General features: G+C 43.4%; 1 long non-coding RNA gene across 2 annotated transcripts; it reads left to right on the plus strand.

The window, feature by feature from the left end:
- Positions 1-1201: 1201 nt before the first annotated feature.
- On the plus strand, positions 1202-35033 carry LOC142053442 (uncharacterized). 2 transcript variants are annotated; one of them, XR_012659224.1, is made up of 5 exons: positions 1202-1443; positions 2708-2852; positions 25417-25553; positions 27567-27691; positions 28424-35033. It is a non-coding gene; the product is annotated as an uncharacterized LOC142053442 (long non-coding RNA). The 2 variants fall into 2 exon arrangements; XR_012659223.1 differs by lacking the exon at positions 2708-2852 and having other exon boundaries at positions 1208-1443.
- The last annotated feature ends 37056 nt before the right edge of the window (positions 35034-72089 follow it).

The following is a 72089-nucleotide window of genomic DNA, read 5'->3' on the forward strand; positions in this document are numbered from 1 at the left end:
AAACCAGGCGGTCAGTCAGCAGCTGGGGGCTGCAGGCAGAAGCTGGATGCAGCAGGTCTGATCCTCTAAGGAGAATGCTGCTGCTTGTGCTGCCCGTCGTGACCAGCTCTGTCAGGAGAGCCGTTGTGCCCCTCTGACGTTACGTGGCTGTTGACTTTATAAACCACCCACTCTGGCAGCATAAATTTTCCATGCTCAGTCCCTGCGCAGCACCTTCTGCGTTTCTGATTTTGGCAGGGGGTCGGGTAGGAGAGACTGCTGTAGGGAGAATAAACTGGCAAACAAAGTAAAAGAGACACCTTTGGTTAGCAGCTAATCGAAGAAAATCGACTCTTTTGGACCATCATTGTCCTTGCCACATTGGATCAGAATGATGCTCTGTCAGTGCCCTGGTTTTGACCCTGCCTGACACCAGTTTCTTCACAGTAAGATATAGGGCAGTGGGATAATCAGCATCTCCCCCAAGAGCATCCTTCTCACCCTTAGGATCCCCACTTTGCCATGTCCCTGAAGCATGACCTCCCTATGCCTGTCCCAAACTTATATTTCAAGGCATGTGACTCATTTGTGCTTAAATTTAACATGTTTAAAGAAGAGCAGGTGATGTTTGAAACTTGTCCTGATATGGTGCCCGTGATGATAAATGTTTTGCTTGGTTGAATATGAAGCAGCTGAAAAAAAGACTGTGGCTGGCTGATGTGGTCTGCTAAGATTTTCAGCCTTATAGGGCAGGTCTGTCCCCTCTGTGACATTATGGAGCATGCAACCCTCCTTCAGGCCTGAGAGCTACACTGGCTGCTCTCAGAAAAGCTTACCAAAGGAGGATCTCATCCTGCTGTTGAAACCCATATGAATTGCAGAAAAAGTGCAAGATAATAAAAAATTAATAAAGCAAACAAAAAAAAACCCCTATCCTATTTTAACAGTAGGGACAAGGGAGAATATCGGGTGCTGAAAATGGCATATCCCCAAGAAACAAACACCATCTTTTCAAAGGTGCAGTTCTCCCAGAAGCAATAGGAGCAGCATCTGTGCCTATAGCTTTTAAGTTTGTAATTTGTCTGTAATGTCTCTGCAACTACCAGTATTCTGTGGGGATTCTAGGGTGCTTTTTTTGTGTGTGTTTTCTTTTCCATTGCAAAGGCCCGACTCTCTCTCAAAGCCCATATGCTCCTGTCCTGTTTGACTTTAGCATGCAGGAAATGGCCTCTGTCCAATTAGCAGCATGGGAATTAGCACTGCTCGAAATTCGCTACTCCCCACCGTATTCCCCTCTGAGAGTGCTGAACTTCAGTGCTCAATTTTCTCTCTTTCTCTCTCTCTTTTTTAAACAGCACCACGAAGATTGAGTGCATAGGAAGATATTAGAAAAGCACAATTAATACTGAAGTCAGGAGATGCAGCTGTTAAATTCCTAGCGATATTAATGCAGAGGTATTTCAGGTGAGTTGCGTTTTCAAGTTGCATTTTTTTCCTGGCTTAGTATGTGTCATTTATCTTGTAAGATGTTCATAGTGTTGGCAGTTCTTACAGTTCATTGTGAACTCATAACATTTGATATTCTACTTAAGCCCAAGCCTCTTTAGTCCTGTGAATAACAGAAAAAGCTCAGTTTTAGCAGCCTGACTTTTGTGAAGAGCATGTTGAGCACCATCAAAGTGCAAATGGAAAACATAAAATAAACAATCACAATTCCATACATACACCTATATACATAAATATGTATATTTATATCTAAATCATTATTTTTTAAACCAACTGTATGATGTTTTACTGGGGCGGGGAGAAAGCAACACATGCTTTTTGTGTGCTTGTGATTGACATTTCTCCGTGAACAACATAAGTCATATAAAGGAGGAATTCATCGGCGATAACATAATTCCAATGCCTCATTTTTAACGTCCTGTACTCAAGCTTTTACCAGTGTGACTTTAATGTGCTATGTTTCTGTGACGGTGCATATTTACTATATAAAAGAGATAGCTAGCGTTCTTTTGTGATGAACGCAAAGCATGCAAAGGAAACTTTTTATTTAGGCTGCTGGACACAGACCAAAGCTGTGGTTTTTCCTAGCTGTCTAGCTCCCAGACTGACTCTCACAGTGGGTGCCTAGTGTCACTGTAATGGGTTTCTCGAAGTCCTGGCCTGGACTAGACAGTTACAGATCAGAGTGAAATGCCGACTATATTACACATAGCTTAACTTTTTTCACAGCAATTTTGAAAAAAAGTCTCTTTAAAGCACGCTTTAAAAAAGCTGCAGTGGAAAATGTCTCGTGTGCAAGGCAGTAAGTACCTGCTATGTCTTTTGCTATTTGCCCACAGTCACAGACAAAATTAAACATTGTTATTGTTATTATTTAATTACCTTGTGCCAAGCAACATCTGCTAAGCCCAGGGTCCAGTTGCACTGACTATTCTACACAGCTATTTTCAGGTGTAGGGCCTAATATGTAAGCTATGAACCACAGTAACTGGGAGAAACTGATGGAAAGGCAGAAAAGCATTTGTTTAGCCTGAGAACAAGTTGGGTAGGAGGATTGAGCCTCCCTCCCCTCCTCTGCTGGGAAGTCATTGAAGGTGTCTGGTATATCAGAAGCCATTTTAAGGAGCCAAATTTCTTTTCCATATTCACTGGGACAGAAATAAGTGATGTCCCACGCATTTGTGTTACTAAACGCTGAGAACAGGCTCTCTCTTATCTCTAGATGCAAAGCTGGGCTGGGCCTACACAGACACAAAACAAGGGAGGCGCACCTGGACACTGCAAGAGAAGTCAGATTTCCAAATGTCTTTTCATTCTGAGCTAGAACGAAGTGGAAGCGTTTTGTCAAAACAGAGGAAAGCGCATTGGTGAGTGAGCTGAACCACCTTGCAGGAGGCTCACATCGCACTCTTGAGATTAGCACACCCCTGCATAAGGTGCAAATGATGTTGAACTGGGAAGAGTTTGGCTGCATGAGAACCCAAGGTAGTGTGACTGGGACATGGTAGCTGGATGGCAAAAGTCAACGATGACACTTGTGATGGTCTGGAATCAGCCCAGAGGCCCATTTTCCATGATGAGGAACTCATGTGCTGTCATCCAGTGGTGGGAAATTAGAAAAGAGAGCCCTAGGAAAGGATCTGGACAGCAGTGCTGTAACACAGGACTGAGAAACACGAGTAGCCTTTAGAATAACACAGTTTTCCTTGATTTTCAGTAAAGATTTATTTCTGGTTTTAATTGAGGAAGAAACTGACTTTTATCCATACTTAGCCAAACCAAGACCATGGGCAGGTATTATCCAAAATGTGTAAATTAGGAGACACTAATATTTATAGGGACCTCTGGCAGTGTATGGCTTCACCTCAGTGTTTGACACCAAAAAATTATTCGGTCAGTGTAATTGCATCACACCCGTGTCAGGGTTTGAGCTGCTTATTTATATAAGTAGTGTGGACTCATTCCCATGGTGTCCTTTCCTAAGAGGACCTCGGAATGTTTGCCAAATCCTGCACAGTGCAAACCTCATACTGTCCCAGGAATTAGTTATTATAACTTGGTGGTTGTATTTAGACATTTTTGTAAAAGGATTTTCTTCAAATCTAAAGCCCACTTATGGGTCATTGTTCCTCAAATGTGCACCTGACTGTGTTGTAAGGAGCCTGTTGTCATCTGTCCTTCCCCTTTCCAGGGCCCATGACCTAGCTGGGCACAAGCGCCCAGGTGCCTGGGATGCTATTGTGCCTCTCATGAGCTGTGTGAGAGGAGGTGACGCTGTTGCTCTGGAGTGATAGCAGCAAGAGTGGTGCGTGGCCTGGCATACCAGGAGCATGTATGTCCTCCCTGTGCGTGAGGGTGCTGGGGGCAGGACTACTTCACCAGCTCCCTTTGGGGTAGGTGGCTTGGCATCAGCCCTGATACTCACCTGCGTGGGGGTGTTGGGTCCTCCTTTAATTAGTCGTGGCCTGTGGTCATTGACAGGCACTTGGCTACTAAAGAAGATGAAAAGACTTAAAAAAAAAGAAAAGCTGTGTTCTAACATTGACCTTGATCTAACCGGGAGGTGCCAATCACAGCGAGAATGACTGTCATAATAATCATCGCCCGCACATCGGGGACCTCAGGACCTCAGGAAAGGCAGGCAGCACAACTCACAGCCTCTGCAGCTTCATCCCGCAGTAGGTTAGAGGAAGCCCCCGAGCCTGGAGCAAGGGAATTTAGGTTTTCCTTCCCTCCATTTGCTTGCGTTCTGGTCTGAGGAATTACCTCTTCCATGGGGCCTTACTGAGCTTCACCGCTCAGTAACTGCACAAATATCTTCTCTGTCCCTCCTCTGCTTGCACTGACCCTGTCCTCCAGCACCCTCGGCCGGCTGTGCCCAAGCTCCCCTGCAGCCTTGCACCCGGGGCACCACGCTGAGATACCCTGGCTCTGGGGGTCCCTTGTGGGGGCTCCCGCTCCCTCTCCCCAAAACCCCTTCTTTGTTCTGTGCCTTCATTCCCTATTCAAGTGATCACCTCGGTGTGATGCTGTCTCTCTCCTTCCCTGACTCTGCAGGAATCAGCGGTAGCTTCCCTCTCCATCTGCCACTGCAGAAGGCTCCTGGGCTGCGCTCTGCCCTTCCCCCAGTATTTGTAGGTCTCTCCCTCCCTCGTCACCCTCTCTCCCCCCTCCACCCCCTGCAAAAGTCCTCAAGAGTCAGCTGTCACTTGTTTTTTTTTTCTCCTGGCTCCTGTAGCATGGTCACATCTGACTTGCCTGCGCTATTCCTCTGTGGCTGGGAGAAAACTGGCCAACTTTCGCCTGGTGTCAGTTTAGCAGCCTGGGCCTCCTCCTCCTCCTCCTCCTCCCTCGGGGTTGTGGAAGCCATTGCCACACTGTCTCCCCTCCCTTCTCATCATGGCTGGGCTGCAGCTGGCGTGACTGGTTTGAGCAAATCTGGGGCCCCCCGTGAGGCTGCTCAAATGAGTTTGCCTCCCCCTCCCCTCCCCCTGTCCCTGCATGGCTCAAGAGGGTCTGTGTGACTTTTCCCCCTTTCCCCCTCCCCTCAGCAGGGAGGAAGGACAGTCCGAGCCAGAGATGGAGAGGGGAACACTGATGGTGGTGGATGGGGAGCTCACAGCTATTGTGGGGGGCAGGCAGCACCTCCCGAGATAAAGCAAGGGTTTTCCGAGGCCCCCTCACTGCAGCTGGGAAGGTGCCTGCTGCCTTTTGGGACTTGGCCAGAACAAAGCACTGGTGGCTCCACCAGCACACCAAGGACGAGCAGATATCTCTGCCACTGGGGTCCAGCCCACCCTGGCCGTCCCACAGCCCCAGCCCTGTACTGCCCAGCCGGGACCGACGGGGTCCCCCAGTCCTTAATGAATTGACCCTTTCCTGCTTTCCTGCTTATCCTTTTACGATTGCCCTGGGGCATGGTTCATTTTACTCCCTCCTTTAATGAGTCAAAGGGGTCCAGTTGGAGGCTTTCCAAGACTAAGCTTCCTGCGTTTCTTTACCCTTTCCACAAGCTTAATGAATATGCCACCAGAAAGCTCATTAGATGTAATGTCAGTTCTATTTCTGGTGCTCCCTCTTGGAGAAGCTGTCCTGCACTGGCAGGGAGATGAACCCAATGAGAGTCACAAACAAATACCAAACCCCTCCTGTCACTTCTTTTCTGTCCTTCCCTTTTTCATGCTTAAACAGGACAGAGGGAAGATTCACAAGCCTTCTTAACTTCTCCTCTCACTGTTCATTTACTTGAGACTCTCTTCCCTCTCGGCCCCTTGGACTAAAACCAGTAGCCTGGGCTTTTTGCTCCTGTTGCTGCCCTGGCTGCTGCTGTGGCAGGGGGGCAGTGGCAGTGGTGTGTGGCAGAGAGGTGAGAAGTGCAGGGCTGTGAGGTGGAAGTGGAGCCTCTAAAGACCGTTGCAAACCACGGTGCTTCTGGGAAGCAATCAACCCTGTTTACTGCAGGTGAATCAGAGCTCCATGACTGGTGAGTCACTGGAGTATTTGACATGTCAGAGCGGTGGAAAATGATTCACTGAAGGTTTGATCTCTGGAGAGTAGGGTTTTTCCCCTACCAAGGAAATCTGGGATTGTTGCAGGGTTTGTTTGGGTCCTCCCCTCCCTTCCGGGGAAACAGGCATTCAGAGAGGCAGACAGGCAGAGTAGAGGGGGTTAAAAAGGAAATTCAAAGATGCAATTAGTCGGTTGGGAACAGTTCCCTCCCACTGCCCGTCCTTGGCTATTGCTTCTCACATATATGTGAGTTGTAACTAGTCGCCAGGAAGGGAGAAGCAGATGAAGGGAGAGGATGTGGTTACTCTGCGATATACTGTATCTCTGCTAGCAAGTTGCAAAATGCATCCTATTTACCTTCTGAGCCCCTTGAACCCTACCGAAAGGTGTAGGAGAAAAGTTCTTCTTCTGCCTTTGTATTTCACTTTCTACAGATGTATTTTTCAATGTAACATTATTTTGTCATCTGCATTACGATCATCCGGTGAAGAGGCCTTCTATTTTGGGAATGAGTATTCTCAGCTCTAGGAATCGTAAAATGTAATATGGCTTTTGATGCAGCAGGAGCACTAACGCCCTCATAAAAAATCCTATTTATGTTTGAATTTGAACAAGGTATTACAATGATTTAAAGGGTACAAGTCAGAAGTATGCTAAGATTAGTGGCCTCCTATTGGTCTTAATCTTGTTCCCTTACCATTTTCAAAGATATATTAATAGCTTCAATTTTTAATTTGAATTTTCCTTCCCTGTAAGGTATCATTAAGTTGAAAGGTGCAAATGAATGGCACTGGTAATTTGGTCTGCTTGAATGTCTGTGCCTAGTATGGAGGGTCAGATGTTTCCAAGTTGCTTCCCCATGTGGATATCAGTTATAGAGCAGACTGTGTCCTGTACCTCCAGGAGAAGGCGACAGTGGCCATAAGTCGCCTTTAACTTTCTAGGCTTGCTCTTTCTAGGCTGTTTCAGTGCTGGAACAGTCCCCTGTTACTTTTGTCTACTTTCTTTAGTGTATGTCTCAGGAGACAGCAACACACTTGCTGAGTACAGCCCCTTGGTGTGAGTGCAGGTCACAGGACGGGTCCCCGGTTTGCAGAACGAGGCCGCCCATCATGAGTGTATGCAGGCAGAAGTGTTGGCTAATACTCTTTTGCAAAGTACCTGCTCTAAAAATGATGCTACCTAGATACTAATAATGGTTTCTTCTTATATTTTGCATTATTATTATTTCATTCTAATTAATACTGTGATGCATAAAAGCTCCTTGCACAATTAAAGTGATGAAGTAATAATATAGAAAATGGGAATCTCTAGAGCTAAGGGACAAAGGGAAGTAGCAATTAGTGGAGCTATCTTTAGCTCTTTGGCCCTTTGCAAGGACAACAGAGAGCTATTTAATATGGGGGTTGGGAAAGTGCTCTTTAAAAAAATCTACTAGAATACTCGTGCACTAAGTTGCTTAGTTCTCCCTAGCATCTATTCGCTTCTAAAATAGCCCTGCATATCTTAGATTTTAAGATGAAACTGTGTTATATCCCTCAACCTTGCCTCCTCTGAGGGAGATAGAAATTCTGCTAGGGAGCTCTGCAAGAGATTAACACTACTGATATACTCACCACCATAGCTACCACCTCCTTATTTGTCTAGGAGCATGCTGTGTCTGGCAGCTGGTAAGAAAATAAATAAATAAACCCCAGGAATCAAATTCCTGAGGAATCTGGTCATTTCAAGGTTCCTCTATACATTCACAGGTTTTAAAGGCCAGAAGGGACAATTATATTCTGACCTCTGGTGCAACATAATCCATTGAATTTCTCCTAGTGTTGCCAGCACTCAGCCATATGAAATGAGTTTGTGCTCTTTAAAATCCTCTCCTCAGCTCTAGTCTCTTCTCTTAGACAATCCCCTCTTACCCCTCATGCTCTCCTGTTCAGTACTGCCTGTGTGGGTGAGGGTGTTTTCAGGTCTTCTAACAGCAGCTGCCCTGGTGCAGGATGTATTTTACGTTAAAGAGGTGCAGTGTGATCCCTTTAACCTGTGCTTGTTGCTTCACCTCTGAGCCTTTACATGGCATTTCATCCTGGCTCCCAGAGGTGGGGATAGCCTCCACAGACATATCACAGATATATCCTGTCTGGGTCCCCTCCACAGATTGGTTTTAGGGCAATGTTTTTTCCCCAGCAGGGAGGAGGGGTTGTACCTCTGCCAAATGGCCAGAGAGCAGTAGCACCACAGCTGGAGGCTGTCTGAGCTGCAGCCATCGTGGCGTGTCTCAATACAGCCTTGGAGGGGGAGAGTTTGTGTCTTTTCCCTTTATTTATTCCTGTGATGACTGCGATCTGGGGCTGGCCGGCCTGCCACAGGGAAAGCGGCAGCCGGTGGCCAGCCTGGCTCATGGATCTGCTCCATGTGGGGCTGGGAGCACATTGGTGTTGGGGGAGCAGGAAACCTCCTCTGGGCCTGGAGCGGGCACAGCTGAAACCCTGCAACAAGCAGAGAACAGTTTCTCGGTGGCTGAAAAGGCTGGGAAGGAGACCTGGGTCGAAATCACTGGAGTGGGTAGAGCAGGGGCAGCCCGCCCTTGGCCCTGAGTCAGAGCAGCCCTCCCGCACACCTGGGCGGAAGAGATGACTGATTCCTGTACAGGGGCCGAGTAACTTGTTTGTTTAGTCAGAGGATCATTACTTCCCTGGGAGGGTGGTCAAAGCCTGGCAGCTGCCTGTAGCCTGGCAGAAGGCTGTTAGCGAAAGGACGGCTGACGTCCCAACATGTCTCGGAGGTGGGCAACCGGCAGCAGCTGCTCTTTGCTCGCACCCCTGTGCTTGCCACAGCAGTGGTGTTGCATTTACCTCGGTGCAGATGAGGGCTGGGTCTAGCTCCATGTCTGCAAATGTTAAACCAATTCTCGCTTTCAGTTCCTTTGCGATGAATCCCACTTCCACATGGGCTTCATAGATTTAGCAGGAAAGTCTGAACTGAGATTCTCTTTGTATCCTCAACACTACAGGGGTGAAACATGTAATCTGCACACTGAACGAGCGAGTCACTTCTTGGCCATGCTTTACAACTGCCCTAAACTGTGTGGTTTTTTGGAAAGCGACATGGTTAGGCATACATTAAGTGAAGATCTGCCCCTCTACCATTCTGAGTGTGCCAGAGCTCTTGCTCCTGCAACTTTACCTGACATCTTTGAATCCACGTTGCCACAGAGTTAAAGCCTCACCTCTTAGAGCCGAGTGATTACAAGGGGCTGCTCTTCCTTTTTTTGGTCTGTTTATTTACCCGCCTATTCGTTCAGGGCAGATGTCTAGCTATTCTAGCTGGGCAGCAAAGCTTGAAGGCTCAGGCCAGGGAGCAAATAAAAAGAACCCCAACTGTATTATTTCAAAAAAACCTCATGATCTGTTAAGCATGTCTCCCTGTCTGCAGAGGACCCGGCTGGTGCTTTTGGACTGATTGGTTGGCAGGACTGCCATTTCCAACAGTTTTCCAGCCTTCCCACAGGAGCAGTGATGTGGTTTATATATTTCAGTCTGTGCTTCAGCCGGCTGCTGTCTTTAAAATGGCTGAAAGACCCTAGCGTAGGGAGTAGGTGTGCCTAACAATCCCTTCGTGTGGTGCCCTCTTTTCCACAGCTGTGATTCACTTACCATTATAAACAATGCGATAACTTAATTCTGATGGGTTGTTTTAACGTGCTATAAAATATAAATTTAGGCAGCACGTAAAATAAGCTTTTCCTGCCATATGACAGAAACCACAACTGTCTGGCATGGACACATAAGCCAGAACCTGAAAGGAAGCAAAGCACAAAGCCAGACATGATCTTTGATCATATGTTGTTTAAAATTAACAGCACAGATCATAACCACACTTAAATAACACATCTGTCTGGGGGTTAGATAGTAACACACAATATGCTTTTTTAATTCATTATGCATTTGAATCCTTCCCAAGTAACAGGTGGTTTTCTGACAACTCAGCCTGCCAAAAAAGCGCTTGAGAAAGGGCTGGCTGATGGTTATCCTGGGAGGTGAGGTAGCCTGGGTTCCTGGATAGCAACAAGCCCTGGCTCTCTTAACTCTTTTCCTGCTGGTTCTCCATCGTCTCCTGCTGTAATTAATGCCCTGCCTGTGTTATGGCACCTGTATTAAAGATGTTGGAGGGGAAGCTGCATCTTGAGGTGGGGCAGCAGAGATGTGGGGTCTGCGCCCCGGGACCGATGACACGCACCACCCAGGTGGTGCTGTGGGTGCCAACCCGGCTGCTGGCTGGGTTCAAAGGGTGGGACTGGCCTGACTGAACACATGCTTCTTTAGGGGAGGTGTCTGAGCTAACGACCTCAGAGACACTTTATGGCCACCGGAAAGGAAATGGCACCTTTGGAGAGCGATTTGTCCTGGGCTGCAACTGTCTCAAACAGAGGTGGCTGTGCCCACAGGAGGCCTGCTTGTCCCCCCAAACCATGAAGGGGCTGTGATGAGCTTGGATGGCAACGTTTACACTGCAGGCAAGGGTTGGAGGGGTGAATCCCAGCTATGCTGCTCATGCACTGCTCTGGAAAGGCTCAGGCCACCCAACTACATTGACATGGCCATGTTGCCCTTTACCCAGAATATGTCTGAACAAGTTGGGGTCTGCCATGGCAGGCATGCCCCAGGTCTCTGCCAGCTGTTTGCAGACCCCTTCAAGGTGGAGGGAACTTGTTGCTCTGCCAGGCTTGGTGTTCCACCAAACAGTGACCAGCACCCGATCTGGGATAGGAAGTATAAAACCTTCTGCACTTTGGTTTTCCCTTCAAGAGAGGCTGCATAGATGATCCAGCTACAGCATGAGGCAGTGATATGATTAACTGTACCTCATTACACATGACAGCAACCACTAGAGCTTATAAAATTAACCACATCTTTTAAAAAATCTAGCTGCAATGTCTGGAGTCCAACACACGTCCTGCTGCATGACTCCCTGGGGCCCTGCCATGGAGTTTCTGGTGTGGAGCTTCTTGGCTCTCCAAGCTGGTAGGGAGGGAGGGGAATGTGATGTGGCCCCACTTCTCCCCTTGCTTCTTTGAATCCCCTCTGGGCAGACTTTAGGGGATCTGCCTGGCCCTCTGGCAGTCTTGCAAGCTCACGGGAGGGGGAAGAGTCCTGGCCTCAGTCCTTGCATAGTGACGCGAGCTCAACTCCAGCAGTAGTGGAGATTTGTGTCCCTTCATATACTCCAATTATAACAGTCATTTGTTTTGACCTGTTCCTTCTATAAGCAGCTGCTCTGGGAGGCAGGGGAAGGAGAGACATGTCTTCCTCCAGGGCTTGCTCATAGTAGCTCCTATTTTTGGCCAAATAAACTCACCAGAGGGTGAGGGAAAGCCTTTTCCTGTTGCTCGGAGCTCTTTCATCCTCCTACCCCCAGGGCTCAGGGGAAGGTCTTCCTTCGGGTACTTGACACTTACCTTACCACTGCTGCTTACCACTACCTCCAGACTGGCCAGGCCCGAGGAGCTGAGCTTTGTAAACTGGGAATGGAGCAGAAGACGTTCAGTGTAGCTCCTTTCCTGCATCTAATGACATGTTAGCCGTCAGGGTCCTCCTGGGTCACTTGTCACATGCAGTTCAGCTTGAGGTCTGCCCAGAACAGATTTCCAGATCAGTGGCTGCCGCTGCTGAGATGAAGTTTGTTAAAACAAACTTCTCAAACACGCTTTGTGAGGCTAAGTAGAGTCCGTGGATGCACAGGTAGTTAGTTACTGGGAGTTGTGGTATGATTGGATCCTGGCCACCCTGTTAGTCACAAGGAGACTTTGAGAAATCCTGGCACTGAGCAGACAAGCCCTGGGCTCCAGGAGTTGACAAGCCTGTGTCCCGCTTTCTTTTTGCTCTGAATTCCTCCTCCTTCTCACACATTCATCGTACTGCTCTGCTTTGCCCAGTGCCTGGTTAGGGATCAGCACCGGGATTACTTACCACAGCAGAGCTACTAGGGCTCCTAGACTGTGTAAATGACAATGATATGAGATTCTGAAGACAAAGTGTTTGGGTTTTGGGGCTTTGGTCTGAGCTTTTTGCCTGCTGGGCGAGCAGAGGCTTGCAGATCCTCTGATGTGTATAGTTATAGACAGGAGAGGGGCGCAGTCATCAGCACTACCTAACCACAAAAGTCACTTTTCTCACTGCTTGCAAATTAGGGGACTTTCTAGGAACAGCACCTGTGCAAAATGCACACACACAAAACGTCACCACTCGCAAACAGAACTGGTGGGGATTGCCCGGGCAGCTCCCTGCACTGCTGCCCCGCGGCACCCACACCGGGGGGGTCCACAAGGAGGGATTTCCCCCAGGTCTAATGCCTGCAACCGCAGGAGGAAGTTGTTCCCCAGCGCTTGTGGAAGAGATGAACCACCTCACCCAAGCGTGAGAAGGCACACGCCTTTAGAAACCTCTGTGCGGGGAGAGACAGAGCTGTCCGAGCAGTGAACCTGGCTGCAGGGGTGCTGGAAAAACAGGGTCCCCCATCAGACAGGTCAAAAGCTGCGTGGTGCCTGGCACGTTTGTGCATGGTGTGTGGTACATGCATGGTGGGTGCCTGCCTGCTTTTGGAGAGGTGCAAAGCGTCTGCAGGCCAGGGGCTCCCCAGGGCTGCTGCCGCCCACCAGCCCCGGTGTCGCTGCGCGTCAGCAGAGCGCAGCTGTCAGCCGCCGTCCGGGGGGACCAGGCTGTGTGTTTACATGAGCGATCATATGGTAACCTCTTCCAGCTCGTGGGCAACTCACAGGGTTACCTCATCTGCAGTCAAATTACCTCATCGATGTGAAATGCAGTGAGTGCAAAGCAGGAGCGGGGCAGGCTGCTCTCCGGGGCACGGCTCAGGAAATAAACTTGAAATCTGTTAGTTTTGCAATTATCTCAATTCAAGAGGTCCGTCGTAAATTGGCCAGGTTTGGTTCACAGTATGAGAGGGCCGCGTGGGTGTGTTTGTGTGTGCACCAGTCAGATCCCTGTGCAAGAAGTCAGCTGTGCTGACCCGCAGTCCTGCTCTTTGCAATGCCCGGCTGCCACGCAAAATCCCTGCAGCAGCGCTGGGAGCAGCGGCCAGGATGTTATCCTCCACCACAGGCTGAGACTAAGAGAGTGGAGCACTCTGCATTCTCAGGTTTAAGCATATTTCTTGACCCAGATTGCCCTGTTTCCCCTCTTTAAAAACAAACCAACAAACAATACATGTATAAAGAAAAGATTGCACGTGATGCCTGGGAACATATAATAAATTATCGGTTCCATAGGCAGGGGAGTTTATTAGCCCCTGTCAAGCTATTCACAATGTAAAGGACATACTGACCTAGAATGATCTCTTCCTTCCAATCAGCATTTAAACTGTAACAGGAGGAGAGCCAGTATTTGTGCATTGGTAAGGTTAACCCTTTGGGCTACCCTTGCAGATATTTACCCTAGGATTTTATGAACAATCCCAACCCTGGCAGGCCGTATTTATTTCTAATCAACCCTTTTATTAATCAAGGAAGCTGTGAACTGGAGGCCACCCCTTCTGAAAACAAACATGTTTTAAATTCTTTAGAGCATGTCTGTATGTATGTGTTTGTGTGTGTGTATGTTTGTATTTTTCTTTTCTCCCAGGCTATTTATCATGTCCAGTTGGACACATTGTGTGAGCACAGCTGCTCTTATCTGGCATGCGGTAGCATATTAAAGGGAAGATTAAGATTACCATTTTGCTTTATTTTGTTTCTCAAAGCTTGATATGCATAGCCAGAACCTCTGTGTGTGTGTGAATGCAGAATAACAGTTGTAACTGGCGTTCGTACACGGTGTCTCCAGGCACTAGGTAAGGCACATCTGGAGTTTGCAGCATCCTGGAGATAGTTGTTTGAATCCCAGGAGCACAGGTCGGGCTGGGAATGGGGGGCTGGTATCCATGGTGAGGCTCCCTATCTCACAGTGCCAGGTGTGTGCGTGTGCGTTACTTCTTGGAAAGGCAATCCTCAGGGGGGAAAGAGAGAAACCAGGAGAGAGGTAATTAGGAGCTACCTTGCACAACTGAGCCAGCTCATCAGGGATAGGTATGGGAAGGACAACGCTGGGAGCAGGTGACGTGTGCAGAGGGTTCATGCAGCCTGCCAGCGGCCATGCTGGCTCTCATCTTTTTCTTTCTTCTTTTTCTTTCTTCTTTTTCTTCTTCTTCTTTTCCTTTTCCTTTTTTTTTCCACTTTCTTTTCATTTATTTTCTTTTTTTTTCTCCTTTCTCCCTCTCTTTCTGTGTAGTAGCAGGAAGGGCAAGAGGCATAAGGGTGGAAAATGGAGCTTCTGAAATAATTCCAGAAGGCTCTGTTTGACAGCATCAGTGCTAGTTGTTCTCTATCTTGAAACAAGATCCATATTCGGATCAATAGAGATTTGTGTGGGGGGAAGCGTTCCCTTTTATTTCTTTGTCAACTCAATGTGGCAGAGCTGCTGAAAAACACATGCTTTGAAAGCTACTAGCATGAGACTAGTTATTAAAACAAACCTTTTCTGCCTGTGCTTTGTACACTCCAGCTATTTCCATACACAGACCTAGAGCATGGCTGAACACAGACCTACGCTGCTCCAGCCCTACATATTGAAGAACGCGTCTCTTTCACTTGTGGAAGTTCGGAGCCTCTCAAAACCTGCCTCAGCTTCCCAGCATCCCACAGCCCAACAGCAACTTGGTGCTACCTTAAGCTCCCAGCAAAAATTGGGTGAATATGGCTCATAATCCAAGCTTAAGTGGATTTATGGGGTGAAGAGACAATCCTCCTTCTGTTCTGTGTTTCACAGTGCTGCTTGAAAAGAAAATTGATGCATGATTTTATTAAACCTTCCCTCTGCTCCAAGCCCTACATCATACCAGAAAACAATATGTCCTTGTGGGATGCTGAGCACTGGTCCTTGTGAAGCACTAGTCACCATATAAGATCAAAATCTGATACAGGATCAGACTGGGAAAGGCTTCTCTTAACTAAACTTACTATTTAAGTACTGTTTACTGGTGGCTTTGTCTTACGTTTTGTCGCTGTCTTCCAGACAAGCAGGATTACGGCTCTGTGTGCTGGGGTGGGCATAAGCCTTCTTTTTGCAGGAACGATTCTGAACTCGAAGAATTATGAGAGGAACCTGCAATTCTCTCATGCAGGTGAAATTAGAGAGAGAAAGATATGACTCATTGGTGGGGTAAATTGAGCCTGCCAGCTGGGCTTCATTCAGCTGAAAAATATGCCCCCATGGCTGCAGAGAAGCCAACCAGAACTAACCAGAGGGGTGCAAATCTTCCAGTCAAACTGCAAATTGGGAACAACAAAACAAATCATTCAGGTAGAAGGCATGCAAAATGCAATTGGTTCTCTTGCGTTTTACCTTGAATGGATTAAATCTGGCACTCAATGCGCAAACCCACAAGTGCTTGAACGGTAGTAAGCTGGCATAAGGCTGGCTATAATTAGAAGTGATATCTGCTCAGAATTAAAGTGCCAAATGTGCCTTCAGGTGTATTCATTCTCCATCTTGCTTTTTAGTCCAGGCCTGACACATTTGGGATTCTTGCCACAGGAACTGTACCAAATGACTCACTCACAGTGGTAGCCGTGTGCTGAAGACTGCATCCTACAGAATTAGTGGGCCTGGAGTTCAACATGATAGGCAAAACCTCAGGAGACTGACATATGGTCACTTGGCTTGAAAAAGCTCCTTCGAACTTGAAAATTTGTCTACATTTTTTGTCTTCTTTGTTTCAACCATTTCTACAGTTGATCTTGACTGGTTCCTACCTTATTTCATTCTCCTCTGTCCTCTCATTCTTCCTTCTCTTTAGTCTTGGTGTGCTTGAACAGTCACCATTCTCAAATTCTTCTTATTAACAGCAGGCACTACAAGCTCTCTGTTTTCTCCTGACACCCCAACAGCGTCTGAGGTTTTATAGCCCCTTTGGAGGCTCAGCTGTAAAGACTGGAATGCTTCTATGCTAATTTCCCTCTAGTTGCTCTCTTGGTTGCTGGTGTAATAAGGGACAGATCTGTAAAACCACTTAGAGGCTGGAGAGTTGAGCACTGCAGAGCCTGGCTGCTAGGTCTTCTGGTGGAGTGGGCAGCCATCAATAGGAGGAGGGCAGGTGTTCAGCCTCACCTGCTGGAGCAAGTAACGGAAGGAAGCGCAACACCTCCTGTCTCACGGAGAGGTTTATTTTTCTTTTCCAGAAAAACCTAAGGGTGTTGGGCTGGTATTAGTTTGTTGTACCCCAATATGCTAGGAGGTGGTTGGTGCTGTGTGCAGCCAGACTGAGGATTTCAAAAATGTTCCCATACTATCAACAAAATCTGTCCGAGCAGACATTTGCTCTGTCTGCACTCCAAGTTGGCCAACCTGATTTTAATGTGTTAGACAAAATAAAATGGCAGTTTTCTGCATTTTATAAGTCCAGTCATCTTTTAACACCTGTTGGTCTTTTAGAAATCATTCTATGGGTTTTGTAGTGTCTTGTGCTGTTGTGCTTGGCGTGTCGGGAGCAGAAAGGAAGACCTACTCTTCACACAATTCCCCTCAGATCAGATTGATAATATGTATTGAATGATGTTGCTTAAATCAATGCAAATTGATTGAGGGCCTCAGAGCATCTGGAAGATAACAGGAGAAGAGAGACCAATTTCCTGAAGGAATATTCATGGCCATTTTTACAGTGCTGCACAAATTCTGCCCAAGAGGAAAAACTTGCAGGTCATTTGAGAGGATGACATGTTTTAGATTGAAATTGAGAGCCTGTATAAGATAAGTAACAATGCTCTGAGTACTGTTATCCCTCTTATTTCTTTTAACTCCCGTAACTGCTAAGAAATTATGTTGACCATCAGGTTATGGTCAGCAGAAAGTCTTAAAGAAAAAAGTCTGCTTGTCTTAATGAGGAAGTGGGGAGGGGAGAAAAGAAGGGAGGGATTTTAATGGAGAAAACAAACATCACCAAAACATGGGGCCATTTATTTTTCAGCTGGATTGTATGCAAAGACAGGGAACCTGGAGGGCCAAGCTGCCCCCGCTGAATTTCTGTCCATCTCCTCCATGCTGCTCATAGTCAGAGGCAGCTCACATAGCTGTCTCTGTGATAAAGCTTACAAGCAAATTGAACAGGGTGTCAGGCTGGCTATGAAATATGACAAATTAACAGCCGAGGCTGCTACTGTCCTGGTTACAGACACTTCATTTAGACGTTATCATGTTACTGGATGCTTTCTGTAATTTGTGATGATACTGATTGTGATAAATTGCAAGATTCAGGTAAAAATTTCAGCCCATTCCTGAAGCTGAATATTAAGGGAGGAAACGGTTGTCAATACTGCGCCACTTAACTTCAGGCCCCAAATGAGAAAAGATCTCACAATAACAATAAAATTCTCAGTCACTGAGCAATGTAATTAAATTAAGCTAATTACATTACAATTAGCAAATCTTTAAATTATTTTTAATGCACTGATTAAACATTATGTGGTAACCATAAAGCTTTTTGAATGGTAATCCTGTTGGGCAAGCATTGACACCAACATGGGGTCATTGCTTGACACTAGAGTATTTCCTGAAGTAATAAAAAATTGCTTTTAACATATAGCTTGAAAAGGTTTCCATGCAAATATTTCTGGCACATAATTTTTTCACTTCCTTCCCTTTACCTTGATGGTTGATAATGGAAAAATAAATGCTCCACATTCCAGTCCACTCCATTTGTGGCAGGGATTATTTGCATCTTCGTTAGATTGTTTGTTTTTTAAAGCTGGCAGTTATCTTGAAGGACACAAAGAAGTCAATATTGGGGGATTCACTAGGGGTTTATGCAACATTCCTCCTCACTTCTATAGGACTCCCTGTGAGAAAATGTTGGGGAACTTGGCTCCTTGCAAGTTCTGTATCTCAAATGTAGCTGCATCTCACATCAGATGAAAGACAGAAATTAGGCATGTTAAACGTAACCGAAAGGAAATTAGGAAGCTGAGTGTAAAGCTCCCTGAAACCCATCTTCAGCTCCTGTCAGGCACTTAGATTGTGCAGGTCCTTCAGTCTTTGCTATTAAAATTCCCGAGGTATCTAATGCCTTTTCAGAGCATGCCTAACCTGTGCTTCTGCCTTGACCAGGCTGTGCAGTGGGGTACTCACATTTAAATCAGATTAGAAACCATGGTTATCCACTTATCTTGTTGCAGTACTCAGCCTCACAAGGACAATTTGAATCCACCTGCTGCGCTCTGCCAGATCTGGTCCTTCTTTGACCATTAGGCCAAATCTTTCTTCTTTCTTATCATGTATCATCTTTCTTATTCAACATATATATATATATATTTCCTACAAAGCATGACTGCTTTGTAAAGAGAAGGGAAGGGTGGTCTTTCCACCTCAAATGCCTTATCAACAGTGTGAGTGAGAGCTTTCTGCACAGAGAAGTAAATCTCTTCTGGCAGAAAAGGGGACAGGGCGCTTTGGGTGGGACTATTCAGCCGTTACAAAAGATGGAGGATTTCAGTGACATGGGTTCTTTTTCTGACCACCCTGTGTGACCCTGCTCAGTTCTGCAGGAAAGAGGCAACTTTTGGAAAGAGGCATGCAAAGTGGGAAAATGCACAATGTAAAATAACTACGGTTTAGAGAGAAGAGGGATTTTACTTGCACCCCTATCACCCATCCTCAGAGTTTTCCTAGAGATAGGCTGCGATGGCTCCTTGCTCAGTCTGCTGCTTTTAAAGCGCAGGTTCAGAGCTATTGCAGATCAGGGCCAAATGCTGCGATCTTAAAAAGCCTGTGCCCCAGCTGTGCAATGCCCCTGTCTGCTGGATGAGGCGAGGGTGAAGGGGAGGAATCAGTGCATCCCCAAACTCTGCCTGTCCTGCACAGCAGCACTTGCTCAGCTGATCCCTGCCGAACCAGAGCTGGGCTGCCCCCAGCACTGTGCCCAGACCGTACTAGCTCAGCCCTAGGGAGAGAACTGGGCTTTTTGCTCTATGCCAGCTTTACTGATGTAAAGCACCTACCCAGCTCCTGGGACATGAGATATTATCTCTGCAGGGCTCTCTGCTTCTTGTAGTAGATGTATCTGCTCCCCTGCTGTTAGCTCCAGGCTCTCTCGTATGGCAAGCGCCAAGGCACATACATAGACACGTGTCGTAGCTCGTTTTGTTGGATCTGGTCCTTGCTGCTTAGGGACCACATGTAATTTGTTCATGCACCTTGAGCTCTGCAGGTGACTCAGGAGTGTGGGACTGGCCTCTACCTGCATTTGGCATCAGAGAAAGGCAGCCATTCCCTGCAGACAAATTGATGTGCTGCCGCCACGCTAAATAAACCAAAAGGAAATGGCTGAGATGGAGGAGCTGAAAACAGAGCGTACTTAAAACTGCGAACATTTGGGGCTTTTTTCTTCTTTAAAATTTTGAAAAATTGCTCTGTCAGCACTGAATAATTATTTAAAAAAAAAAGAATTGAAAAATGTGTTATTTTACAGCTTTCAAGTAAACAGGGCAGTGGCTCAGCACTGTGTGTGGAGTGGCCTGCAGTCCTTGTTTTGTTTGTGTGGGACCTCGAACAACTGCTGTGTTTATTTTTTCCTGATAATCTCTCTAATAGCATGGAAAAAGAAGGCACAGACTGTGCTTTTTTTTTTTTTTAGAATTGAAATAATTTGTGTTTCTTTTCTGCGGAATGATTTTCCCAACCGTAATACCGCACGTTGAGTGTATCTGGAAAGGATGCCGCGTTGTTCGATGAACTGAATTGTGCACACAGTTGGAGACTCTGACAGTGCCAGCATCAGTGAATGCAAGTTGCATAAAAAAGAGGCAGCATCATTCATGACACTAATGAACAGTCCTTCCTCGTCTATCAAAGAAATCTTTCCCAGGGATAACGATTCTCCCAGCATTTTCTTAGCCATAAAAGAAGAGATTGTGTTGGGTCTTTGGTTCTGTATGAAACTATCAGGAGGATTCTTAGGCTGGGAACAGAAATCAATGTTTCTGTGATACTGTATTGGCTAAATACTTAGACCAGAGAAAAAAGATTTTGTTCTGACTGCACAGTGAACTGCTTGTTTTGCTTTGCTGCTACAAGATTGTGAAAATAGTGTGAAATTTAAGGGGACATATTTGATTCTGAGCAAGTCTGCCAGCAAGTTCTAGTCATTTATTGCAACGCGATGTACCTGGTTCAGTCGTATAATCCTACAGCTTTAAGTAACTGTAACTTCATTGATTTCACTGGAATCTCAAGAGTAAAAGGGGAAAATTGGTGTGACACAGCAGTGATTCAGTTTTAATGTATTTCCTCATTCTTCTCAAGGTATTTATTATCCTTTAAGAGACATTCACTTTAAATCTTTCTTATTGCTTGAAAAAAGTCTCCTAAGATATGAACAAAATCAGTACACATAGCAGAAGGGTCTCTGGGGATCTAGTCTACAAAATGATGATTAGACAAGATGTAAACTTGGGCCTTGATCATAACAGCGATTAAGGGTATGATTCCTTCTTTAAAATATTGAAATAAAAGCTGAAGTATACCTGCAGTTTACTCAGAAAAGTATGATTTGCCTTGCATAGCTTTATTAGAATTGCTGAATAAATATGGCCTGTACCTACATATTTATTGGCACCTATCAGTACCTGCTATAGACTAGACCTCAACCCACAATTCCAGCTATTTTATTTCCTTTACTGTGCCCCTTAAATATTTTGAACCTTGCTCCCTGCCCTCTTCATGTATTTCTGTGCAAATCCAAATAATACTTAATAGGCTTCTCCTTCATTCACTCTGTAATGCTCTAATTTTCCAGTACTGAGTGGCTCCAGTGCTGTGAAGTTAGATCCCAATCACGTTCATTTGTGGGTGATTACACCAGTGTTAATGGCCTATGTGTTTGTTCTAAGTTTTAAATGCGGGTGCAATGCCTTTCAGGGAAGAAAACTCATACAGATAGATTTGGAGACTGTGTCCGTGCTTGTGAAAGTGACGGTAATGCTTGGGATTATAGCAGGAAAAGAGAGTTTGAAGCTTTGCTTTTAGTTAGAGAGGGAAAATCAGACCTTTTACCATTGATAGCATGTAGTTACCCACCATCTACCTTTCTCCGCTTCCTCAAGACATGCTAGCATCTTTGACAGAGATGGATTTAATAATAAAAAAACCAGAGATCTACGTCATGACTGAACGGTTTGATATGAGTCATTTAAAGAAGTATATTTTAGGACTGAGTATGATTAGGTTATAGGCTACTTTTCTTTAAAGTAAATTTGTTACATACTGTTCATTAGTATCAGGCACGGGGCTTTTGTCATTGGAGGAAATCTCTTTAAAGGACCAGAGCAAATCCCTCACATTGGTGAAGTATCTGTAATTCCTGATCTCCTACGCATGACTGATTTCTACAGGAGTGAAGCTTTTGTGATCCACGCATTAGCAATAACCAGCTACAGCTACAGTAATTAAACACTTTAAATCTACCACCCTATATAAATCCACTTTGATTGCTTTCTTTCTAACTGTTCTTGTTAGTGGGCTCCAGAAATTAACACTTTGGTAGAAACTGGAAAAGACAGGTTGTGCTTTCCCTGATTTCTTCTGTATAATGGACCCGGTTAGAAAACAAGCCATTTATTGGCACTGAGTTTGCATTAATACAGTAATGATATTTATCCTTTCAATCACTGCAAATTGCAAAGTGTGATGCCAATTCAAGCAGAGATACTATTTGGTGCTATTTTGCCGGCAAGTTTCTATTAGTTCACTGGGTTTAACAGAATTAGAGGACTGCTTTGAGAAAAAAGTATGAAGCATCACCCTGTGGGTAACTCACATTGGTAGACTAGCAGTTTGTTTCAAGTTGTGCCTTCATTCACTGACCAGTAAAGGCAATTGTTACAACTGGAAGGCTATTGACTCATGACATAGGACATTTTTGTTGAAGCCGATTCTCAAGATTTTGTCTGTCTGATCTGTTGCATCATAAGCCTAACTAAAAATTATTGTTACCCTTCTACAGGTCTGGTAGTTTTGCAGATCAGCTTCTTGTCTAGAGGAGAAATCAAGCGTTCAGTCTCTAATATGTTTGTTTACAAAAGACACATAAGTCTTATCTTTCTCAGTCTCTCACAGGAATGTGAAAGCTTAAAAAGCACTTTTTTTCTTTGTTCCCAAACCCTGAGCTTTTCACCTGGGAAACCCTTCTAGGTCAAAGCTCCTCCTCTGAGACCATATGACCTTTAAAGGTGGGCTTGAACCTTTTTTTATGCAGCTGCTCTGCAATACAAATGAACCTCAAAGCTTTAGCAGCTAGACAAAGAAGAGGTCTTTAACCCACACAGTTTCTGTAAGGGAGGTCATTTATGCTTAAATGACCCCTAATGGGCAAGTGATGAGTACTGTTCAGCACAACAATATTAATGGGCAGGCAGGAGCACAGAGCAAGGGGTAGGGTGGATGTTTGCACGTTTCCATACCTTACAAAGCAAAAAGGGGTGGGCAAACTTACCTACTTCTTTCCCAAAAAACGGCCAATAGCATCTGAGTCCTTCAAAAGCAATGTTGCTTTTGTCAGTTTATTTCAATGAAATGAAAAGGTTTCTAAATTCACATTTAATTAGATAAGTTTAGATTTATTTGGATTGTATAGCCCGGGTGATATGAAGGTGGGGAGAAGTAGAAAATCTACTTTATTTCCAATGATCTGATGTCCATTTCCATGGAAACAGAAATGGAAGCAGGAACCAAACATAAGCAGTCACAGCCCTGGTTAATTGCCCATGGCTGCTTTCTGTTTCCACTTCTATAGTGCTGAACTCTATGTTTTCTACTGACCCCATTACTATAAAACAGTGTGTGTGATAGGGGACTGGTGAGGGGAGACTGGGCACCGGAATGCGGAGAAGGGAAAGATCCGAGAGGCAGTGTGCAAGCTCTCCAGGCTGACCAGTGAAGAAATCTCCTTGAAGATTTGTTTTACTTAACTGGAAAAAAAAGAGGAGCAACATCAGCAAAACTAATTTTAATTAAGTTATTGCTATGAGCCTTGTGATAAGACAACTCTTAATGATGATCAGTGGAAATCTGGAATTGTTCCATGGAAGTCAATGGCAATCTAACAGGTATTAAGAACAGACTCAGACTCTGGCATTTAATGAAAAACAACAAAAAAATATTAACAGAAAGTGTGTTTCTGTGGTCACTGGGGCAGTGACAAAAGTAGTATAAGGAGTCAGATTTTCTTGATTTGGCAAGCTCTGATAGGTCTACCATGCCACAGAAATCTAAAGGTAGGCCACTGTATTCAATGATAAAATAAAAATAGAGTATGGGAAACAAACCACAAGCAAATATGTTTCCAGGCTGTGAAACTCTTGTATTTGTTCATTAAAGTAATTGCGCACTTCTGCACTCTCAAATTTGGCCTAAAACCAGGAGCAGAAAATAACATTAAAAACAATACTCCCTGTTCTTGTTGTTTCCAAAACCAGACCCCCCAACAGGAAGCAATGCTCCCCAGAGGTTCAGCTTCATGGAAACCAAACCAGATCTTAGGCCTTTTGAGGTTTACCCATCTCTTGTAATCATGCTGGCGTCTGTCCTGTAACAGATTTCTTGCTGATATAGAACAGCTCGTTCTAACCTAACTAAGTTATAAATTAACAAAGACTGCTGTTTGGAAGAGTTTGAAAAGGCTTGTATGAAAAAGGAGGTTTGTGGGGTTTTTGTCTCAAATGTTTTGTGGACAAAAACCTGAAAATAATCCATCATTGCCCTTCAATATGGAAAATAAAGAAGGAGAAAACTGGAGTGAAGAAAAAAGGTCTGTGTTATAAAGAAGATGCCCTTAAGCTTTGGGACCAGGTAGGCTCAAAGCATAGCGCCTTCTTCCTCCTGGTCCCACGTCCCACCGCTATTTAGTGACAGTCTTCAAACACTCAGTGCCAGCCATGTGTCTCCCTTTCTGCAATGCCCTTCCGGGTAGATGCTACTTTCTTTTGCGTGTTAAACTTTGATCCACTAACTAGAGGGAGGTGACGATGGAGTTGTCCATCAGAATATCCCAACAGCAAGCATCAAAAGAACAATGGCCAAAGAAGTACAAACCTTTACAAACACCATTTCATCAGGATATACTGTAGTATTGAAACACACTTGCATTTTCTTCCTCAAATAAATCCTTCCCTCCATTTTAATAGTGCCTGGGATATCACGGAAAGCAAGTGTGGATTTTAAGCTGGGCAATTTCTTCATAGCTTTTGTAAAAGCTTTCCTGATTGTCTAATTTTATATTGCTTGCTAGATAGAGCAAGAATTGTTTCAGGTGTGCAGAGTCAAAAGATCAGGTGTAAGTGGTGAGGGGCGTCTGACTGCAGCTGGAGTGTGGACTGGCCAGATGGCTGTCGTGGAAGGAGGTGGAAACCCAGGGAATTCTAATGATGAGAAGCTCTGAAGGAGTCCTGGGACACAGAAGAGCTAAGGTTTCTGAGAGATTTAGCTATCAGCCTCCATGCAGCTAGTGCAGGACATTCTCACACATACAATTGCATATTATGGCATGGCATAGCCTTACAATCTGTGGCACATGCACGAAATTAAAGTTGGAGCAAAATTGTCAGCTCAAAAACAGTGCCCATATTTTGAAATCACACTTAGTAAAGTCTGACTGAGGAAGAGTAAAGAGCAGTGGTTTTACTGATTTCCAGAATTTCTAAAACGTCCAGCTTAAATCCTACGTTAGCTTTTACTGAAAGTTTATACTTATAGAAAATAAGACCATAGAGAAAAGTGTAGTGTGCCAGAAACTTCATTCTCCATTTGCTCACACCTTGTGTTACCATACTGACTTGGTGGTGGTTTCTCATCCTTTTTCACAAATGTAAAGACTGTTCACGGCATAAGATAAAGGAAAGTCAGGCTCAGTGTGTAAATAACGTAATTCTGTGCTATACTTTGCAGCAGAGAAATATCAGTTGCATACGGCTTTCTGTAGATTTTGATGATCCTAGGTAAAGTGCAGCTCTAACAAGTTATGACCGTCACATTCCCATCTAGGCTAACTGAGGTGGCGGTAGGGGTTGTGCTCTGTGCAGCACATGCCTCCTGCACCTGACACTTCATCAGATACATCCAACCCTTTTTTGCCTATGGCTTTGCTCAACAGACACATTCGCAGGTCACCAGTCCAAAGTAAAGGCACATGATACGTTCACTGTGGTCAGATATCTGTTGCACTTCAAATGTCAAACACTATGGTTGTAGCTTTGGGGTTGATTATGCCTAGAACAGATTGGGATTCACTGACAATGCATGGTCCTTCCTCACATGCTCAATGGCCATTTTGTATGATTGCTGCAGGTAACAGTTGATAAATATACAAATTCCTTATTTTTTCCTACTTCAGTTGAAATCCTGGAAGAAAGAAAAAAAAAAAAAACCAAACAAAAACCACCACACCATAATGGAGGGCTACCAAATATTGGACTTTTCCATGGGAAACTGTATGTAGCATCTGGCACCTAATCTGGAAAGCCCATCAAGGTATGCAATCTGTCTGAGTTTGTGGGAAGAATGGCACAAAAAAAAAAAAAAAAGTGCTGAGGTTGTAAAGACTAAACCCTGGAATTCCTGTGAGTGGGAAGGTACGACCTAGAGAGTTACTTGACTTCATACATACTCAACAAATATTAGAGTCCTAAAATACCTTGTCTCTTAGTGGCCAAGCACTTAAGATGTTATTGAACTTTAGACTGTAATACTCACACATATAATAAGAGGCCATATTGAATGAGTCTATTTTTTCATTTTTTCACAGTAGCTGCTTCTGCTTTGTTCTGTATTATTAAAGGACAGGAAGACTTTCAGAGCAGTAGAGCTCCCAAAACAGGAGAGTGACTTGATTTCAAAGTGAAGAGCAGGTAACTGCCAGTACAGGAGCCTGCAGGTTAATTGGGTATCCTGACCCAGACAAAACTCAGAAGAGAGAGCAGTTCAGTTCTTTCATTTTGTACATGAAAAATTGCTGTTTGTGTTACATGGAGTTCAGTTTAATCAGCCCTGTGAGCTACTGTTGTATCATGAAGTGGTCACCACTTCCCAGGAAGGAGGAGGAGTACTATGAAGGAGACCCATGAGAATTAAAAGATGGTAACTTCAAAAAAAGAGTTAAGTTTATGATTTCCAAAGGCACCAGATTAGCAGCACAGGAAATGGCCTCCTTTATTTAATCATACCTAAGTGCTTTGAGATTCTTATTCCTTTTATCTTGATGACTAGCACATCTCCACAATGGGCATAGCATCTGCTGGGGCATCTATGTAGGAGAGAGAGGGGTCAAGCCTTAGGTAAACCCAGCCAGGCCTGTCAGCAGCAGGAAGAAGATAAGTGCAGTGCTGCTCCTCCACCACTGTTTCCCCTATCTACACATCTTGAGGTCAGCCTAGGAGAAAAAAATGCAAAGGAAGGTGCTTTAAGTGGTGTGCTGTAGCAGATTTGCAGGTGAAGAGCTAACATAAAATGAGACGTAGTGCTACCTAAACACTTTGAGATGAATGTTGATGGTCTTCCTTTGGACTAGGCAGTTTCAGAGGACTGTGAAAAAATAGATACATGGGATGCCATAAGTATGGCCCATGCTGTACTATCCACCCGCTATCTCCATAGCCATCTGTGGACAGTCTGCTAAGACCAAGTACCTACCTGACATCTGAATCTCAGAATCTTTTGGAGGGGACACTCCAGCCATGCCAAGAGATGTGCCTACAGACTTGTAGTCTAAAGATATAGTGGGGATTCAAGCTGGCACTCAAAATCACTTGATAGGATCGCCAAGATCTGTGGTCAGAGCCCTTAGCTTCTGGCATACTTCTGGTAGAGTTAGATGGTGCTGGCACACTCCAAGCAAGGTTGTTAGTGTTTGATCCTGTATCAGATACCACTGTTAATTCATAGAGAACAGCTCAAAAGTGGTGCCAGACTGATGGTCAGAGTGGTGTCACCACAGTGACACCTAGATTAACAGAAGCTTAGATGGGTGTAAGAGAGCTATGAATTACCTGCACTCCAGTCCTTTGGAGCTGAGTTCAGGGACAGTGCATATTTCTTGGTTCCACTGGTGTGAAGATGTTTTCCATTAATGCAGTGGGGTTTTTTTTTGTCTGTTTTTTTTTCCCACAACTGGGTGAGCATAAGGAAGGAGGGAATAATCTTGGGGGGATAAAAGAGAGCTGGAGTCGATATAGGAATACATTTTTAGGTAAGGTAAAAATGTGGTGTCAACTCTTTATCTTCCAGGAGTGGTTAATGGGTCTCACCTACACATTTTCTTCAAAAGATCTTGCTGACAGATTTACTTCTGGCAGAAGCTGCTCTGCATTTGGAAATGCACCTATTTGTTCCTTTCTCCCTTTCCACCTTGCCTTGTCAGTCTCCTTGTGAACTGCCTCCAGCCCCTGTTCCTGGAGCAGGTCAGAACTTGTTGCTCTCACCTCTCCTCTCACCTCTTCTGCCCCTGGAAGCTTGAGGAGCAGTTGTAAGCATGCTCTTGCTTTTCAGGTCTGTATGAGAGTGGATCTCACTCAAGGTGCCTATACCCAAGTGTGGATTTTTCAAAAAAGCAGCAGCTTTGGGCTGTCTGCTTCGCTGTGTAGCTGGTCAAGGACAAAAAAAAAAAGGTAGGTGTGTTTGTGGCTCTTGCTTAATTTCCTCACCCTCAATGGCTATTAATGGCATGAAACAAAAAACTAGATACTCTCTGATCTGCTCTTTGTACAGAGCTTCAGATTTCTCAATTCTTGAACAAGAGGCAAGAAAAAACCAGAAGAGCAGAGTAGACTGGAGGCAGTCCATTGGATAAAACAGGATCAAACAATTGTATGCACAAGATCCTGCCAATTGGCCCCCTCATAAACAAGAATGTCTTTATAAAATGCTCAGCAGTGGCAGTTACTCATGTAAGAATGCATGGCATTTGGATCATATAGATATGCACATCTCTATGCATCCCATTAGTTGTTGCTAATTCTTTCTCAGCCTATGGGGCTAATGACTAACTCCAGATCAGTAAAATCTTAGTTCCCTGTTGGCAGATTTCCTTTATTACAAGTGCTTCTATTCCTGTGGGTGATCAAAATGATTCCAACACCCCATAATTAGATCTCATGTCAGCCTAATATATGTGAATTTGCCCTATCGATTTAGTCTGCAACGTCATTAGCTCTGAGTCAAGTCAGTCTGTTCTCAGATAACACATTGGATAGACAGGAAACACTTAGGGCCAAATCTTGTTGCAGAACTGGCTTGGTGGCTTGAAAATAAAAACACATGGGAAAGCTCCTCCTTGATAAGGACCTTAATCACAGCTGCATCACTAACATTTTACCACTAATTTTTTCTACCACCTTTGTAGGCAGAGAACTTTGTCCCAGGAACTATGTCATGAAATTACATACAAATTTCTTGGAGATGGGAGACACAGAAGTGGCCTGAACAGCATTCTGATCTCAAGCCTCAGCAAGATGACTCTTCACAGAGTCATGACAGACATGTTAAGAAAGACCATCTCCATGAAGGCTTCACACTCAGACCTGGATGACATCCACCTAGGGAATCCAAATGGTCGTTCATTTCCAGGATCCTGAAAAAAAAAAAAAGCAGCATCTTCCTGAGGAGGCAGTCCATAAGTAGTAAATATAGACTTTGTATATGGAGGCAACAGTGGGAAGACTCCAGAATAGGTTTGCTTGCCTCCAAGAATAGGAGCTTCTTCAAGGAGGCTCAGGTCCAGCATTGTTATTGGATTATTTTTCTCCTGCTGAGCCTTGTATTGTGCCTTTCCAGTAGCTCCCCTGATTTCTAGGGTAATCTGAAAGATCAAAAAGAGACAAAGACAAGATCATTCTCCAGCTCTGTACTGGCCAAGACAGTTTTGGCTGACAGATTTAGTACAGATGGTCATCAGCCTCTGATCCAGCTCCTGGACTGCCTGGACCTGATCTCACAGCCCTGCAGCCAGATACTCTGTCCAGACCCAGAGTCACTGCACCTGACGACACTGCTGTTGCTTGGCTGAGTAGCACTGAGAGACACAGATCCCTACATCTGTAGGGATCCTGACACAGTGTAGAAAAACACAGGAGGAAATATATTTGTCCAAGTGGAGAAAGTTTTCTTTACAGACAGTCCAAAATTGACTGATTTGACCTTGCTACCAAAGACATTCCTCTGTATTTAAAACAAGCTGCCTTTGTTCGTCTTGGTTTGAACAGATTTGCATATGCCACCTGCTTATTTAATTATTCTTGTTTTTTTCTGAGAGCTCTTGCCCAGCAGCCAGAGACAAAACTTTGGCTTTGTATCTGGAATTAATGTTCCCAAGACTCCTAAAATATCTCTTGGAGTACTTCTTATATCATTTGTATATTACCTCATTTTGAAGTCCATGTTTCTAGCAGCTATCATCTAAACCATAAGGCTGATCTCAACTCTCCCTTCTAAACTTTTTCTCTAAACTCTATCATGTAAACTATTCCTAAAGCCAGGTTTGACACCAGAAGAAAAGACCTCTGTAAAAAAATGACAGCATCACACTGGTGTCAGCTGCCTGGTGACATTTGTTCTTCGAAGACTAACTCAACTTCCTTTGTCTACCTTAGATATGAACCTAAATCTGAGGTTTGGCCAGAAAACTACTGATTACATAACTTTTCATTACTTCAGTCCATGTTCTTTGACTGAAGCTGAAGCAGAATCTAGTTCTTTTGGTGTTCTGTCCAACATTTTTATGACTCCTCTGTCATTCTGATATTTTGGTAAAGGTGGTGCACCTTTAGGAGGTTCCCCAGAGTGTGTCTGATTTCTACAGTTTGTTTGCTAGGAACACTCTGACAAATCTGGAGTTTTCAGCTTAGCCATCAACTAGAATGACTGCCTTTTCCTAGGACTTAAAGAAGACCTGCAACACCTTCTGAGAATGTTATTTCTTTATTTTTACTCAGCTATATTTAAAGAGATCTAGGCCTTATGCTGGAATAGAAACTACACTAAGTTGTAAAACGCTTAGGGACTGTGAATCAGCTCAGCCTCTGCTTGCACTTTTGCTGTTTTCATTTCTGTGGAGCCACACCAGACTCAACCCACGTTTTGGCCCTGGCTAAGTATTCAGAGTGATACTCAGGTTCTTATACGGGTGTTTCACAGGAAAAGACCGCTTCAATTCCTTTACTTTGGTTTATGTTTGCAGCTTTCTTGCTCTTTAATCTGCAAAATTTGGCTTAGTGTATTGAGAATGATGTCACCAAACGGGAGCCCAAGCTCCAGCTGATCCTTTTGTAAAAATTGTTTCTGCTTTGGTTTAACTTATGGCAGTAGCTGAATAGGTAGCTTGGTTTACCAGCTATGCTCTGTCAGCTATTGATAAAGGTGAATTTCATGAAGAGTATGTTTTTCCTTCTGGCAACAGGACTTTGCTCAGTATAAATAAAATCCTTTTGTTCACCAACAGGATTTCCACTGAATCATTTTCCTGTTGAATGATAAATATTGGAATGGGTGAAATTTGGAAATGGAATTAGTGATTCCTTTCATTTATTGCAAATGAACCATTACTCAGCCAGTGTAATTTATCAACCCTCCTGAACAGTAGGAGCAGTCACTTAAAATTGACCTCACTGCAGCGTTTAAAACAGTACATGATACCACCTATACTGCCGCAGTGAAATCTTCCCCAGACACCATTTACTGAAGTGGGAACTGCACCACATCCACTGAGATGAGCTGGGCTGTCAACTGAACTCCAGTTCTTGAATAAAGATGGCAGAATCTCACAAAAAGGGACATGAGGAGGCCTGGGCAATTTTATTGAACGTTATGACATGTAAGTGCCAGAATACCAAAGAGCTTGTTACAGCATAGAAAATCCCCTCTGCTAGTGACAACATTTGCACTCCAACGCTATTCCGTTGCAGGGCCTATAAAGCAGATTGCTAACAAAAAGTTTATTCAGAGGGTTTCTTTCAATAAACCCAAAGGTAACAAGTATCCACTGAGCAGATGTCATGAGACTGAGCTGCACTCTGGAAAACTGCCGAGATATTTTAAAATAACGCTTTCTTATTAACCTAAGTACAATACTAAAAGTCTTTTAAAATAAAACTTTCCAGATGCCACCTGCATCTGAGATGCTAATAGGATGAATGCCAGTAAGCCCACTAATACTGGAAATGCTCTTAAGGAACAGCTACAACTGATTGTACTGGCACAAACAAATAAAAAACTGATTTATGTATTCCTGCAGCTGATCTCCAGCCAAAGCAGAGGCAGGAGTCAGGACCAATTCACAGCTGACTAATGTTGCCTCATTCTTTGCAGATTTCTGGCATTTAAGTGTAATTAAGATTTATTGTTTGCTAACTCGCAGGTCAGAACAAGCACTGCAATATGGATAACTTTTTGTCGTCTAGTAAAATGCCTGTTAGGAGGAATCATCAAACCTTCCAAGCAGAACATGACAGAAATAAATAACAGAGTTACTGTCATTTCTTCTGACTGTTGTGATCCCAGCAGTATCAGGAAGGGCTGAGTATAATAGCACTGGGCAGTAGGTTGGGGAAACCAACTTCACATGGTGGTATAAAGTACAGATAGCTGAGTTCATGGCAACATAGAGTATGGTAGGCACACTGTAGAAGCTGGTTGGTTTTGCTCCAAGCCAGGCTTACCTATCGCCATCGGTACTAAGCCTTTGATTTTCTGGGACCCAATGCCTTATAGAGGCAACACAGGGCTCCCTTCACCCATGCTAGTATGACTTGGTAAATAGGGGAAGCGATCCACCACAGCTTGCCATCCTAGAAAGGAGGTGAGAAAGGGATCAGTTGCTACTACAGCTTGGCTGCAGAGATGGTAGGGTCATGCAGAAGGACATGAGTTAGACCACCACTGATCTGTGGCTTGTGTCACCAGCGGGTTTAGTTCATTCAGTGCCACTAAGCTGACAAAACTATACACTAGCTGACAACTGGGACCTAAACATGGTTGGGGCCAGAACCAGCATCAGGGATGGTGAATATCTTCTTCAGGATTTGCATGGGACTTTGATTAGCACAGATAGCATGAAGTTGAAGCTCAAAGTCCGGCTGATGAGGAATAGCCATCCTCGTCAAATATGCAAAATCACATTCTCATTCTTATAACAATATTTTTTGTTTCTGTGCTCCTTACAGCTAAGAATTTCCAAGCACTTTTTTAGCAGTAACGGCCAGGGAGGTTGTGGAGTCTCCTTCCCTGGAGGCATTCAAAACCTGCCTGGACGTGTTCCTGTGCCCCCTGCTCTCAGTGTACCTGCTCAAGCAGGGGGGTTGGACAAGATGATCTCCAGAGGTGCCTTCCAACCCCTGCCATTCTGTGATTCTGTGGTTCTGTGAAACTTCCTGACGCACCTGAGAGTTTCCTGTGTGTTACTGTCACTGCTTGACAGAGAGGTAAATAGAGGCACAGGAGATACTGGATTAGATTCCTTTTTCTTCTGTGCATTTTAAGCAGTTATTATCTGTACAAAGAGGAGATAAACATTATCAATTTGGTTTTCCAGACTGCCTAATACCTGGGCTTGGAGATGTAATGAAGGAGGTTTTGTGCAAGGAGTGAAGCTGATTTGTCTCAGATATCACAGGAACACTGGAGGAAAGCTGCAGGCAAAGCCTAGCTTTCCTTTGCTCCTGCTGGCAAGCCTGATCACTAGGGCTAGGACTGCCTTGAATCTTTTGTAGTCATTTACACCTCTGCCAAGAAACCTCTACCAAATCAGGGTTTCTACACCTCAGTTCTCTTAATCCTACCTATTCTTTCTTTCACCTCAAATATTTTCATACACTGAGTCCAACATGCCAAGGAGGGACACAGGACAGGGATGAGGAAAGCTGTACAGACCCACTTCATTTACCCAGCAGTGCCAGCACTGTAAACAAAACTGGCTGTCATACATCCTGGCACCAAGGGATGGAGCAGGAACATATCTGAATGTAATCACTTTCAGTAACTTCAGCAAATAACGAAGGGCTGACTAATACCAGGAGCCTCTCCTACCATTCATTTATTGCGTGTGAGCTAGTTCTGAGACGCATTCGGCAGACGAGAATGCACATCAAATGTTCTGAACTGTGGAAGAACATTTTTCCTAATATTTTTTCAAAGATTTTTTTTCTCAACTTTGTAATGTGACTCTGAAGATGGTTATGCCATATTTTTAAAGCAGACACTCTGTGTGTGTTTTTTAAGACCTTCTTCGAAGGGGGACGGAGGGTTGCATATTTTTTAATTCCAAAACCCAGATGTTCTTTAACAGCGAAAAATAGAATAACATACATTAATAGCTTGGAAAACAATGGCAATATTTAATTAACCTTTAGAAATGGCTAATCTGTGAATCTGCACGTGTCAGCTCATCTTTAGAACAGAGTGACTGTGTGTGCCTTTGCCAAAATCAACATGCTTGTTCGGTGGATTTCTTCCACTGGGGATTCACATGAAGAACAAAAAAAAGGAAAAAAAAAGAAAGAAAAAATAATTTTTTTTTTCAGTTGTTTGACTTGAAACATTCATGTGATCCAGATGACCTCGTCAGGGTTGATGTAGCCTGGTGTGCTGCAGATCCAAGATCTGCATGTTCAAGGCTTGGCTCTTAGCCCTTAGTCATTGGACCAGACAGTCTGCAGGTCTTGTGGGACCATTAAAAGCTTCAGTTTAGCAAGGGGGCCATTACCTCTTCATCACTGACTTTCTCTCTCTATATCCCTTTAGCTTGGCTGCCATCAGCGCTTATCTTCAGCAGACCCTCTACCTGCCAACTCCTCTCCTTTTTGAATCCTTTAAGTCGAAATACAGACTGTGGAAAGGAAAAAGGTCTGTGAATGTTTGTTTCCTTTTGAAGCCCCCCATTTCCCATCTGATAGGAGTCCCCCCGCTAAAATGGGATGGGCTATATTCCTCCTCCAGCTGGCTCCCAGGGCTGCAAGGTGCAGGCACATCGCGGAGTTTCTCAGCATGCAGGAGAGGTATCTGAAGCATAAGGCTCGTGGTGCATACGGGAGGAGTGGCAAGTACACCAGAAGGTGAAGAGATGGCTGGAAGCAACACTAATGCCCCTCCATCTGGAAAGATGAGTGCTGTTTAGTACGTCTGGAAAGCATTATTTCTGCAAATAGCTCAACCTCTTTCAGCTTAGAGGCAGGGATCCCAGCCTGCTGCCAAGCTTAGATCTCCCTGATGGCAATGTGGTAGGGGAGATGGTGAACAAGTGTACTAATGGCATAAAGCAGGGAAAAACAGCATCCAATACATCAGCTTAAGGTACATCAGGCATCTGCCCTTCTCCCAGAAGGCTGCCTGCGACTTCAAATTGCATTAAGACACACTTGTGTTTTATATCACGGGATCAACCCATATGATAAAAGTTTAATTGGGAGGGTGTGAAGGGGAATTTAGAAGACGCTCAACTGATTGTTCCCAGTGATTTAGCTTCACAAGGGAGATACGGGAAAGGATCAGCTCTAATCTACTAGTGTCCCTGAATTTTTGTTTGAATTATAGCCCTGCAAAGATCCAGCTTTACGCAAAGTTCATGTGAAAACACTGAGAAGTGCTAGTTCATGTTGTTTCAGAACAAATGCCTGACTCAAGCTTGTTCAAAATGTTGATTCAAGTTCAGAGACCAGAGGGGATCGCTCAGCACACCTTATCAGGCCTTTAGCTTTGTAGCAAAATCAAAATCAGTATGTAAGGCTTTTCTCTAAATATTTTTTGCATGGATAGAGATGTAGGTGCAAATTCCAATAAAATACTTGTTTATCTTTCAGATGTGTTAAGTGAACAGTCTAAAAATCTATCAGAAATGCACTCCTCATGTGAATTGCAAGCAGGACAATTTCCAAACTCCTTCTCATCAGTGTACAGCCTGTTTTCTAATGATATATATTCATGATCAATGTGGGATGCTGTGCGTGGTAATGAACAAGTTGTAATGCAGCTGATGTGTGAGGGTCTTGTGTGTATTCTCATGGGTCACTGTTGACCAGCCATCTGATATGTGCCAAGTTTGGATGAGACACGTGGTGTGCAAAGCTTATGAAGGATTTCTGGAAAACATTGTTTTGGTTTATTTACAGCAGACTTGCACCTTGCAAAATGGGTTTTTCCCCCATGAAATTCAATAGATGCTCTCATTTGAAGACATAGGTTCAAAATGTATTTTAAAACTCTCTTTGATTTGACTCCAGATCCTGAGATATATTTTTGGGAAAGCATTCTATTTTCAGACTTGAAAATAAAGGCACATACCCCACTTTCTAAGCAGTTCCAGGAGAATTTTTTTACTGCTGTGATGGGTGTGTACATCTTTTCACAGATTTGTGGAAGTTTGCCTCAAAAATTTATTTATGGTGTTTCTTTCCACATCTGTCTTCTGTACTGAATGTCAGCCTGTTCTAAAATATTTGTTGAATTTTGTGTGACTTGAAGGACTCCCCACAGCTCAGATGCTTAAGTGTACAGAAGACTTCACAGGTCAGGCCTGACATTTGTTTCCTTTTTACAGGCTCCAAAATGAATTTAGTAATTGGCTGTGGTGATTTAAGAGAACTGTATGTGCAAACACGTGCATTCACTGGTAGTATATCGTATTTTTTAATGGATGAAATAAAAATGCAAGGAATGAGTTAATAACAATATCAACAACAAAATCTTTATCAGCCCATTTTCGTTGCCTTAAAAAAAGGACTTTACTTTTTCTTTTGACATTCCCTAGGTGTTTTCCATAGTTTTCACCAACATTGTTTCAAAACTATTTGCTCGTCATTTTTTTTTTTCTTAGCAAAGGAGTAAAAATCTCCATAAGGATCTGGGCTTTTTCGGGGAGAGGGGGTTGGTTTGTTTGGGTTTTGTCATCTTTTTTTTTTTTAATGTACAAAGTAAAAAGTCCATGAGCATTCTGGTGAAATATGATAGAAAATTTCCAATAGTAAAGAAAAATTACGCATTTTGTGAAGAACTGTTTTTGGATAAAAAGGGTTCTTTTCAAGTGAAAAGGCATGTCGTGCAAAAAATTCAATTAGTTCTAGTTTCAAGATCCCTATGGGCCATATCCTGAATAGTTATTGAGACAAAGCTCCCATTGAAGTCACTGGGCATACTTCCTGATTAAAGCCTTCAGGACTAGGTCAACTGGGAGTTTTGCCTGAGTAAGCACTTCAGGATTTGAGTGTAAACACAGCCATTGGGGAATAAATGGGTTAATACAGCAGCCTAATACATTCTCTGCATTTGTAAGATCTGCTTTTTATAAGGGACATGGATCCTTCTTCTTCCTGGTGAAGATGGCAGACATTTTCTTTTCCATAACCCACTGTCTTGGTGCCCTTTCATTTGTGTCACCAAAGCGGTGCTGTCTGGCCACAGTCTTTCCCCGTTCCCCTGTTTCTCTCCCCTCCGAGAGCGAACTCCCCATGTCAGCGTAAAGGCCAAACCACTTTTTAAATACAGTACCAAGAGAGGAATCCCCCTGCCCCCTCCCAGCCAAGCCCATTCCCCCATCCAGGCTGAGTTAGTCATGTCTGACTTCTCCTATTCACATTATGGCTACCCTTGTTGCTTTTTGGGTTTTGTTTTGCTTCCTTACTGTTGTTGTTTTTCAGCCAAAGCTGTCATTTATCATGAGAACAAGAGCAGCCATGTGTTGATTTTTCTGGATTCCTTTTGGACAGTGTCCCAGTGCTAATGAAGGCCCTTCCAAAGTGCTAAAGAGCTGGTGCCAAAATCAGTTACAGTGAAAACAATAGGGGAGTGGTGCACAGACAGCACATCTAGTGTGTGTGTGCGTGCATGCGTGTGTGAGCGGAGGGAGCACTTAGAATTGTGATTTTGGTCCCCCTCCCTTAAGGATAATAAATTCGACTGAACTAAGGGGCTTGAATTCGCAGTTGTTCAGATTCTGAGGCACATTAGAAATAAAAGCCAGTGGAAAAATAGCTGGTAGATGTTCACACATTATGCCCTGTCTGGTCTGGATAATAACACAAAAATCAATGTTGTACGTAAGCTGTGACAATGATGATGAAGCTTCTGCAAGAGTTACAGGACCTTGAAATTCAGGGCTTGTGGGTCATTTACCTCAAAACTTTTGTTTTTTAAGGGCTCCTGAAAATGTTTGGGGGTTTTTTGTGTTTTTTTTTAATTACACTTTTTAAAAACAGAACTGTTCTGCTTCTCAGACTTTATAAGCTGCTACATTTCCAAAGCGTGCTAGGTCTTACGATACCAAGGAGCAGTTACTGCATGCTATACCATTAAGGTGCAGGACGGCAATGGAAACACACTTTTCCTGGGACCACGAAGGTGAGTGAAACCGAGACCGAAACACGCAGAAGGTGCACAAATCTTGGCGGACTAACTACAGAACTGCTGTCCAAATCTGAAATAAAGGCTAAATACAGGCGGTCACAGCACGGGTGCTAGGAACTTTGAGATTTTTCGCCTCGTGGGAAGCGCACAGTCACGGCGTTTTCCTGTTATTATTCATCTCGGAGGATTTATACATTTTATGAATCAAAACACTGGCCGATTTTGCAGCCCACCGAGCGCTTTCCCCAGCCCCAGTTTCTAGCCTTGTGCTCCACCTACCGGCTACGGGCCCCGTGCTGCTACCGCGGCGCTCCCGCCTCCGTTTGCCACCGAGCCGAAGGGCTTTGGGGCACGGGGACCGAGGCGGGGAACCCCCTTTTTTTCCCCGGCTCCGGGGCCTCCCCGCTGCCGCTGGCCCCCGGGGCCGCCTCCCCCGCCCGGCCCCGGCGCTGCCCCCCGGCCCCCCGCGGGGCGCCCCGAAGCACAGGGCAGCCCAAAAACGCTCACGAGAGAGCGGATATATATATCCATACGCATCTACATTTCTCGGTGCATTTATATATCTTGCGTCTGAGAAGGATCCAGCCACTTCCATTGTGTTTCTGCAGCACCCATTCTTCTTTATTGAAGCCCAAATGGTTTAATCAAAAAGGTGTTTACCCAACATAGCAGGGAAGCAATACTTTCATTACTAGATGCCAATCTTTCTTGTGCGCATTTCGGTTGTGAGCAAGCCAGTTAGTGTTTAGAGGCAGGTGCTGGTGATTTGAAAAGGCGTCTCTGTGATAGTACCCGTTAACGCCGCTGTTTATTTTGAGTTTTGTTCCAAAGTATATAAATACATAGGGTTCTGATAAAATAATCTTCATAGTTTGGACAGGAGAAATCTGGTGAGTGACTGAATGTACAGATCAGTTTCATTTACATCTGCCATATGCTTCAGTAAATAAAAAAATAAGCTCTGACTCATTTACAGCGTTTAGTTTCAGATCCTCATTTAAAATATAGTGGTACTGTAATTATGCACTTGATTTTCATGTTTCTTGTCTGCATACACATTACCTTCTGCAAGATTTGGTAGACTCCATAGGTTTTAGGCCAGAAGGGCCCATTAGGCTCGTCTGGTCTGACCTCCTGCATAGCACGAGGCATGTGATTTCACACTGTGATTTCTTCAGCTACACGATCAGTTTGCAGCTGAGCTAAGTCGTAGCTTATAGAAAGATACTCAGAATGCACACAGCCCTATGTAGCACTCTGAACTACCTATCTGGAATTCAAATTCCCTTTGACATGGCACTCAATTAGACATTTCCATCCGTGCTCCCCCAACCCGTATCAGAGGAGTTCCTTACCCGCCCTTGACAGCACTAAGCTATTTGAGATGTAACGTAGATACACATAGATGTTTCAGGAGAGCTCTAATTTATCAGCTATCTCCTCTTCTTTTGCCCTTTTATTCAAGCATTTCAACAGAGCAACAGATGGTCCTTGCGGGCCATTTGCTGTGATTGGAATTGTAGTGTCCCAAAGAAGGGTCACTTCTTACAGCTAAAAGTGAGTCTAAATTTCTTTAGCCAGGAAGAATTTCAAATGGTGCCTCGATTTGCCTTGCTACAAAAGAAAACATGTTTCCCAACAGTTGAAGGGTGAAAGCTGCAAACTTTAAAAATCATCTCTCACCATATGGACTATCACACCTTTATAATCAGAGAGAATGGAGATTTTGAAAATACAGCATAGAAAAGTTCTCACTTTTGTCCCTCTACCTTAGGACACTGAACTTGGGATGACTGAAATAGTAATTTACTTGAAAGTAACCTCTTTTCTCATTATTTATTGATATCATTGGCACATTTAAACAGTTGTAGGGACTAGTTTCAGTTGTGTACTCTTCAGTTGTGCAACTTAGGAGCACAGGCATTACATAGGCCAAAAGTTTTATCTTAATATGAAAAAGGATTAGAATGAAAATGCTCTCTAAAAGATTTTGTTTTAATTCACATTCTGGGCATTCATAAATCTTAGGGAAATGACAGTCAGGCAGCTTGATCCTTCATTGTACTGGTTTTGTATTTTTCGCTAGCTGACCAATTAAAGTGGATTCTGGGGTGTGGGCATCTTCCTAGGGGACACTTAGGCCAGATGAGGTCCATGACTTAGATGCACAGCAATGTTTGGAGCTTGATGCATGGGTGACATTCAGGACTGACAAGGCTCCTTCTAGAGCACATGAGGTCTTCTGCTGAGTTTATTCTATTCCTGTCATGTAAAACAGGTTTCAAATTCCTGGTAAAAGAGTCTGTAATAGGGATCCTCTTTCTTCCCCTGTAATGCCCTTATGGCTGGGTATTCAGGGCTCTTTCTATGGGTAAAGAAGATAGAAATTTGAACCCTGCATGGATGTACAGGACTCTGAATCTCATCTGTACTTTTCAGTCCTCAGCTGGGGCTGAGAAGAGATTTTATTCACCACTTTTTTAGGTGTCTCAGGTCTCTTGCTGTGTTCAGTTTTATAGCCTACAGACTTGAACTGATACAGCCTCTTGAGTCTGGGGTTTGACTTTGTGCTACTGCCTGTTCACGTCTGTCTTGTACAAGATGTACGAGTTCACAGACCAAGCAAAGGGATGATTCAAGCCTGTGGTCTGAACCCTTAGACCATCATTTAAGTATAAGGAGTCACATTGTGTGATGTCAGGTTCTGAGAGGGCAGCAAGTTTTTCTGTCCCTCTACAAGAAGACAAGAGAAGGAGGTTTCTGTTTTCTCCCAGGTTAGAACATTAAGTATAGCTCAATAGCACCTCTTTCATTCCTCAGCAGATTTTATGCAACATAGCCAGGTCCATGGGTAAGGTAAAATAAACTGGGAGATTTCAGATGGAAAAGACATTGTGGCAGAAGGGGTGGTTACTGAGGGAAATATGTTGATTTAGCCAGACAGGAAAATCATATGTGCTGATTGAGGTAGTCTGGATTATGGAGGTAAACCCTGTAACTACATTCACAAGGTGATCTCATACAGTAAACCTTTACTCTTTTATGTCCTATCATCTTGGGGAATTCATAACCCAGATTAGATGACAGACTGCCTTATCTAATGCAGAAGAATTCCATGTCTGAGAATAGGAAATATGGAAAGCAGCATGCTGAACAGGAAGCTATAGGGGTGAATCTCTGGAAATGCCAGTAGATCTTGCCTATCCTTACCATGGAAAATTTCTGATTTCCCCGTGTGCTCAGAAGTGTTTGTTTTGTGGAGATGATCATCTTCCTACAGCATGAAGCTTCAGTGTGGTCCAGATTTAGGACAGATGGGTCTGTGAACTCCATTTAGGAGCCTTTGGAGAATCCTGAAAAGCTAGGTTGGGCCTACAACTATGACGAGCTTTGGTGAAGCCCATCTTTTATGTAAATTCCTACCATGAGGGCACGGCAAGAAAGTTCTTATCAGCTTTATAAAGACTGAACTCAGGCTTAGAAGGACATAATAAACACCAGACCACGGGGTACCTGGTGTGACAGCACTTTCCAGTCCTTTTTTGTTTTTTTCTCCCTTTCAAAAATTGAGTCACTGTGCAGCATGTATGCAACACTGATGGGAACACAAATGACAAAGTGTTGATAGCACTCCACTGGGTTGGATGGTCAGGCTCAGAAGGTAGAGGCTAATGGATTATATGTTAGCTGGAGGCTGGTAACAACAGAAGAACTACAGAGGACTGCAGTGGGACTTGCCTTGTTTAACATCTTTATCAATGACCCGGAGGAGATGACAGAGTGCACTTGTCACATTTGCAAATGACACCAAAATGGAAGGGGGAGGGGAAAGAATGGGGACCCACTGGTATGCTTGAATGAAGAGTCATCATGCAGAGGGACCTAGGCAGGCTGAAGGAATGGGCCAACAGGAGATTTATGAAATGCAAGAAGAAGAAATGCCAAGTCCTGCACATGGGATCACCTTGCTGGCGATGCTTCAGCTGGGGATCAGCTATGCTGAGAAAGACCTGGGGACTGTGGCAGACAGCAAGCTGAACATAAGCCTGCAGTGTGCTCCAGCAGCAAAGAATGCCAACAGCATCCTATGTGGTATCAACAGCAGCAAGGCCAGTATAGGGAGGAGAGTGATAATCCCTCTTTGTTCAGCACTCCTTAGATGGCACCTAGAATACCACATCCAGTTTCAGGCCTCCCGGTACAAGAAAGACATCAATCAAATGAAGTGAGGGACTGAGGGATCTGGGGTTGCTTCAAAGGAACCTGAGAACTGTGCACTAAGTGTGGATGTAAAGAGCAAATCCCCACCTTTCCTAGCAGCACACCTGTACATGTGAGAACATTATTGAGAAGGCACAGAGGTGCATGTCAGGAGGGTGAGAGATGATGGGCAGATATCGAGGTAAGAGAGGTTCAGATGGGTATAAGCTCCATGAAGCCAGTCAAGCAGTGGAACAGTTTGCCCAGAGGCTGTGCAATCTCCATCTTTGGAGGTTTTCAAAATCAGATCGGACAAGGCCCTGGCCAACCTATTCTGACCTCATAGCTGAGCTGAGCTTGGACCAGAGACTTCAGGAAGTCCCTTTCAACCTGACTTAACCTCTGGTACTGTGAATATACAACTGGGGTTTCTTTCTGGAAAAATTACACCTGTCTGGATGCAAGGAGAAAAATCCTGTCATTCCTATGCTGTAGGCTTGAGACAGAGTCTTCTCTGTCTTGCAATGGCCTGGTGGTTAGGGCTTTTTCTTGGGATGTGGGTTTAATGCCTCTCAGGCTGAAAAGAGCCCTAACCCCAGGTCTGTTACTCCCTGAGTGGTGTAAATACTCAGCAAAGGACAGGCTGAGGCCATGTCGCTTTGTCGCAATAAAGTTACATATAATACAGCTGTAACATGTTGTAAGGTAGGCCTTGTACATCATGAGAGGAGAACCTAAGTAGCTACTGAGTGTGGTCACATGGGGAGTAGCCACCTCTCACTACCCAGAACTCATGGCCTGCCCCCAGGTGTTCTCTGGGGCTAACGTCTGCCTTTTTCTCGAAGAAAATGAAACTGCCGCCTCACTTGCACCTTGGATGTCATGGATTGGAACAGTCATTCAGCCTAAAGGTATGCCAGAAGGATTATGTAGCAGCTCATCAGGATGTATTGCTGGCTTCCATCTGAATGTAAGTGAAATGCAAAGTGTGATGTCTTCAACAGGACTGGCTGCAGTGGCAAGGGATCATAACTTAGGGCTTTGTCTGCGGAAATGGGAGGCAAGAACGAAACATTTCAAAACAGGGTGAGAAATATTTATATTTTTCTGAATGATGATTAGGGTACTAAATGTGAAGCCTAGAGATGGCAAGGAACTGTGCCATTTTCTCTTCTACCTTTGCTGCACAAAGCCCTCTTGTGACCATGCTCTGGGACTTGCAGACCTTAGGGAGTTGGGACAGGGGCTTTTCCTGTGGCTGTGCAGCCCTCTTGGAAAAAAGGAGGGTACCTTATGTGACTTGTCTATAAGTGAATTAGGGTGGAAACCTGTAAATGCAAAGGCATGTAGGTAGTGGACTTCTGTGCTGCGTTAGGTCATTGTATCCTCTGAGTGAATCTGGGCTCATGTTCTCTTTTATTCAAAATGATTCACCAGTAGAGTCAAATTGCTGAAAGTCAATACACTGGAATACATGGATGTAGCTACTTCATTTCCCTTCTTTTGGTGCCCTTATATGTGCTGCTTGAGTGATACGGGTGGGATTAAGCGTTTCTCCAGGCAAGAGTTCTGTAGAACAAAGAAGGTTGATGGGGAGGGAAGGAAAGCAATATAATTTATAAAAAGCTCTCAGAAGCAACAGCCTTAGCTTTCTACTCTCGTGGAGTACGGCTGAAAATAGCAGGTAATGGGACCGGTGTCCCTTTAAGAATTCTTGAGGTTACTAATGGATATAGGTCATGGTGACAGCCTTAAATAAACCTTCAGTAATAAACAAATCATTTTGAGTTTTCATAAGATTACCATCACTCTAAGGCTGCTCCAGTAGGGCTAAGAATGCGTGAAGGAAATGAGCATGATAGATCATATACATCATACTGTCATACCCCAAGAAAAGGACAAAAAAAATCTTTCAAGGAGGCTCACACTGTATTCCTGATAAAAGCTGCTAAGAATGTGCATTAATATTAATCCTCTATTTTACAATAAGCTATTCACTGCCTCTTCACAAAATGCAACAACATTGCATCAGAGGAAAATGAAACCAAAACTTAGGGAAAAAGATCTCAGCAGGCATAAGTATCCTGTTCCCAGGATTTGGAAATTGAAAGTACCAAGAGGGCTACAAGAATAATCATGTATCCAGAAGCACTGTAAGAATAATATGAAAGTCTGTACATAATATAAATTCTATATCTCATTGTTTCCTGCAGTACATTCCTTATGTATTGCAGCTTTAGTTTGGTTTTAGTTATTTACATTGGATGTAAATAGAGTTCCTCGTTCCTACGTGTTCTAAAAGTGCTTCCATTTTGATAGCTTTAGTGCTTTCTTCTGGTGAAGGATGATGTGCATTTAAACAGAAATATTGCTTGTTCTTATTTGATGCTTCTGTATACCTTACTGTAATCAATGTTTGCACTTGGTGTTCTTACTACAGCACTGAGAAAACTGAACTGGAGTTCAACTGAATTGAGATGCAATTAAAATAAGATTTCCTTCTTTAGTAATAAAGCCTTCTCTAAATTGATTATTAGCTTTCTCTAGTAATAATAATAAATATTATTAGCCTTCTCTAAATTCATTATTTACATAAGTCCCATTCTGGAATACAAATGTCTCGTGGATTGTTTTTAAACCGTTGATACCCCCTTATAAATTACTCCACCCCAAAAAGGAGCATAAGAAAGTGAAAAGAGATTTTTGGTGTATAGCAGATAAGTAATAGGATTCACTGCTGAAGAAAAAAATGAGTTGAGATATCTTTATGGATAATGACCTGCCAATGATTGTAAATACAAGGTGACATCTTTAAAGATAAGGACATTCACAAATCGATTAGACAAATCAGTTAAGCAAGGCCATGCAGATATATAGCTATATTGGGACTAAAATATCCTACTGTATGGAACGCATAGATGATTGCAAATATTGTAATGTCTTCTTCCTTGTGTCCATAAATAATAATAATCATAATAAATGTACTCCTGCCGACAGCCTAAGCATCCTAGTAATGTGAATTGATTGTTAACATTTTGCTTTAGAGATAGATTAATTAAGGCTGAATCGTATGGCAATCCTTACAAAAGTACTGTACATATGACATCTGAATTAATACCGAATGAATTAATCACAAGCAGGGTAATTACAATGAATATCTAACAAATGAATAATGATAGAGCATTCATGATTCATGCATATATATATACACTTATATACACACACACACTCACATGCACAGAGGACAGCAAATTTGCTGCTGCCACATGGAAGAGTGAGATATGTGATTTTTAGTTCTGTATGACAGAGTCCCTACTGGTTTTCCGGGAGCTTAGCACTGTTTTATGCCTAGTGCTGAGCAAAATGAAGACAGAGAAACTAGCCAAAATAACATCCAGGTATGGGTAGTGAGTCACCGTCATAAAGCTCTGATCCTTCCTGTATAACAAGAGATACTGGCATAGAAGCAGAGATGTAATTTTCATGCAGCTTCAAAGTCACTCTGGATGGACTTTGAATACTTTTTTAAAGCTATGGAGATGGGATGTGGAAGCTGGGCACCCAAATGGTACTTGCGCCCTAGCAGCAGAGTCTGCTGTGACTGGTTGGCTGTGCCAGGAGCCTGCTTTCAGCAGCGGTAGCCTTGAGTTCTCCTGTCATCCATTCATCTGCCTCTACAGGTTATCACTACTCGGAGTGAGGAGGTTTTCAGTTTTAGAAATGCTAATAGATAGTGTACACAGGCATGAACAAAGACCTGAAAGTGTTGGGTTCATCCCTGTCCTTCAGGTTACAGATAGTTTACTTTCCCACCATTTAAACTTCTTTTCCCTCTGTCATCTGACACAGCCCTCATCTCCTCAGTCTTTTAAAATCTAATCTAGGCTTTTCCTTTCTCGGCAAGTTCTATCTAGCTTTGACTTCAAACTTTGTGAAAGTGCCTCCTACTGCCACCACTTGACTTCCATTGAATCACCCTTCCTTTACCCTGCTATGGGTCTGAAATAAGGTACCTCCATCCACTAACAAGGTGTTTGTCAAGGCCAACATAACCTTTTCTGGCTGCTGCCAAGGCTTCTTGCTATTTTCATCTTCCCCAGTCTGCCTGTGAACGCTAAGTTACCAATGATAACTCAAATAATAAATTTCTCATTGATTATTCTCTCCTTAGACATCTTTGACCATGCTTTCCCCCTTCTCAGCCTTCCCTTTATGACCAGTTCTTCAGTGAGTCTTTGTTAGTTTGGCTCTGTCTTTAACCTATTCACGTTTTCATCATGTGGTAATCCCTTGGCAACCCATTCCCCTGTCCATGCTGATAGCTCACATGGCCATCACCTTGTCCTTGACCCACTGACTGGCCATTCTGTCTCTAGTCTTCTTCCATGGCTCTGACATTGTTATGATGTCCTTATCAACTCAAACTCAGCTTTATATCAACTGGATTCTATTTTTATATTTTATTTTCCTCCTTCTCCAATACCAGTATGAATTCCCTGGGCTCCTAGGCAAATTGGCATGACTGGACTCTCACCAGATGGTCATGACAGTGTCCAGACTCTGGAGGCTGTAAATCCTTATCTTACTGGGACTGAGAACAGGCTAAACCCTGTTTCTGGCTTTAAGCACCTTCCATGCATTTCAGGAGCAAACCTCATGCCTGGCACCAGGAGGGATCCCTCAGTCTAATAGTCTAGCTCTGGAACCGGTACCTTCTCTGCCCAATTCTTCTCAGCAGTTGTTATGTCTCCTTGTATCCCACTGAAGAAATATCATTCTTCATCTGGTCCGCATTTAGTTTCTTCAAGGGCACATGATAGATGCAGTTAAAAAAACCCAACAAACCTCTGCATATGCACATACACACAGACACACAGTTTGCTTAAGAGCCTGAAACTTGACTGATCTTTTCTAAATAATACAAGAAACATGTGAATCTAGGTAAGTTAATAAAGCCATAAAGCCTCCATGTATTTCTACTACCTTGATTTCCTCCTCGTTCTGGATGCAGTCTTTGGGCTCCATTCAGAGCCATATAAAAACATAGAAAATATTTTCTTTCAACACTGAATTGTCTTTTAATCCAAAAGTTTCATTCAGCTCACTTTAGTACAGTTGGTCTTGTCAATAAAGAGGGTCTTCCTATTACAAAGGCATATCTTTTTGTTCCCTTCTCTTACTTTAAAACCCTCTTTTAAACCCTCTCTTGCTGCCATCTCAATGAGTGACTTCTGTGTGTGTGTTCCAATACCCGATTCCATTGTTCTGCTGCTGGCTCTTCTTTCCTTTCCACTTCACCTGCAGACTCGCTGGAGTAAAGTGCTTCTTCATGCTTCTGCTGACCCCCTTGGCATTGTCTGTTTAGAGTAGAGACATGAAGATCTTTATTATAGGTAGTCTGGGAAAGACATACTTATGGCCTTGTGAGTGAATATACAGTGGCATTCAATGATACAATAGTTTTTACAGGAACAATTTCATTATATCGAGCACAACTGTGAATTTACACTTGCAATCTTTGACCCATTTTTCATCTCCTCTTTCTCTTATTTACCTCCCATCAATATACTTGGCTGACGCTCAGCAGAAAAGACGGTGCAGTAACCTAATTCTTTCTCCTTATTTCCAGCTTTCATGTGATACCTTTGCACAGTTGTGCAGCCTGGGACCCCCTCGTCCCTCAAATCCGTACTCCTTATTCAGCTTCAGTCTGGGCAAAAATGTGTTTACCATCTGGCAAATTTCTTCCTGGCCTACCACACCCACACAGAAAACGGGAGGGGAGCTCAAAAGGTCATCAGGCCTATCGTTTGCCCCAGGGCAGGATCAGCCACATCTACAACATTCCCAACAGATGTTTACCTAACTTGTTCTTAAAACCTTCAAATGTGGAGATTTTCCAAGCTCCTCATGCAGTGCTAAATTCTCCTTGCAAATTCTTAATGATCCTCAGTGTCCTGAGCTCTTCAATTACAACCTCTCACATTCCCCCATTAAATTCAACCTGCTTATCTGCTCCTTCAAAGGCTCTGCACAGCTCTGGCTCCATCTGTCCCTGGTTCTTTATGAGAGTGTCTTCACAGGGTGTCTGGGTGCCTTTGCCCTCTTACTGATTAGCTCTTTAAGCCGCATATCTTTCCTCACTTAGGTTCTGCATCCACCCATCTCCCTATCTCCATCTGTCTGGCATCCCTTTGCCCAAAAATCACTTCATCAGGCTTTCATTTTCACTTTCAGGAACTCTCCCCTTAAACTCTTTTCTTTTGTGAATAAGCAGACTCTAGTCCACTCAAAAATGTGCTTTTTAAGGGACAGCCCCGCTCCCAGCCCAGAAGTTACCATTCAGCCTGCCACCCTGTGCACCCAGCCAAGTGTAGGGTTTTGTTTGCCTTCATTAGCCTGTAAACTCATTTTGGGTGGGGCTGTTTTCTGCCCTTTGTTCTCCGCTGTGTTGAATGTGCTGACAGCGCTGAACTCTCGATAATTAATAGCACAAACAAAGCTTAAAAAGGGATGGATCAAAGGAAGGAGAAAGGGAAGGCAGAGGGAATATGAGGTTTTGTTTAAAGCAGCAAGGAAGCTTCAGGATAAATGTATCCTGTTGGGATGTGTGGAACACCTGTTAGGAAGAAGTTATGGATAAGACTGTTGAACAATCTGAATGAAGGCGGTCTCTGGATCTGCCTAAAATGCTCAGAAAAAAATCCATTCAGTGTAATGCGTTGACACATTGCGACGTAGACAAACAGAAAAATGAGTGAAACTTGGAAAGCTGGGAAGAGGCAAATAGGAGGCAGGAAAAGCACCACTGACCCTTTACCACAGTGTTGTCTTGGCCTCGACATTCAAGCTCGCTTGCATGTGTCCACTCTGCTATACTTCTCTTGAGTTATAACCTGTTTAGTGATGGGCACGTTGCCATAATACTAAGACTTCTGAAAAGCTGAATCAGACCTTTGAAGTGTTTCATACTGTAGTCCTAATGGTGACTGCCTGTTCCTCTGTGTGGAACTGCTGAGCAAATGCAAGCAGTGCTGACCCTACAGGCAGGAAACCTCAACCCATCACTCTGCCTTCAGCAGACCCAAGGTGGTACAAGATGGGAGAGACAGAAGCTGGTGCAAGGCTGGGGATGGAAATATAGCATGGGACATAGTATAATGCTTTCTGGTGATGTTCAGAGGGTGATCTCACACACCGGTGAGTGGATCACACAGACAACCTGGGACCTCTGACTGCAGCCATGAGGGTTTCAGAGTCCTCACGCACCAACCACCGATGGCGGAGTAGGAGCACAAAGACAAAATGGCTCAAAAAGGCCTGTCCTATCAATCTGGGAGGGCCAGGACCTCCAAGAAACTGTGCGAAGAGTTTGCTTCCCTTCTTCAGAGCGAGGACACTTCAGACCTGACAACCTCAGGAAGTCCTGAGGCAGATTTCCATCATTCTCCATCAGCAATTTCTGCCACACTGCTGCAAATCTGTTGTTGGCTGGACTATCATTGCCAAACATTTGATGTCAGCGCTGTGGCGATAGAACATGAAGTCTATTATTGCTGCTTTTCCCACCAAAATCATGGCTACCACTGAAGAAATAAAACACCCAAATTGTGCTGGGAACATCACTGGCAGAAATATGTTCAACGTCTGCCTCTGTGTGTGTGAACTGAAACTTAAGAAAAAACTACTCAGCCATTATCCAGCCTTTGGACAACCACCAACACCAATGTGGGATGTCCTAATTGGTTACAGAAGGCAGGGTGGTAAGGACTTCTGGACTTAACCTGTCTGGTCATGAAGAACAGCATTATCTCACAGTAACATGAATATCAATGGAGTGTCTGCTATCATGCTATTCGAGTGGCCCAGGCAACCATATTTTGTGATGGCTCCTGAAGGTGGACCTGGATGAAAGAGCACCTGGTAAAAAGTGGCTGCGCTCACCTCAGTGTCCAGGGAGTGTGTGCCTGGCTGACTGCGGGTGAGATGCGCTGCCTGCACACCTAACTTCCACCCCAGTGTCTCTAATGTTATTTGTACTATTAGGGCGTGCAATCATGGCATGACACATGGATCAAGAAGGGATGGGGGGCTTCCACCAGGAACAGGAGGATTTAGATGGTTCACAGGCCTGGTACAGGCAATCAGAGAGTGCACCTGTCATCACAGAAGCTGTGTCAGGAAAGCAGGGGGGTTGCTTGGTAAGGGAAAAAGCAATTTGGGGAAGTGCTGTAGTACACATATCAATCTGTCTATTCGCTATTATTATTATTATAAGAATTTATTAAAAGTTTTGGTTTAAACTTCCTGCCTCTTTATTTTTGTGAAGAATCACATAATCAGTAGATTGCATAACCGGGTGGGCTGTACAAACACGGACATCCCTGCCGTTGCGATACAAGGAGCACAATTGTTAATATAAGCAAAATGTTCAATGGACAAGGACAAGCGGCAGACAGTGCCAGAGAGGCCAGTGCCAGTGGCTGCTGAATCCCCCAGAGTTTGGCACCTGTGAGAGCATAAGACAGGGGTGAGCAGGGGCTGCCTGGCCCCACGGGCTTCCCTCCCAGGAGTTCACTGGTCCACCAGTCGAAGCGAAAGCCTCCAGTCCACACTTTGGCTACAGCACGTGATAAAAGCAACCCAGAACCAAAGGACTATTTCCCCCCTAGCTCTTGAGGAGATATTTGAAAGATGTTTTCCCAATAGGATACGCCTGTTGTGGTTAACAAAAATTGCATTTCAGATACTGATTTTGTTTTCCCGATCACAATTTTCTTCTCAGAATTTTCTAGGAAAAGCCCCCTATTTTTCTTTGCGTGAAAATACGTTGCTTTGAAATTAACTTCAATTTGATAGCTAAAAATTTATTAGGGGATGATTTTTAAATTCAAATGATTCACTTGACTCAGAGTGAGTTACTTCTGAAAAGTTTTGTTTTACTAGAAAGAATGACAAATTATTTAAAATAATAACATGTACCCCTCCAGTCAGAACTTAAAGTCTGTTAAAAAGATTTTACTTATACACGTTCTGCCAAGTGGTAACATTAGTACTAACGTTAATGTGAAGCCTAGATTCAATTTATATCACCATTTGAGTAACCAAGCCCACATTCAGGGAATAGATACATCTGAGTAAAAGACTTCTGTGCCTAGATAAGAACAGTTTAAAGACAATCTGGCTCACACGCTAACTGAAGAGATGATGTGTTCCCAAAAGGCCGGGGAGGGGGAAGTGCACAGCAGAGAGGAACTGGAAGAGAGAGAGAGGGAGGGAGGGAGAGGGAGAATGTGTGCATTAGGGAAATTGCCAATAGGGTGGTTGGAAAAAGATTAATTACAGCAGTAGCAGCATAGCAAAGACAAAAGAACTGACTATGCCTGATGGACATATGAGATGGATTTGTGAAAAAGAATGAGGTCAACTATTGAGTTCTTTACAACACAGTGGTGGCAATCTGTGATACTCAGATGACATCAGTGGTATTACTCCAGGTTTGCACCACTTTCAGTGAGAGGAATCTGACTCTGATTCTCTGACTTGTAGCTCTGACCTTTTCAGTCAGATACCCACGTGGGGCTGAGGTGCCTCTTTCGAAAATGGTGGGATTCTCCCAGTCAAGACCAGCTGAGGATCAGCTTCTGAAAAGGATGTTTTAGTGACATTTGGCTGTGTATTTAATTCCATCCTATTGAAAGATGGATTCTTCCCCAGTTCTAGGGAATTATCTTTGTGGCTTTGTCCATATCTGCTAAATACTCCTCTGTAGTTTCCCAGGCCTGTGTTCCTGGAGAACATCCATGGAAATGTTGAGGACCTGGTGTAATCATCGTAACAGCAAGGACCCTGATCAGTGAGCCACATGCCAAGTGGGTTTCATGAAGTTAAATGAAAAAGGAGCTCAGAGTTCAAAGGATGGCTGCTCTTCTAATTAACGGTATCTGTGATGTTGCACTGCACCTTCAAATTACATGTATGCCTACAGTTCACCAGAGCATCCATCCTTCCTTCACACAGCTGATTAATGATTCTTTTGCACATGCATCTGAAGCTTGAGGAATTTCATTTCCTGATGATAATTTTCTTTATCTCTGCTGTCAGTGAGGGAGTGCCTCTGTGTCCAGGGCAGAACCTGGCAAGAGAGGAGACAAGGCTGTGGGTGGCTGCTTACACCACCCACGCATGTTAGAGAAGTGCCAAGGGACACCCCACCTAGGACTGCAGCAGCCTGTGAAACCTGCTTTCAGCAAGGCCCAGTGCACCCACCTGGGGACATGCTGGGACAAAGGGAGGAGGAAGGATGGATGCAGGGGAGAAAGGGACTAGAAAGATGGTGATGTTGGCTCTGGGTTCCCACACACTGAAGGAGTTTAGGATTGTTGTGCTGCCATCTGGGCTCAGTTGCTAAGTGTAGAGCACAGCATGCTCTCAGCACCCACCACATCTCTACATTTACAGCTTGAACCTTCTGAAAGGGACTGAATATTTAAGCACAAGGACATTTCCCTGAATACCACCCCACCTTCAGAGACCAAGTCTTCAGGCTGCATCTTCTGAAGAGTGTACACAATGTTTTCACAGCACTCAGTCCTCCCCAGGACTTAAGATTTTTTCTGTAGGTTTCATGCCTCTGTGCATCTCCGAATTTTATCTGCAAGTGTGTAACTTCTCTTGAAGTCCACCAGAGGCCAAACCCTGCTCTCAGACAGCCTCAGGCATGTCCATGGGCATCTGCAGAATTCAGAGTGAGGATCCAGTTCTGCCCAAAGGGGCTGATGAAAAGCCAGAGGCTGAAAGATGAGGTCTTTTCTCTTTTATTCATTAGGACACAAAGAATTATTTATTTAAAAGACTGGCTTAGCGTTATTGTAATTAGTTTCACAATGGGTGTCTGGACGTTCCAGCCCGGACCAGGGACCTCTTGTTATAGACACTAATCTTGCCACAGTGACCTTTGGTTCATTGGTTCATTTAATACCTGGGTGTATCTGTCTGATGCTTTTTTTTTATAAGATAAATTTACATTTCAGAGTCCATTCACATGTGCTAACCTAGTTATGAGCCAGTTTCACTCTTCATGAACTTCCTGCATACAGGCATTTTTTTGTAAATTGCTGTAATATGATAACTGGAAATCCTTTTTACTATCTTGAAACAGGAAATAAACATCCTGTTGTGAGCAGGGAATTAGAATTATGCATGATGCTTCTTTTGTAATTTACTCAATCTTAGATAACATATGTTATGTAGGAGAGACTCCTAGGGCATTAAAGCAAAGATGACCAGCCATAAATCAACCTTGAGGAGAGAGTACGCTGAATCCCTGTTGAACAGCACTTAGATCATTGTTGTTCATCTTGAGTGTTGGTAATCTTTTGCCTTTGAGACTGACAAGGAATTAGTGAGACTAGAAAATATTTAGAAATTCTACAGATCTTCTGGTTCTGCATTTTGCTGATTTTCAGATGAAGGCTCAAATAATTTGTACTTTCTGTCACCTACAGCTTTATATTTGGAAGATGTTTCCTCAAATGTCAGAAGTGTCTGCCTGCAGAACGAACGTAGGGTAGTCTTTAGTGAGATGGAGATTGCCTTCTCAGCAGTGGGCAGCAAACTCTTTGATATCTGAAATCTTGAGGTATGTATTCTGCTTCTCATCCTTATATTCCCTGATCAATAAGGTTCCTCTTCTCAGTCTTCCTGAATCTGTGTTTGGTTTTTTTTTCTGTTGGAATTAATGATATATAATATCTTTTCCTCAAGATAATATTTTCCCTTTTCTTTTCACTTAATTTAGGGCTTTTTTTCTTTCATTTTAATTGTATATAATAACACAAGACATTGCTGGAGGACTTGTGACGATGTTCTTATTTTAGGTGTCAATAGGAATTTTAAAAAATTGCTTCTCATTTTACACATCTTACATGTCAAGTCAGTGATGAATTTCATCTTCCTTCCCTGAAGGAGAGAGCCAGCCACATTACTGTAATTTCTGAAACGTGTTTTGATGATGATTTGTGACAGAGGAATGTTACGATATCCCTAAGTTGCATAGCATCAGAGAAATTACACTAATGTCAATGTTTGGATTTCTACTGTCATTACTGAGAAATCTTTGGACCAAAACATTAGGGCAAGTAATCTTCGTATGATACTCCTTTCTGAGTGATGTTACACAATTATTTATGGATCTGGAGTTCTTTGCTATACTAATCATAATATTATGAGATAAATAATTCCAGTTTGGCATGAATTTATAAACACTGTTGAAATGTTTAAGTGCTTGCGACAGCTGTAGGACTGATTTTTTGGACCCTTTATTTCTATGCATGTTATGCATGTGTCTTTATTTTTTTATTTTGGGTAGTTTAATAGAAGTAGCTTTCAGAAGAATGAGAAATAAGTGCAAGACAGTGCACTTGCACAAGATAATATTTGGATCTGGAAAAGCGATTATTGGTCTGACTTTATTCAGATGCTGGTGGTCAAACTAGATTAGAACTGCTTTAACCTTGTTGGTAAGGCTGGGTTTTTTGAGACTTGGTAGGGTGTTTCAGCTGAACACTGAGGTTTCTCTTAAAATAGACTCCTCTTCTTCTCCTTCCCCCCCGCCCCTTCTAAGAATACAATTTAAGTATTTCACCCAGGCACATTTCCTGAGAAGTGGCTGGTGGTTAAAGGATAGTTCTGTGAGTCAGATATATGGGGTTCTAATCCACTGTCTGCTTTTGAGTCATTCAGCTTTGTCTGCTCTGATGGGTGAAGGCAATCACACCTCTCCTTCACCCACACACTAAGCTGGCCACATGTGGGCCAGCACTGGAGCAGCTGCATTTTTGTGGTGCTAAACCCAAACAATTATATCCTGCCTCTTAACATGTCTTATTACAAGCTTGTAACCAAAGCTGTGATTACACAAGCCATGCACTGAAATGTTCATCTCTCCAAAACCTGCAAGACATCCCACATACCTTGGGGAGCAGGAGCTCTGGGAATGCTTCATAGGAGGGAGGTAGTGATGACTTATCTCCCCACTCTGTTACCAAAGGGAACGGATCTGGGCATTCATCTGGTTCCCAAGGCAACTGAGCAATATTGACTTTATCATCCTTTGATGATTTGTGTATTGCCACAGCTGGGAACTCAGATTACTCGGAAGTCACCATGAGTGTAGGGTCTTTCTGCTGATCATGAGTGCAAAACACACTTGAACTGATCAAGAACTACAGCTGGGCCACTTTGAGATTATTACCTTGGACCTGTGCCTACAGACCTCCTGGACTGGAGCTGGTTCCAGTCCATCAGAAACAAGCAAAGCAGATGTGCAACTGTCAGCACCTGTAGGCCCCTCAGCTCTGAAATCAGGCAAGCTACCAACCTCTTCCTTCCAGCACTTGCTTGTGAAAGAGGTTTCTTACACATTATGAAGCTGTGATTCCTAGTCTTTGTTTAATCATATGTGCTTTAACATATTCTTCATTCATTTTCAGAAATGACTGCAACTGCAACATGCTGGCGTCTTTAAAAGTGGTTAAAGAAGAAATGTCTCTGCCTTGGAGAGTTTTCTGATAAGGTGGCAGTTCTGTATCTTGATTAAAGTGGGCATGTCCTAACACCTCTCTGGAACGTCAGGCTTGTTCTTCCTTGTGTATGTTTGTCATTTTAAACAACAAAGTATTATCAGCAGAAGTTTGTTTTGCTCTTTGTATAAGTGCATAGGTGAACACTCCCTTTGAGTTCAGCAGGGTTGAAGTTTCATTTGTGTAGTTATGAATCTCCAAGGAGTTTCTGCAGCTTAGTGTGCACAATGCCACTCCAGAAGTGACTTATTAAATGGTGCTGCCTTGCCTCAGATTTATTAGTTGCAGTTATTTACACAGTGAGCATTTTCGTCTCCGCAATCAGCTTGCTCTAGGATTAGCTATTGCAGTGTGGAGGGCGGTCAGATCAGTCACGGTTTGGAAATCCCTGTAGCTTCTGCACACATCTGGATAGGTGAAGGGTGGCGCTTTCTCTCTTACTCTGAACGTCTCTGAATTAGTGCTACTTCATTTTCACTTTTGCACCCTTTTTTCAGTTGTTGGAACCTTGTCATCTTCAGCTCTCACACCCCTTGCTGCTGGGGTGTATATTCCACCTCAGCTTTTGTAGCTTTAATGCTGAGAAGGAAACTACATCCTCCATCACCACTATAGGTACTAGCAGGATAAGGTGCTGGTTTCTTTCCACGGAAGCGTAGATCAATCCCAGTCTTTCAGTGAGCTGATTATGCAAAGAATCAGTCTTATTTCTTGAAAACAGTTAGTGCTACATCTCAGTGATATGAATGCGTGCAACAATGATGACTTGAAGGGAGCAATACGGTTTGGTTCCATCTTAGTGTCTGGTCCATATACACTGTAGGTAAAGGCTATTAAAATACTCACATAGTAATGACATTAAGGGATCTACACAAAGTCCAACGTAGAATTTGTTAACTTCCCCTAGAAAGTCCCCTTTTCCTCCCAGCTCACAAGTAATTTTAATGCTCATTTTGTCTCAAATACTGGATTGAAAAAACAAATGCCATTTCTTCTTTTCCTGTGAAGTGCTTAAAAGAAGGCACGTCTACATAAGCGTCACTGCTCACTATTGCATAAGATCAAAGCTGCTCATCTGCATGGCACATGTCCTGCATTGTAGGAAATTGTTGGAGGCTCATTGCTCGCTCAGTAGAGGAGTCCTGAGATTTTGCAAGAGGAGGGTGTGAGTCCCCTTGGTGGAAACAGAAAGAGGATCTGCTGCTGCCAGTTCCAAAGGATTATTACATGTGTTAGCAGTACGTGTCTGAAGTTTTAGGAAGAGCCCAGTTTCACTTAATTTCTTCCTGTAATGTCAGAAAATTCTTCAATAACATTCATCAGCTGAAGTTTTGGATCACAGGCTAAATACTGATTGATTCACTTAACAAAATGACTGTTAATTTCAAGAATACGGGGAAATGCAGATTTGGATACAATGAACTTTTGTATGAGGCCAAGTTTCAAAGGGCTTTAGATGAAGAAAGGCATAGACAGGTCCCTAATCCTATTTTCAGTTCAATGGACACAAACACATATAGGTTGGCTTCCAAAGGGTCAATTTCATAAAGCAGAGAACTGCTATGAGTCCCTAAACCAGGGGAATGAATGTGTGAACAGGAAAAATGAGAAAGGGAGCATATAGCAAGTGCCAGAAGTTCAAGGCAAAAATAGTAGAAAATTCAGTAGGGAAGCAAAGTGATATGAGTAGAAATGCATTGATAAAACAAAAGGAATTTTACAGGATGTCAGGTATAAGCCTCCTAGAGATGGTATTAATCCATTTATTAGCTGGTAGAATTCTCAATAATAATGCAGAAAAGGCAGAAGTGTTCAATCAATACTTCTGTTTGGTATTTGGGGAAAAGCCAGATGATTCAGGACAGAATGATGATGAAATGCTTTCCATTCTAGTGGCAACTAAGGGAATGTGTTAAACAGCAGATATTAAAGTTAGATACATTAAAATTAGTGGGTCTGGGTAATTTGCATCCAAGATTTTAAGATCGATAGTCAAGGAGCACTACAGACCATTAATTTTGATTTTTAACAAGCCGTGGAGCATTGGGGATGTTCCAGAGGACTACAAGAAAGCTAATGTTGTGCCAATATTTAAAAAAGGTAAATGCAGTGACCCGAGTAATTATAGGCCTGTCAGCTTGCCTTCGATCCCAGGCAAAATAATGGAATGGCTGATAGGGTGCTTGAGTAATAAGGAATTAAAAGAAGGTGATAGAATTAATGACAATCGGGATAGTTCTTATCAAACTAACTTGATATAATTTTAAATCAGATTTCAAATGGAGTGATTTTATTTACAGTTTTGATGCAATAGATTTAGCCTTCTGTAAGGTGTTTGTGCGGTTTGACATTTTGATTATTCAAATAGAGAACAGCTCTGCAAACAGTAGTTAAAGAGAGAAGTTAGGAGGAGTTTAGGCATCTGAATCTAAAATGGCAATCCTGCAAGCTCAGCTCAGTGGCTACCCAGAACGGCCTTAATCTCCTCAGTTTTCAGCTGGAGAAGTTTCCAAGGCAACTGAGGTTCTGCTTTTGTGCACTCCCAGAAGACACCTCAGTCCTGACAGGGTTGAGTGGTTCAGTATCAATGTCATAACTATACATTTGTCTGCCTGTTTCCCACACAGAGCTTGGTCCAAGGAGTGTGCTTGTGGCACACTTGAAGGATCAGCCTGTGCACAAAATGCAAAAGCAGATGCAGCCTTCCTTTAACACACGACCACAGGAAAAGGTCTTTTATTCAGTTACTCAGTGGCTAGAGCACTCGCTTGCCCAGGTTAGAAAACCTCAAGTTTTAATTCTTTCCTTTCTTGAAAATATTTCAAATCTGCTTATCTCACTGGATCTCACCAATTATTGGTATGTGGTGATGGTGGAGAAAGGAGGGACTGAATACACATTAACAGGAGCAACAATCCTTGATGAAGTTGAGTTACGCAGTTGCTCTCATCATGAAGTGCAATGAATCTTGAGTATAAATTCTATAAAGAAAAGCTATGTCAAGAAGTGGAGAACATGCTGTAACTGCTCCAGAATTATCCTACAGGTGCAAATAAGGATAATAAGTTTATCCAGGGTCCATACATAGTCAATTTAGGCCCCTTCAGAGGCCATTTTGTCCTATCCCAGGACAGGTATCCAAGATCTTTGGGATGAATTCCTGTATTCAAGTTCTTTTGTCACTGGGCAGCTAGGTTAGATTGCATGCATAGTTAAAGTTAGGAAAAAGAAGTCCCACCATAAATACATACACATCAATCAGAGAGGGCTCTTGAGGCCAGTGGTGGAAGCATCATTCTAGTAGCGGGAAAAGAGTCTAGACAAAATCAGGCAAGGAATAGAGCACCAGCTTTTATCAGTGAAGGTTACTGATCAGTTATTTACCAAAAGGTACATTGAACTTGGGGATTTTTTCTTTTTTACATTCTATATATATATTTTTTTTTTTTCTCCTAAAATATCTTCTTTTTTCTATTGCAGCTGTTGAAACATGAATTAAATCTGGACCTCCCAGGACTTGTCTTATATAAGGGGTCATGGCCAGATGATCACTGTGGTTCCCTCTGGTCTTAAAAGATCCAGCAAAAAGCACTGAGGACAAACAAACTGAAAACCCAAGCCCATGCAGTAAGAAGCTTTCCCTGCCCAGGAAAGCAGATAATCTAAATAGACAAGACAGACTGGGGTGAGAAAAAGGATGTGTTATCTCTGTTTCACAGATGGGAAACAGAGGCACAGAGAGATTAAGTGATTTACACAAGGTTTGTGTCAGAGCCAGGAATGGGAGCCAGATCCCCTGAATTCTGTGTCACTACCTTAACAACAAGACCATCTTTTCTCTCTCTTCCCATAGCCTTGAGAGGGACAGGCCTGTACTGTCTTATACATAAAATTGCATCATTGCTTACAGAGTTATCTGATAAAATGCTTTACATGTAGCATACATATGGTGTTCTGATTTCTCCTCTTCTGTCAGACTGACTCCTCTTTCCTTCCTTCATCTTTTCTTTTATCCTCCCTTTCCTTTGTTTTCACTGTCTTTTGCAAAGTTGTCAACTATACTAGAAGAAAGCACCACTGCCTCAGAAACAGCATATTCAGACCATCTAACATCTCAGTGTACAAACAGAAATGCCTGGCATACCTGGGCACATATCTTCTACGACTGGGTTTGCAAATATAAAGAGAAGAAAAATTAGAAAAAGGCGTTTGAGATTTGCCTGTATTGTTATGACCAAATCTGAATACATTTTCAAGGGAGTCAGGAATGACCTCAACGGGGTCTGCTTAGCTGAGTTGTCCAGGTCCAATTATGTCTAAATCCTTAAATCTTTCCTTTCTGTATCTTCTCATTTCACACATGGTTCTGGCCCCCCTTTTCTAAGCCCCTTTGCATAAAAACATTCAATTATTGATGCCAGTAGTAGGATCCTGAGATGGGATAGTACCTTGGGTAAAACCTATGGATACCCAGCCTGTTTCTATGGTGGTTCTGAGAGTGCTGGTTCCCCTGCAGCCTGTGAAATTCTTGGAATAAAGTCTTCTTCCGGTGCCTCAAAATCTTGCAAGTTTGCAAGGTGCAGAAAGAAAAACATATAATAATGCAGAACAGAAGAATATCTGAGAAGGTGTCAAAACCGTTTTAGGGTGGCTATGGATAGAGGAGGGTCAGCCATGGTTGGCTATGGGAGGACAGTTTGCCCAGGACCCTGTGTTTCGAGAGGTTAGAGAGGGCCCTGGCTAATTGCTTAATGATACACAAGAGGCCATAACCTCCACCTTGGTCCCAGTCCTCCTGGAGCCCCTGCTATCGCTTGGCCCTGCACCACGGTCACCTCCATGGCATGGGGGACAATGGCCAGCCAACAACAGTGCTCAGCATTTTATTTTGGGCAGGCAAGCAAAGGCCATGTGTGGCAGCTGAAATTCACATCGAGCAGGATGCAGATAGCTGGGCAGAGCCTTACACGCATGTACAGCAAAGGTGACCCCACTGATAGATGTAGCTTTGGGCTTTGCTGTGTCATAAAAAGTTCTGGTCAAAACTCAGAGAACCTGAACCTCTTTCCAGCTAGATATGTGCTGGCAATAGGTTCCCAGAATCAGGTTATCCTCCTATTAAAGGAGTCATAAAAGATAGTGCTGTGAGAATTGCAATGCGTTTTTATGGAAAGATCAATGGCACGTCCTCAGCTAGAATGCTGTTTTTAGGTAAGGGTAGTTTCACCTCATAAAAGATTATATGGATGACATATTTTTAAGTCCAGAGAGGAGTAACAAAACCTGTGATGAAAAGGTACGGAAACACTTTGAGATAGAGATATGGATGATTGAGTAGTGGAAGGTGGCAAGTAAGAGATGTCACTGCAGTATATAAAATAATAGATGGTACCGAGGGGTCATGTGTTCACTCCTGTGTACCCTCTCTTGTAATAAATATCAGAGAGACACTCAGAAATAAAAGCAACAGGTTCAAGTCTGAAGGAGCAAATGCTTTTTTAACGTAGTGTCTCTGCCATGGCCTTGAGAAAATACTGAGGTAAAAAGCTTAGCAGGATTAACAAATGTTAGACATTGCAATCGATAGAATTGTAGATGTAGAATTGCCTACATCTACAGTTAAACTATCCAGGGTAAAAGTTAATCTATTAACTCATATTTTAATGTAATATTATTTTAATAACTCATATCTCTGCTTCAGGGCTTGTGACAAAGAGTGCTTCCCACTCGCAGTGAAACTTGACTGCTGGGCACGTTTCTGGATGGGCATTTGTCCTTTGCAGGGGGCGTTCTGCATGTGCTCTTGCGAGCAGGAGAGGCAGGATTTCAGGCTAACTGGACCTCTGATGTGATCTGCTCTGGCACCTGATGCTGGCTCGGGCTGCTGAGAGGCGGCTGGCTGGGCTCCCCTGCCGGCGGCCGGGGCTGAGCTCCCAGAGCCCTTCCTGGGGCTGGCCCCGCTGGTATTGCTGCCTGCCAAACTTGGACTTGTAAAACACGGGCTCAGCTTGGCAGCAGTAAGTGCGGCATGTTCAGGCAGCTTTGAGGTTTCACCCAAATCGTCCGCCCTGCCCTGGAAGTCACCACCTGTGCTAAACTCACCCTAGGCAGGAAATGGAAGAACAAATCAGGCCTAATTCAATTAAAAAAAAAACCCTTAAAACAAACTGTACGTAGTCTTCTCTGCATGCCATCTGCATAGGAGCAGGGGGGATGTGCTTGATTCATACTGTGATTTGAATGGAAGTGAGGGTAAATTGAAGGCTGATATATATCAGTGCTGAGGGCAGGATTTAGACAAGTGAACAGTTGTTCCTTCAACAAAAACAGATAATGTTGTCAAGTTTGTTCCCTAACCAAGGATTCAATCAAACACTCACCAGACTCAAGCTAAATCTCCACAACCTTTATTGCTTCCTGTACACTCACTTAAATCTTGCCTAACCCCTTCCTGTCCCAGTGCTGGTTTCCTTCTTCCTCCCGAGGGTGGTATTAGAGTCTGCCCACTAAACCATGTCAGCAGGTGAAATTTATAGATGGGCTACGGCAAGCTATTTATCATAATTTTTGTAATTTCCGTCCCCACTCCCCATTAAATGCAATAACCTTCTGAACACTTTAAACATGAAATCCATTGCCATATCCAAAATATTGTTTCTTCTTCTAGCATGTAAAGGTGGCAATTTTCTGTGTCATGGCACTGCTGCAGGCACTTAAAGGTATTTTGAATTATTTTTTTTTAAGAGACAAAACCACCACACACGTGAATTAGGATTTTACAGGCTTTTCAAATAGGTCATTCACCTTAATAAGTCTCTTTATTAAGCAAAGTAGCCACAGTCACAAGGAGAAACAGTAATGAGCATTTCCTCTCAGCCCTTTGGAAACCACAGAGAGCTTGTGTCATCCATGACCAAGCGTGGATCTCCAGGAAGTGACACCCATGCTACATGGCTTCCTTGTGCTTGGCCTCCCCATACTCATATCTTCCACATGCATTTTGCTATTTCTTTCTTCTTTCTAGCAAGCGGCAGACACAGGTATTTGAGAAAAGATTTCTTAGGTGGGGAAGTAAACGGACATCAAGAAAAGAGTTACCTCATGCTCTCATTAGCAAATCAAAATTGACCCTGGCGGAGGTTACATTTTCCCTGCTCCCAGTCTTGCCCACCACTGCTGGGGGCTGCTCCACAGCACTGCCAGCATGGCTGCCCTTGAGCTGCTGGGCAAAGTCACACCTGGGAGACCGTTGGCTTGGAAAGTCCATGACTTCTGGATAGTTCCATTTCCTACTCTGACTCTGCTGCTCTCTTCTGGAGTGGATAATACAAGCTGACAGCTGGGGTGTGACAGGGAGATTGATGCATTTTTTATGTAAGATATCACTCATGAATAAATAAATTTGGACACACACCCCCTTACCCTCTGAGTATTATAGAAGGAATTTATTGGGGAATTATGTGGGAGGTACATTTAGCTCACCAGGGGAAACCATAATTTTTCTCTGTTTTTTACTTTTTAGTGTTAGCTTCTCACTGGCAGAGAGAGAGAAATGAGGAATATCCCAGGTGTTACACACAGAAGAGAAGAGGGGCAGTTTCAGAGAGAGTTTACTCTTGCTTCATTGACAGCGTAGACTGGAGGAAAGGGCCCCAGGGATTGTGGAGGAGATAGATGCTTTGGGTGAGTTTTACTTCAAAGATACTTTCAGCCAAACACTATTTCAGCTGAGGAGTCTGAGAGTGAAAAGCATAAATGTCTTGATATAAATATATCACAGGGTGTACCCTTAAACACAAAGCAATGCTGGTATGTTGGTTCACTACACAGGCATCAGAAAAATCAAACCACCATGTTCTGCTTCTTCAGCATAGCCAAATTTTTATCTTTGTGTATTCTTTTCCTTTGACAAATCTAGGGTGGCTTGAACTTTCAGTGCCAATTTGTGCCTTCTGTCCCAGAGCATGCCCTGTGTTACTGAAGATAGCAGAGCTTTCAGTTTAAGCCAGACCTATCCTGCCTGCTCACCCCACAGGCACGCAGGGTGCTGGAGGCTGTATGGGACTGCACATGTGCTCACTGACTCTCTTCAAAGCATGAAGGGAGGGAGACTGTAAGGAAGTTGGACAAACTTGTCCAAGAAGGCAGCTGTCTACTGTCCTCTAAACATGGAAGTTAAAAGATTTCAACAAACTGTTCTGGGTTTTAAACCTGACTCAACTTTGATTCATTTCCTTCTTTGCTTCAGTCACTTCCAAACCCTCACTTATTTGGCCTTAAAGTCAAATGGTGCTGCAGTACACAGGAATTGTAAAATTTATCCCCTCAGTAACTGCTTAAATCTCATCTCTAATCCTCTAAACTCCTTGGTTCAGGATAGTTTAAATTGTTGTAAATATCTCTGAGGTGGATTATACTGCTTAATTGCTACTAAGGGAATAATAATATTATGTGTATATGCATACATAATATAATGTACATAGAGAGAAACAGACACGGACAGAAAATCTTCCTGGCAAAGAAGATATTGAATAATAGTTTAAACTACTCAGGATTTGGGAAAGCCTGTTAAAGGGATTAGAAACTAAATCCAAAACTGGACAAGGGGTAAAGGCAATAATTTCCACAGATGACAATGGTAGCAACACACTGCTTCCTCTCTTTCTTTATACATGGTCTATACCACTTAAGAGAGAATGTGATCTTTTCTATTAAGTTAACCTCAATTATGGAAAGATACATTGAGGAAGCATAGATACTAGTCTTACAAGAATATGGAGGCAGAATGTCCATCAGCAGCATTTCTTTCTTTGGGAGGAAATAAATTCCCATCACCTGAACAACAGAGTTGTAAGTCCAGCTGTCCTAAGTAAAAGAATTTAAACCTGAAAAAACTGCATAAATAAATGGCTAAATATAACTTCCTACATGTAAGTAGTCCCACTGAGTTGCTTGTGACCAACGCACATGTGCAGATGCTGGACAATGGGCCAAAGGCTTTGTCCTGGAAATGTGCACTCAGACATAAACCTTATAAAGAAAGTATCTCTGATATTAACTGTTCCTGAGAGTGGGAGAGATGAATATATTAAGAAGATTTCAATTTTTAAAACATTCATAGGAAGAAATATTATGATAGGTATTCCCAAAACACTTGGTTCCCATGAACATGTATGTCATTATAAATGTCTGCACTTCATCTTTGCTCTTCTTCTGCTCTGTCCTGCTCACAAACTTCTGCAAATAAATTCTTCTGGAAGCAGCCTTTGTTGCCTGTGTTGACCCCAGACATGAGCTGGGATCTACCAGAGTTGAAGGAATCAGTTCCAGAAAATAGATCAAAGTATTTTAAGGAACTGACGTAAAAAATGTTTACTGAAAAGATTAATTATTGAATATAATAGCTGAGGAAAAACACCTACTAATAAAAGAAATAAATATTATGATCTTATAGACTTAATAGAAAGAAAGTAATCCCAATATTGAGTGTTTCAAAATGGTAAGAAAATGCGATAGTGGTCAGCCTGTGAGGCCTAGTTCTTGCCCAAACTTCATCCACTACATAGAAGCAAGGGGCTCATTGCACCTGTAAGTTTGAACCTGAGCATGAGCATGGATTCAGTTCCAGAGGAACTGTGCCTCGGGGCACTGCCTATCTTTTATCATCTGAAAGAAAGCTGCTTTATTACAAATACACCAGTTGGGTGTACTTAAATAACTACCCTCTTTCTAGACACACTAGATCTGCTTTTTAGCCTCGTGTTCATACTCTGTGATTAAACCAGTTTGATCTTGTTCTGTGGTAAGAAGCATCTCCTCTCTGGAAGGTAAAATTCACATTCCTCTTACCACACCTTGCCCATTCTTTGGTTCATGTTCACTTGATCCCACTTTTGATTCAAGGTGGGCTAAAAGTCTTAATTTATAAAACGTCATGTGGAAAAGTCTAAGGAACCTAACATTATTGAATCCTCTTTAGCATTCTTGGCATACATGTCCTATTTATTCTTCAGACACAAGGTACCCTTTCTTTCCAGTGTTTGTACAGTACTTTGGAGAATGGCTTTGGCCTATGATTTGTTCTCCTTGCATCTGGCCAAAGACCCATACCTGTGTGTAGCAAAGCCAGCATAGCCACACATGGAGCCACGTCTGGTCATGAGTGTGCTAAGGCTAAGGTTGGATGTGCTCTTGTGTGATCCGTAAACGCAGCAGGTGCCCTGTGGTCCCACTGCTCCTCATGTATAGGCATGGGGCTGAAAGGAACAATTTTTAATGCACTACACAAGATTAGTTTTCAAACAGTTGAAGATAGAAAAAAGCACCTCTCTGCAGAGCCAAAAGTTCATGCTGTACAATAAAATCTGTTTAGACTGCTACATAGATTTGGGTTTATGTTCTTTTCTATATAGTTACCATTTTTAATGTCCTCAGCCTTAATTCAGAAAAATATGCTTAAACACAGCTGGGAGGTACTTGAGTAGCTTGCTAAAGGACATGCTGACTGACAAGTAAGGGAAGGCAGTTGTCCACCCCCAGGATGGCGTCCAGAGCAGGCTTTTGGGTTCAGTATCTGGGCTGTCCCTGTAAACAGTCCCTGTACAAGAGCTTTGCAATTTCTAGTAAGGAAAGGGAGGAGGCAAAGCTTACACTACAGGAACTGGACCTGTTTCCCTATTATGTAATTGCTCTTCTTATTGATAAGAAGCAAATGGTCTGAATGCGTTGTACTTTTTAGGGGAAGGGGATTTTCTTCCTTTGTTTCTGCTGACCTCCAGCCTTGGCTGTGCATGAGGCATCTGGAGATATAGACATTTAGTTAAGTTGTTTCATCCTTACAGTCTGTTCTATAGATCCCTCCTACTGCTGTGTTTGCTGATTTCCTGACATACATAAAGTGTGTTCCTTTTTTTGTAACAAAAGTTAGCAGGTCTTCCCACTCCAGAGACAGGGAAACTGAGGCACAGGATTGGGAACTGGCCAGGAGTTTGTCAGAACTGGAAGACAAGTCCAGCAGTCACTATGTGCCATCTTCTGGCCTACTGTTGATTTTGGCAGACATTAAAGCAATGTCCCAGGTTTACACCTACAATTGCTAACAGCTTTTCAGTTGCTGGCAAGCAGGCTGGGTCCTCAGCAGAGCTGCTGGCAGCAATCCATGGTTCCTCCATTTTCTTTCTTCCAGGTAATTTTTTCTCGTTAGGCCTTTTCATCTCCTTGCCATGGAAAGCATGGCTTCAGAGGTGATCTGCTTTCTCTACCCGTATAATCAGAAGTGAAGGCTGTGATCAAGCTTATTTGCAAGGAAAAGGGATAGGAAGAAGGAAGAAAGAGCAAGAATGGTATCCAAGATTCCCATCTTTGGGAAGATGGATATGAAAGGGGATGAATTTATCAACTGGATGCTTTTTGGATCATAGTAGGAAAATGAGATGAAAAGGGAGAGAAACAGAACAGAACAAATCAATAACACCCGTGCTAGTAGCAGTTGTGGACATACTTCAGTCAATTTCAGGCACATTAGGAGGACTCATATAAGATCTAGAAAAAATCACAACAGTTTCCAACCTTTCTTCTCTTCTAAATAAAACACAGGTAAAAAGTCTCCTCAAAGAGTGTAACTGACCCAAAGGCAAGCATAGATCAGAACATTGCCCCCAAAGGAAATGGCTGACTCCTTTGCTAACTGATTGTATATTAAAAAGAGGAATTTGTGGTATGCTCAAAAGAAGCAAAAACTTCTGTGAGACTGCTTGAAGTGCCCATCCTGGTCTTGGGAGAGATCTGGCTATGTAGAAAGCAAGTGCACACCAATTCACAGCCACAGAGTAGATGGAGTGCTGCTCCAGCATGTGGTTTTGGGGTAGAAGGAGGGAAAAAAGAGAAGCACTGATTTTTGTGCAAGAAGGCATGTAAAAAGGGAAGAAATAATCTCCAGAGGAAGATACCAGGTAGAAAAAAAATCATTAACAGAAAATAACCTGCACATGAGGCCAGATGCAAAGCTGTGGTAAGAACCACACAGGCAAAGCAGAAAGTTGGCCTGTGAAGAGTCAGAGCAGGCATTGCTCTGTGTTGCTTCTGTAGCTAGGACAGCTGAAAGGTTATCAAGATATTTTCAAAGGACTGGGATATCTTCCAGGCATATTTCACCTTGAACCAGAGACAGTGATTCAGCCAGGATGGCACCTGCATAACCACTGCACCAAGGGCAAAGAAGAAACAGCCAATACAGTGAATGGAGAGACATGGCGTCAGTGCTGCCGTTGCCGCATCCCTGGTCAGGTGCGTGGTCTAGGAGCCAACCTCCACACAGGCAAATGCTTCATTCGCATAAGCCTGAGCGACCTCATCAAAGTACGACAAACTGCTCATTACCAAGTGCCTGCAATGAAAGACATGTTACCCGACTTGGCAGAAGCAAAAATAACCCCGGCGCTTGGTGCCAAAGATAAATATTGGCGACTGCTATTGGATAAAGAAAGCAACCACCTCGCTACATCTTGGACACCAGCAGGTAGCTGCAGATGGTGGAATATGCTGTTTTGGATCAAACCTGCAGTGGAAGAATACTTCTCCTGCCAACAAGATGCGCTAACAGGACTCGCAGGGATCAGAGGTGTGGATGATGGCATTCTGCAGTAGAGCTGCAGAGGCACTGAAATGGAAACAGCAATAGATCACAATCTCATTTGTTTGCTATGAAAAGCCAAGAAAATAAAGCCATAGTTAAATACTAATAAACGTCCTATCCACGATGATGATGATGATGATAATAACAATAATAACAATAACAATAACAATAACAACAACAACAACAACAACAACAATAATAATAATAATAACAATAATAATAATAATAATAATAATAATAATAATAATAATAATAATAATATTGCAGCAGACTGTAATGTCAGAGCCAGGACACTTAGAGCATGTCGACATTCAGTGTAAGTGCAGGGGATGTGAACTGCAGGTTAAACATGCTAGTGGTAGCTGGTAAGCAGCTGTGGGGCTTGAGGGAATAGGCAGTGGTGCTACAGGGTGGTGAGGATGTGCTGTATTCCCATGGGCCTGTAGCAAGGTCAGAAGGGACTTTCCACAGCAGCCCTCCTAAACTGCCCTGTTCTGGTATGGGTTAGACAGAAGACACACTGAACTACTGGGTGCCACCAAAATTAAACAACAGCTCACCTTGGCAGCTGTGTAGTTTCAAATCCAAATTCCCCATTTACTTTCAGGGAGGTTTTTTTGATTTTACCTGGGAATGAGAGTGCAGTCATACCAGGCCTTCGGTCACAATGGGTCTTCCCCCATCACAGACAGGCAGCTGGGAAAGCTATTAAAATTCCCAGCTGTGGCTTTAAGAAGGTTCAAGAAGCAAACAAAACACGCAGCAAGCCAGCCTTGAACTCTGAAGGAACTCTGTCTCTAATATCAGCCCCTGTAACACTCAGTGTCAAGATGCATCTCTATAGCATTGCCTATGGCTAGCAGTAGTGGATGGAGGAAAATAAAAGAAAGAAAAGATGTGCAGGAAGGATATAACCTATCACACCGAGGACCTTCCCCATTGGTGTTCGGAGATGCAGTTAGTCACAAATAAAACTGTTTCCTTGAGACATGTAAGGCATGTGAAGGCAAGCTGCACCGATCAGGCTGTGAATTCCTGGTTTGGAGAAGATGCTGGTGAATGGGCTTCTCCATCACTGACACCAAAAATTTGTCAAGTTTAACAAATAGACAGATTAGATACAGCGCTATGTGCACTCTGCTGAAATTTGATTAGCCAAATGCTGAAAGCACACAGGCTTTTGCATGATCAACTACAGTACCAAAGCATGAACTGCTCTCTCCCCCCACCTTCTCCCGGCAAGAAAAACATAATTTTAGGTCCAGTTGTTAGGCACAGTTCTCATATATGGACTTCAGAGGGAGATACTGGTAAGCTAAATCTAAAAGCAAGCCTAGGCAGTGATGTTTAATTTTGCACTGGAACCTGGGAGATCAGTGACTCACTAGGTGGCTAAAGGAAAGTCTTTTTACCCCCCCCTAAGCTTTCATTTCCCCATCTGGAGAAGAACTGCTGCAATATTTGCTGATGTAAAATGTGCTACTTGCAACTGGGTATTATCGTTGTCTGAAATGAATGTGACAAACATAATGCTGTGATAAACAGCTTCCTCATCCCCGAGTTGGGAGCACAAGGGTGGGATTGTGTGGGAACTGTGAGAACGCAGCACATGACCAGAATTGGGTATGGGTGACAGCAGTATAGGCGGGGGGAAGGAGAAAGCCTGAATGCTGGCCTGTCTCAGAGATCTCTCTCCTTCTGCTTGAATACCGAATAACAACATCAGCTGTGATTTTAACCAACTCAAAAAGCAATTCCTAATCTCTTTCCATCTGGACTTTCATTTCCTGGCTATCTCATGTAGTACTACATGCTTTTTTGGGATCAAAAGTCATGTCAGGATGACTCTGTTTCCATTTCTATCAGACAATAATAGGGTTAGCACTCAGGTAGCCAGGCTAAATTATCTGCATTTTTTGTTAATCGCAGGAAGTGTGCCAGCTGCTTACGTGACCGGGCGAGCTCTCTGAGGCCGCGCACATAGCACGGCGCTGTGCCAGTTGTCTGGGTGGCTCTGCTTTTCACAAGGGAATGAGTCACTGCAGTGGTTACTGCCGCTCCACCCCTAGTATTGGTTTCTAATATCTTACCCTGTCAGGAGGACAGGAATCCAGGAGAACACAGATTTAGGTCCAGGCTCCTGTTCTGTTTCCTTCCCTTTATGGCAGTAATGGATTTCCTGTGCTTCCCTCCCTTTCCTCCCCTGCTTCTTTATGGATGTGGCTATTATGTAGCTCTGAGAAAATGGATTACCAGGCAACGCTCGGCATTGCCACCACTCTGCTGCCCATTTGCGCGTTTGCAGAACCGGACTTGTTACGCAGAGGTTTTTAATTGCTGTATTTGTTTTAGCAATGTTATGTGAGGCCATGGCATTTCAAAGCTGTGACAGGCTGGGGAGGTATTGTGCCTGTTGCCTACATTTCCCCATCTGCTGAGAATCATTGAGGGGAACTCCTGGGTGCTTCTTGCAACCTCGGGATGGGGGTGAGTCAACATTCCCTTGAAGGCTCCATCACAGCCGTCACCATTGCCTCCCCCTCAACATGGTGTGTAGCTGGAGGCGCCTGCTGAGCCAGGGGAGCAGACTTACAAATGGGTGCACCTCCCTGACGTGAAGCAAGCATTTTGGCAAAGCCATCCATGCCAGTGCCACCCACAGTGTGCAGTCAGCAGGGCAGGGAGTGATGGAGGGCCTCATTAAACAGGCTGGTACTTGCTGCTGGCATACGCCACTGCGAGAGTGTCCCTGTGCTCCTCTTGGGCCACACGCATGCTCTGCCCATCGCTCCACAGGAACAGCCTGTGACAGGAGCTACTGTTCAAATGGATGCATTAGAAAAGTGAATGGGAACGTAAGTGCTTTGGGGGTTGCTATTTCATTATCACTGCTCATAAAGCTTTCTGAGAAGTGTGAACATTTCCTGCTTTTAGCCAGGCTCTTAATTCACACCACACTAGGCTTGACCCTAGCTCCCACCAGCGTCTTCCCCTCTACCGCTCTCCTTCCCCAAACCTGCTCCTGTATTCTGCCCAGCCCCTCTCACTGCATGACACCAAATGTCCTGTACCGACCCTCCAAATCAGGCTGTTGATGCCACACAGTGATGGTACCTCACGCCTACACATGTGGTAGTAAATATCCCACATCTGCTGCAGTGGGGGAACGCAAGTAGCTCCATTGCATTGAGGTGTGGGAGAAGTTTATGGGTCCTCAGTCTCTTGGTCAAGAGATGCTTCAGTGCATTCATCCTCCTCCTCCTCAGATATAGGTTGAACCCATCCTTGCTGCTCCCGCTTATCCCCATTTCAACAAGTTTAGGCTAAGACATCTCCTCTCCTATGTCAAGGCCACAGTTCCTTGCACATAAAGTCCAAAAACCATTGTACTTGTTATTTCTTTATTTTCTGTTTTGCAGTATGTTGCCTAAATTGTTTACGATGTTCAGAAAGGGGGTAGTAAATTTGTAAGAGTGACAGCAAATTTTTCAGGAATATCTGTACAAGTATCACACATCCCTGAAAGGCTGTCATTACATATATTGCTAATTCAATTTAAAAAAATAATTTACATGGGAGAGTATTTTTAGTTTAAAGATATTTTATTTCTCTTTACAGTGAAGGAAATAGATGTCTTTAAATATCTAACAGTGTTATTTGCAACAGCTGATTTAGCTTATGAAGCTGCTAGGAGTAGACACAGCAGTCTCTGAGACAGTGATTTTATACTTCAGAGCACTAGTAATCTGTTTGTCCTTGCTTAACTTCTTCTATGCCATGCCCTGGTTCACATTTGGAGCTATATTTTATCTCCAAGTTCCTATTATTTCTTGCAGGTTAGCACAACATACGACCTATGACATTGCAGTCGTAAAGAAAGTAGGCACATGTGATTTTTCTCTTCAGTTTTCATATCTCAGTGCTCTGGCCATTCAATTTAGTTTCCCAGGTGCTGACAGCTGGTAATGCTCTTAACTGCTCTCCCCTGTTGGTAAGTTATGGATATTTCCTAACTGAAGTTTAATTGTATAACTTTACTTCACTTGAAATGCCAAAGGTCCCAGGAACCCATTCCTCCTCCAGTCTGATTACGGCACTGAAGATAATACTGTTTGCGGATGGTGAACCTAGAGCCCTGCCGAGTGTCTTCTAAGACAAACTGACATTTATTGTGTTCCTCATTATGACATGACTGTCCAGAGCTGGCCCAGAGGACACAAAACCCCAGTTTTTAGGTTACATCTTCCACATATATAAAAGCAAGCTTAA

This window comes from Phalacrocorax aristotelis, chromosome 2 (assembly GCF_949628215.1).
Source record: "Phalacrocorax aristotelis chromosome 2, bGulAri2.1, whole genome shotgun sequence".
NCBI classification, from domain to species: Eukaryota; Metazoa; Chordata; class Aves; order Suliformes; family Phalacrocoracidae; genus Phalacrocorax; species Phalacrocorax aristotelis.